Here is a 72089-nt window from a genome sequence, read left to right on the forward strand (position 1 = left end):
GCCCAAATGGAAGAGGGAAAGTCAAACGTCAAAGAGAGAAGCAGACAGTTGAGGATATGAGGTACTAATATCCTTGGGGTTCATCAAACCTCGCTTTAAAAGACGGCAATCGGATTTGTGCACTTACATGAGAAAGGGCGTTCTATTAACAAGCAAAAACAAAACAAAACAAAACAAAACAAAACAAAAAATCACTTTCACAAGTTATCACTGTTATATGAGATAGAGTTAAAGGAGTGCGTCAAAATTATAAAATGAACTTTTCACATTTGTAATCCAATTAGTTTAATAACTTCGAACACTTCATCTGAGTGCAAATTTTGTATCTGTTCTCCGTTAGTGAGGCAGTGCTGGTGTACTGAGAAAGTTAATATAAGCCTAAATGATTAACGATTTCAGATACGTTCCTATATCTAAGATATTCATTTCTGACAACTAGAAATTCATATCAACTGAGCAAATTTGTTTTTATCGTAAAAGTGGAAATCACACTTGATCGAAATGACGGCTTATACATACATAAATCGCTTTGCGAATGTTGGGGTTTCTGAATGCGTATATGAATGGATTCGCGCAAGAGTTGCAGAATGCCAGGACAAGAAACGCTTGATCTAGTGGCGAGTGTAAGTACGATTCTGAGAGGGGATCAAACATGTGAACCAGTGAACTCGTGAACTTCGGACCCAAACATATTACATACACAACAAATACGATGAAGAACATCTGGAGCATGCGTTTCTTGGCGGCAATTAGATGTGTAGACCTGGGGTTTGACCTCTCCTTGCAAGTATGTTCGTGAAGGTTAACTTTAGACTGACGTTTAAGCGCGCAAACTGTTAGTACTTGGATCGTCGTCATGATGACAATAGGGATTATGATGTAGAACACATACAGCGTGAGGAATCCAGCGCGTTGAACATTGACAGACAGATAACCTAACACACACTTCCCTTCTTCTACTCTTGGTAAGATCATCAGGTCCAAGCACATCGCACCTGCACAAAGCCATACAAGTAGGATGGAATGCACAACCCTCTTGCGCGTTACAACCATCTTAAACTTTAACGGAAACGCTATGGCAAGATACAGCTCGAGTGGTATCAGAGTTAGAGTAAGTATTGACGCAGAGATAGAAAGCCCTGAGAAAAATGACGTATATATCACCTTACAATACAGATTTCCCAGCCAGGAGGCAGGTACTCTAGACGCTTGAAACGGGAGAGGAATCATGAAGACGGACGTCAAAAAGTCGGCGACGGCCAACGCTCCGACCAAGGTGTCGCTAGAGCGACGTTTGTGTCTTCCTCGGAAGATGACGTAGACGACCAGGCCGTTGCCAATGATCCCAAGCATGGCAGTCGTTGTCTGAGCAACCGTAATCCACGTCCAGGTCAATGACTGCCACGCCCATGTTGGCTCCACCCCTTCTGTATCTTCAGGCGCATTAAGATTAACCTCATCTGTAGGGTTTGTTAAGACGTCTTTACTTTCGTAGATTTGAGTTACAGGTTCTTCCGTCAAAGTTGTGAGATACATTTCTCCCCGATTCTTTAGAAGATGAAGATGATTTGGATGAAAAGACCCCACCGAAACGGTAGAAATCTTGATCGGACGATCCACAGATGTGCTACCGGCAGACGACGGAGGAACGAGCGATGCACTTTCCACCTCGAGGTGTGTTTCGGTGTCCTTACCGGTGGCTGGGTAATGTCCTCTCAGCAGCATGAACGTAATGAGAACACAAACGATGCTCCCAGCCATTCTATGTAAGCACGCTGGTGTGATTTCAGCTGATAATGATATAAATATCATAAAAGAAAGCGGTGATCAGTCTATTTCATCTGGTAACAAAACAGAGTACGCCCTATTCATAATTATAGCATCATTTAGAAATTACATTTTGAGATAATTAAACAGCAAACTAAAAAAAAAATACTACTTGGAGCCAAACGTCAATAGCAAGAGAGAAAAAAAAATGTGAAAACATCCCATCGTAGTTTCAGTAATGAAATAATTACTAATGTTCCGGTTAAATAAACACATGATGTCTTTCCATCATGATGAACATAATGTCATAAGTAACAGAATTCATGCAAATTTACACACAGCAGTCTTTTAGCCCAGTTCTGATTAAAATAACATTTAGTATGATATGTTCGGGTAACTTGCAAAACCTAATGCTATGGCCATATTTTAGGATGTATAATGTAAAAACGCTTTTATGAAAATAATTATTAATATTAATTTCATCAAGAATTTCGAGATTGAAAATTTTGCAGAATTTAATCCCACAAACAGTGCAATTCTAAACTCACGTAGAGTGAGATTCTGGAAACCCCATTCACTTTGCACTGTGATCCGTCGGGCTCCAGTCTCCGTTATGTGTAATACGGATTTAAGAGGAGACTTCCGGATGAATTTTTAAAGATTTTTGCATTGTAACATCTATAAATTTGTTACACTTCCATCATATGTCATAAGTAATAGAATTCATGCAAAGAACACGAAGCTCTGGATACGAGTTTACAGTGATTGGTTTGAGTAATAAGAATGTTTCCAAATTTGATAACAAATCACAATGAATAAGGATGATGACATAGCAGCTTCATATAAGAATGTATGATTGAGTGATCAAGGGAGCAGCCCAAAAGATAACAGCATGCATAAACTCTACACAGTTGAATTCGTGAAGCAAGTATTATCATTATGGCATTACCATCAGTTTACTGTGTGTGTGTGTGTGTTTTTTTTTTTTGTATAAGCGTATTGAGTTTTCTGCTCAATGCTCAAGGACCGCGATAAATTTCACAAATCTATACATGGCACAATCAATTCATGTACTACAGTCATGATGTGTAATTGTATAAATTGTCTATAATGCCGGAAAATTGAGTCCTATACTTAGAGAGAATGTTTATGTAGTTAATTTGGAGTAGCAGAGTGACATTCTATTACTTTTTCTTTAAAGTAAACATTCATTTCCTTGTGTACTTTTCAAAGCCAAATTTCAAAGGAAGCGGTGCATAGCATACTCACCGAGAGTCACAGATGCAAATCAAGTATAGACAAATCCCTCCGACACATCGATGGAAGTTCGTACTTGCTTGCTTGAACATCATATTTATACCTCTCATCGACTAAAAAGAGCGAAAAAATATCACCATAGCGCTGTCATCATTTCAGAAAACACACTGCGCTTGCGCATTAACTTTTTTTTTAATAAAGGATTTTATGAATAAAGTTTCTTTGGACGTTCTTATAGTGTCAATCTTCCTTCTTCTTGTCCTTTTTGTTTGTAGGAAGGTAAGGCAGATTTCTTCATCACTTCAGCACGATAGCAGTTTTAATATAGGTTTCTCTCACTTTTTTTCTCACTCCAGCTTTCCATTTCAGAACTTTTTAGTCTTTTGTTTCCCTCTTGTGCTCTTCGACATCGAGTTGACTAATATATGTATATGTATATGTATGTAGTATGGTATATATATATATATATATATATATATATATATATATATATATATATATATATATATATATATATGTATATATATATATATATATATATATATATATATATATATATATATATATATATCACAAAAGCACTGTCGTCATTGCAGAAAACACACTGCGCTTGAGCACTGACTGTTATTCTTCATAAAAGGTAGTTAAGGATAAAGTTTCTTTGGCTTCGTGTAGCTTCACACTTTCTTATCTTTTTTTTTTCTTTTTCTTTCTTTTCATGAAAGTAAAGGAGATTTTATCATCACTTCAGCACGAAGATAATTTAAATCAGTTTTTTTTCTCTTTTTTCCTCGCTCCATCTTTTTATTCCAACTTATTTCAGCATTTTCTTTTCTCTTGTGCTCTTCGACATCTGAACGTGTCGTCTTGTCAAATCAAGTTGACCTGCTGTAATCCGCTTTTACGTGGTTTTCTTACCACTTACTGATACTGTTTTTGTTTGTCGATGTTGGGTTCTAAGCAGATAGATTTGTAACTACAAGCGTATTAAAAAGGTCAAGAGCGATCTTAATACATCTTAAAATACAATTATGACTGAAAGCGATCACTGTGTCCTTTTGATATATAATGCGATCAAATTCGAGTAAGAACTCAGCTCAGCAAGCAGCCATTAGCTCGCATGTATTCATTGTGATGAAAACGTCTTGGCAAGGATGATTTTCTGCATCTTTTCAACTTTAGTGTGTTTGCACAGCGGGTTATCTTCTTTTTTTTTAACCTGTCTGAAGTTGACCTCAGAGCACCGAAAATGCCCCTAAAAAGCGTCACACTCATCTGGTTAATAACCTTTCGTTTCTATCGTATATCTGCTTCAATAACAAAGCCAGTGAAATAACTTCAGAAACTACGAGGTTGGAAAAGCAGGTGTGAGATGATCAGGGAAAAAAGGGTTGTACGATGAAAGATTGATATCCGTCTTGTTTGGACACTACGTGCAGTTTTTCACAGATATCTAGCAGGCACAAGGATAGGGGAAACGGCTAATGTCTGTGGTGTTGACTGCCAAAGTAGTGAAGGAGAGTGACATTGTTTAACGTTCATTTTTTTTTCTCTCTGGTGACAGTGAAGACACAAGAGATACGGCAGCTGAATGCTGGGATTTCGTTTTTCTTCAAGGCTTATAATAGGGAGAGGTAGACAGAGGATTGATTGATTGATTGATTGATTGATTGATTGATTGATTGATTGATTGATTGATTGATTGATTGATTGATTGATTGATTGATTGATTGATGGATGGATGGATGGATGGATGGATGGATAGATTGTATTTTCCGTAAAAAGACAACGGCTGGACATTCAAGGATGCCAACGTGACATCAATGGTCTTCCATGGGGTCTACAACATCAAAAAAAAAAAAAACACGATATGAAATCATGAAATACGTAAACTAAAACATGAAAAGTATGAAAATTATGGAAATATGAAAGTATGTAATACATAAATTGAGGGAAAATCACATATTACAATTGGTACATGCAAATATCAAAAGAAAGGGATACAAGGTATAAAAAGGGGAAAATATAACAAATCATAGCTTATAATAACCTGTACTAATCAAAATAATACAATTCTTGCTCATTGACAAATAAGAATTAAAAAAAAAAGCTGAAATGACAATTAGGATTATTTGGAGACGAGACATGATTATTATTAGGGAGAGAGCCTAGAGTAATCGAGATTTAGGCACGAGACAGCATGTGATTTATTAGTTGGATTATGCTGATTACAACATGTGATCGGGAGATAAGTTGCTTATGCCTACAAATATATAATAATATATAATATATATATATATATATATATATATATATATATATATATATATATATATATATATATATACATATTTGAACCGTGTCTGCTTGGTGGAGGCCTAATTTCTAAGGAGTGTTCCTCTAGTTCTTTCTACTCTTTACTCCTGTCATAAATCATCATAATTTCATTTCATTTATTTTCTGTATCCAAATAATATCAACTTATTCCAAAGGAAGACCTTTATTGGACATAAACAAGATGATGCAATGTTCCGATTTCATAGGTTTTTAAGTTCAAAAGAATATGAAAAAATATGCACTATTTCTTTGCTCTGTGTCTCTCTAATTATATACTCTCGTACATGATTACAGATATTATATATTGTGCATGTTTGGTTTGTGAATGCATGAAACTTTTGTGTGTGTTTGTGTGTGTGTGTGTGTGTGTGTGTGTGTGTGTGAATGCGTGTGGGGCATAAAGAAGAATACATTAATTGCCATATCAAAATTTGCTAATGATTCAACGCAATGACACACATTGGGGGGGGGGGGGAGGACAAGATCAAGAGGCAAGACTTTTGTACCCTCTTAGGCATATACGACTTGCCATGTAGCAGTTTCATACCTTCCTCTCCTTTCTTCACCTCCTATAAGATGGTTTCATTCAATCAACCTTGTGCGAACAGCACCACTCTCATTCAAAAGGCTCCTCATGAAGACAGAAAGCTTTAGATTTGCGATGACGATTGCGTTGGCCTTTCTCCTTTCTTCCTGCGTCGTATTTCAAAGTAGTTTTAGATTACGCGAAGACGCAACCTATACTATGTAAAATGGCGCCCCAATAGGATCACTGCATCAAGTAGCTCTCTGCGGCGTGAATATGAGCGGACGCAAAAAGAGCCCGGAACCTTCCGTGCGAACTCCTACGACGCGTGGTTGATTTTCTATAAGCAAATTTGCGCGTGTGCAGAACAGTTTTATTTATTTTTTTCTCTGAACGTCCGCGTCGAGAAAATCTACAGCTCCCTATGGAATATATGAGCGGCTTGGCTGCCCAAAGGACCCAAAAGATCAAAATCGGGCCCATATCGGCCATCTTATCTAACAAGACAAGTGATGAGAGAAATCCCTAAGATTCTATGGTTTATTTACTTGGACGATTAACACCGACATTGTGAAAGATAATTCATTTGTTTTGAGAAGACGCAAAAACCCTCAAAACTATAGAGTAATTCAATTTTGCTCTTGTTAATTTGACAATGTGTTTGAAAGTGCGTGCTGTCTCGATCGCATTTCAGTTAGCATGCTTAGCCTACATTTTGCCTTTGTGTGCCAAAAGACTAAAAATACCGAAACAAATCATTAGAATCTTTGATATCAGTCTGTTAACCTTCATGCACCGAATCAACTGATACATGTATTCACGCTTATGTTTCATTGCTTGAACACCTTCTGCTGTTATTGATAAGAGTGGATCGTGTATAGTGGATAGTTTTTTGTTTTCTCTTTCTTTTGGCTTATACTATCTCTGCAGGTATACTTCCTGTTGTCCGCTCATGTATTGTGTCAAATGAAAAAGGTCACTCTTGTCTGATGTTTTCCTTGTGTGGCCCTGTGCTTAATCACAAACCTTAACATCAAGCTTAATCATAATCGCTATTTCCTTGTTCCAATACTTTTTTTTTTCATTCATAAGGATTTTTTTTTTCAATGCTAAGAGAAATGCAGCATTCTCCAGTCAGCCTACAAAAGTGTATAACGACGAACGTTATCATTTCGTTTCGTTTCATTTATTGAATTTCCAACAAATCATAACTACAGCACAAAATTTGCATACACATAGTTATACGAAATCAATGAGGATAATTACTTCTGACAAGGGAAGATAATATTGTAATGAAATACAAATATAATGTGGCATTCAATGCATGGAAGAAAAGTTGTTGAAAATGTAATGAAAACTCAAATTAAGTGAAACATCTTATGTGAAAACCTTCCCAACCATGCCAACATCAACTTATGATTATGGGCCTTTAATACCCCTAAATATTTACTTCTTTATATCATTCTCGCAAGTCTGGTCTTGTAGGGCCCACAAACAGACGGCGCCGGAACTGATTGGAAGATATTAAGATTGATATTTTCCCTGCCACAAATTTTGCACTTTATATAGCGCGCGCACACACACACACACACACATAAACACACACACATAAACACACACGCATATATATATATATATATATATATGTATATATATATACATATAGGCCTACATAATTCATATGTACATATATTATCTTTATATCATATATATATATATATATATATATATATATATATATATATTTAGTTATATATAATTGTATACTTATAGTATTATACAAACACACACACAACAAGCACAGTCTGTACAACCACACACATACTAGCAATAGGAGCACACAAACACACGGATGGCTATACACACACAAAACAACTCTCGAACAAACCTGCTTTTATTGGTAACAAAATAATCCAGGACGCGTGAAAAAATGAAATGTGATATTGCATGGTGACGGATGAAAAAAAAATGCCTTTATTTGTGCACTCAATCTGAGGTTGATAGAAAAAAAAACCCACTGAAAAACAAATTTTGAATACTATTAAGTGATACCAAACAATCATAAATTCAGCACACGTTATATCTACTGTAATCTTGCTACTAGTAGGTGCTAATCACTTCCTCAACACGGAGGTTAAAAAAAAGAAACCCACAAAAACAACAACAACCAGTCATTATTTTCACTACTACTATAGTCCTGCAGCAGCTCATTGCACGAAATGCCGAGTGCGCAGATTTTCCTCAATACCATAATACCATTTTATGGAAATGAAGAAGACATACATGCGCAACATGGAGTGAGATCTAACGACTTCTTATCATGTGGCCCTAACACTCTACTCTAGATTGTCCTTACAGTGAAATGCCGCTCCTATATACTCAAGTTGACTCTAGCAATTAAGGTGATACCAAGCAAACGAATTGTCAAAGTTTCAGTCGAAATGGAACATGAAGCGAGAAAGTGAAGAAGCTCATATTTCGCCCTTTTAAGAAACAGACAAACAGATTTGACACTTCTCAAAGTGGCACATGCAAATTTTCCCACTGAACTTTAAAAAGAATATATTCGCCACTCCTCATCACTAGACAGTTTAAAAACCTATTCTGGTGACCAATATCACTGTGTCATGATGACATGTGAAACAGTAAACTCCCATGATTTCTTGTTCGGTGTTCGATTCTAATGAAACTTGTTACATTCTGTTTGCCTTATCTCATCAGTTTAAAGACAGAGGTATGACATTTCAGTAGTAAGTCATGTATAATTTATGGTTGAAAATAAAGTTATGTAAAAAAATCATAAAGAAATGAGTTTCACGTTATCAAATTGTTCGATATCACAATGCATAAGTGATGCTGGAGGATGGATAAAATGATCTAAAACGTATCTAAAAATCATTCCGCTGTCCTCTATATAACTGCTACGCACAAAGGCAAGGTTAATGAAGAGTTTGAATGCATAAACAGATATATCCATGTCTATCAATACAAGATATTCGAGATTGAATCTGCTGGAAAAAAACAAACAAACAAACAAACAAACAAAATGTGATAACACTAATGGTATCTTCAAAACTATTTATAGTTATTTAACGAGTGCAGCATCATAAAAAAATACAATCTCTATTTGAGACGGCGTTTATCTGTTTTGCAAGCAAACTCTTCAACACCTTTTCATCCCTACATTATGAACTGACCGTTATGTCCAGGCACTTCGTGGCATATGGCTTTACTTTACATATACATGAACTTCACAACATATCAGCTCAGTTCAAGGATGTCTTTTACTTCACCGCTATCAATTCCAGTTTATATTGAGATAAAAGATATCATAATCAGCAAACACTAACATTTTGTCTTTCTTCTTTACAACTGATTTTGATTTTGCGTTTAATATTTATTTTGGCACTTGCTTTCACTTCACTTGCCTTGAATTCGACAACGCTTGATTTTTATATCATACATATTATTTGACAAAACATTATTGATCATAAATAAAGTGTCATGAATACACAAGTCACCGTGGAAACAATATAATAATTTACAAGAATGATAATTTATCAACACGAGAAGATGTCGCCTGAATTTGTTTGTTTGCTTTTTTTTTTATTTACTAATCTAATTTCTGTTAAACAATTCTATGTGCGCTGGCGTGGAAGATACACGTATCAATGAATTTTGCTGGCATTTGGAAAACAAAGGCGACGCCCTGACAACTTGCAACACGAGGAATACATACAATTGAATAATCGAATACATTTGAAGTGCAAAATTCTCATTATTATGCATATACTGTTCACTTCACTGCAGCACCAAAATGTTTGAAATACAAATTATTGGCAAATCCTTCAAAATACTGAATTTTCCATCTCAATATTGCAAAACAGCTCTGTTAGTAATGTCATATCCCATTCGGATTTCACACGCCGCAGCGAAATAAACCCTACTTACTTGTGCTTGTAAAGTGACCATTTGTGTTTCTTAAATCTGCAGCACCAGAATGAAAAAAAACAACAACAACAAACAAATAGCAGCACAACGAGATAAGACTGTATAATACTGCCGTCACTTTATGCTTCGCTGCTATGTGCTTCCTTCTAAGATAACATCCTCCGATATAAAGAACTTAATCCCGGATAGTCACCCTGTTTCACAATCCAACGGATCTACCATACACTCAGCACCATGAAATCAGCAGAAGATCAAAATGGACTGAATTGCCAATGTTAATTATACTGCTGGGATAAAGTCGTCCGTCGAAAACCGAACCGTATAATTATACAGCAAACGCATTGGTCAATGGTACCTGATGTATCGAAGATATCCGGGTCACAGCTAAATCTGAATGACGTAATAGAGAGAACTCTGAGAACGTCCACTGGTACTATGTGCCACAGCACGATACTATTGCTTTTCTTTCCCAATTTCTTGCAGATCCCCACATTGCACAGAGCTAACAAAATTAGGGAATTTCCCAGAGAGAATCATTTTCATATCTTTCAGATGTCGGCATTAACATCTAAAGATCCAGTGGTGAATATCTGGATGCCCTTACATCTCACGGGGAGGATTACCTTTTAATCAGGTTATGGCAACAACCTCAAAACTCGATGTTTTTATTGTATTCTTTTAATTTGTTTGTGTTTCATGAATCACATACAGATTGGAGAATAGACACAGCTCATCGAAGCTTGTGAAGCTCATGTGTCGATTGCTAACCAGCATTTCATATCATGTCATAATCGGTGTGTGACATAAACCTGGCGAGTGAAAATCTGTTTGTCACGACTATATTTATAGAAGGTGTCCTAACAGTTTACTCGACCGTGGCTCCACCTCATCTTTGGCATAGACCCCGCCTGATTCCCGACGTTTTCTTAAGACACCCGTATGGAGGACTAAAGGAAGATTACGCAAAATTTAGAGGTTCACTCTATCGTATCCATCCTCGATATCGTCCAGTGGGTCTACGACAAAACCAAAGAAAGGCATTTTGGTAATAAAACTGGCAAGCTTGATGCAATAACCGTAAATGGAAATTGTGAAGAAGGATATTATTCGGTCTTTTAGCTAAAAGTAAAAAGGAAAGGCCGCTGTGGCATGAATAATTATGCTCTTTGTTTCGTCTTTTGTCTTACAGCATGTCCTTTCTTCCTCTATCTTTCTTTTTCTCATCTCTTTTTCTCTGTACACTTAGGATGGATATGTGAGTGTATGTGTGTGTGTGTCTGCCTGCATGCCAACAAGTTAAGCTAAGATATGTTTTTGTGTTCGATAACAGATGATTTAAATACACGTATGTGTTATTTCAATTTGGACTAATCTTCTGTATACATGTATTGGTCCATGTCACAACAAGACAGTGTTGGTTGATTGTATGTATTTTATCTTTTTTGGTTTGAGGGTTCCAGCCACAAGCACTCAATTGCTTCTTAGGAGTCCTGGCGGCATGTATTTTCTTCTTTGTAATGACCTGTAAGTTGTATATTGTTTTATATTTTGCCAAATGAATGAATGAATGAATGAATGAATGAATGAATGAATGAATGAATGAATGAATGAATGAATGAATGAATGAATGAATGTCACTTTCAGAGACGATTATCAGAATACTGTTGATCGCTTCCAAGTGAGGGTTTTCCCTAAGCAAAGACCACAGATCAACTTTACTAATGACTAATGGGAAGCTTATACTTGTACAATAATATATGTTTTGTGGGTTTTATGTTGGAAGGTAGAGAAATGATTTAAAAAAAAAATACAGGACCAGCAGCCTAAGTCCCCTCCCACGATCAGCCGATGAGAAGAAACTGCCCTCCCATTGTCGTCAGTGGATTTGAACCGGGGACTGCAACTATGGGAGTTTATGGTTTCATTCATTGATATGTAATTACTGCTTATATCTGACAGCATCACTGTTTTGTTATCCCCCCCCCCCCTCCCCATTAGAAAAGCTAAAAAGAAATACAGGCTGTCAAAGCAAGACGCATTCACTCCTTAACACAATACCAGGTGTGAACCTTCGTCTCGCCAATGGGTTAAATGACGTTTGCTTTGCACATTTGAGGAAGAGCCATCTGCTCGTTAGAGCTGTAGAGAAAAAAAAAAAAACTCATTCAATAATCAAGTTTCTGCCATTCTTTTAAGCCAGATCTACCAGTAGTAGATGTAGCTCTAGTAGTGTCCTTAGAATAAGAAACGGGTAATGCAAACATGAAGGCAGTGCTTGCTGCTTCCATAGAGTTTTATCCCGCAAATGTTTTTGCTCCTCGTGTAAAATGATGCCGATACAAACATTCACAGAGTGCGGTCGTGTGGTGTGCCAAGATTGAAGATCTTGAACGTGGGACATTAAAAGAATGGCCACCACGATCCATCACCACCCGACTGGGAATCCGGCGAACTTCCGACGCGCGATCTACGCGAGCCGACGTCAGCCGCGCCCCGACCCGACGCGATGCTGGCGCGAATGTCTACGATGGAGCGCGCCGACTTGACGCTGACGTCGGAGCTGGTGCCGTCGTGACTGGCGGGAATGCTGAGGCGACCCTGGAGGGGCCCGCCACCGCCACCGATCCCCATGCCGGGTCCACCCAGTGTCTGCTGCTGGCCGTGGGTGCTGGAATCATCGTCCTCCGATATGACACGCTCCCATTTGTGGCTAAGAAGACCCTGGGAGTCGGCGTCGGCCGCATCCAGAGAAGTATCCACGCCAGACGAGTTACCCACTACAGGTGACAGGGAGTGGCAATGTGATGGGAGGATGCAAAGAGAGCGGGATGTGGAGTTGAGTGAATATCGGTTGGGAAAAGGCGAGGGAAAGAGGAAAACGGCAGGAGATCAAGGGAGAGAAGAAGAAGAAATGGAGGGGGTGGGGTGGGGATGGGAGGAAGGATGCATTTGGCGCAGACAGATGTGGATATTGGAGATGTAATAGAACAGACGGACAGACAGATTCGAAGAGAAATGACGGAAGATGGTGAGATAGAGAAAAATAGTTGCACACAAACACACACATACACACGTTGGGCAGACGTGGAAGGGGAACGTTAAGCGAATAAAACATTGAAGGTTGTTTTGAAACATCGAAAAAGGTCGATGTTTCCGAAAAGAGGACCGGGGTAGATGGTTTGTCGAGGATGTGGACATAACGATGTGGGAGATTGTAGAATTTAGAGGAGAGATACGGAAATATATATAGGCAGGTAGAGAAATGAATATAGATTGAAAGACAGAAACGATGGCAAATATGGAAATAGAGAGAAACAGAGATTCGTGAAGAGAAAAAGACAGGGAAATAAGAAAGCAGAAAACAACGTTAATACCTTTATAGTCACTGAATAGTTATCATCAGATTTAGCGTCACTGTTTTTCAAGTTTGTAGAACTATTTAAACTTTCTTGTTGCAGAAACACTTTTAAAAGTTTGTCACTACTTTGAATGATATGTTTCCCCCTCCCCGCATTGCATTTATAATTGGTTTCTACTGACTCAGAAAATAACAAGAGTGGAACGAGATGATGGTGATATGAAAGCAATCGATAGTTGGATACCACATCGATATTTTAATAGTAATTGGACAACAAGAAATTCTTATCAGATCAGCGTTATAGCACAATAAATACCAGAAGCACCGTTACACCGGCTCTCATGTAAGTGTATGTGGATTTGAGACGAGGGGCTATTGTATAATTTCTTCATTATTCTTTTTTTAGCAACAAATATATCACACAAGAAAGTTAAATACCAATGGATGAAGACAGAAAATGTTGTCGGTGCACTCTCAGATGCTTTAAAATCCATTGTACAAGCGATTTGTGAATGATGGAATATGCGGCATTAAACCTAGAGAGGAGAAAAGAAAAAGAAATTGCGCGGGGACGCTAAACACGCGCCAGCATCAGCATGATCAGTAATACAAGTACAGGCGCGCTGTTAAAGACGTGAGATCAAAGGGCTTACAGGTGGAAGTACACCCAAAGAGAAAAAGAGATCAAAGCATGGAGTTGTGTAGACAGAATTCATGTAGAAACAGAGCCAATGAGATACAGAAGATATAGATGACCATAACAGATAAAAAAAAAAAGAACTGACGGAGAGTAGAGAAATAGACAGGTTTAGAAGGTAGACAGATAAGTGAGTAGATAGATATTTTGATATTCAGGTAGATAGATGGTAGATACATAGATAGATATATAGATAGAAAGATATAGATAGACAGACAGAAAGATAGATAGATATATAGATAGATAGATAGATAGATAGATAGATAGATAGCTAGATAGATAGATAGACAGCCAGATAGATAAGAGTAGGGTCTAGATCGAAGGTCAGATATAGATAAACATAGATAGATAGATAGATAGATAGATAGATAGATAGATAGATAGATAGATAGATAGATAGATAGATAGATAGTAGATGGACAATTAGAATAAGATTGAGAGGGGTAGAATGAGAAAGGGGTCATATTTGTTGTATAATAAAATATACTTTTGCAGATCAAAGGAATAAAATGAATACCAGAATCTAGGGCAGGGGAAATACGCATCAGGGAATGGAAGAAAAGGGAACAAACACACGTGTGGCAAGACGCTTGGGAGGAGGAGGAGGAGGAGGAGGAGGAGGGGGAAGAGGAGGAGGGAGAGCAAAACCCATGAGAGGGGTAGAGACTGTGAAGAATTGCAGAAAGGAAGAGATAGATAAGACGATGAGAGAGAAAGAGTGAAAAGAAACATATACATTTTATCGAGAGGGAGTGAGGGAGGTATTGAAAGATAATTTTTATATAAGAGAGGGAGAGAAGAAGAGGTCGAAAGGAGTAGAGGTGATATGAGGAGGACGAAAGAACAAGTTTGAGAGGGAGAGATTTGATACAGCTGAGAGAAAGATAGAGAGAGGGTGATAGAGGCTTGGAAAAGAGTGAAACCTGTCTATCTCGAGCCACTCTTCATTCGTCATGGAGATCATCCCCACCTTCGTTTTCGCTGGTCGGGTTTTTGTCTGCTCGTGATGCCGTCGGCTGCTCCATGGGGTCGTCGATGCCGTACAATTTCTTCGTGATGTCCTTGCCGATGGTCGTCTCGAAGACCGAACGGAGGAACGGCTCGCGACGGAGGAAGTTGTCGAGCTTACGACGTCGCCATTGGATATAGCGGCAGTCGGTGTCAGCCGTGATCGTCACCTATACGTCGGAGGACAAGAACAATGATGAGTGGGGGGAAGGAGGCAGAGCATACGTCTTCTACGGGCTATCATAGTAACCCTTAGGCCCGAATTCACGAAGGTGGTACAAATAAAAAACCATGGAGCGCCAAGTGTCGCACGGAATATTTCGTTACGAAATTGGTCATTTCGTCGACAAAATGACAGTTTCGTTAACGAAATTATCATTTCGGGGAAATAATTATTTCCTCGACGAAGTGACTGATTTCGTAACGAATTATTCCATGCGACACTTGGCGCTCCATGTTTTTTGTCCATTGTTTAAACCATTGTTTCATTTGTACCACCTTCGTGAATTCGGGCCTTAAAGTGAATAGATGGTCTGTTTACGGTGTTGTTGTTGTCTTGTATACCCTAGCACTAATCCAGTTTGTGTAGAATGATTGGATGTTGGATGTATGTCACTATGATACTCTAATCAACGCATAGTTCAGAAAATCATTATGCACATGTTATGTAACAATTACAAAGAGAATTGAGGTTGATGTATACATCGACCTTTACGATTTTATCAAATTTCATTGGCAATTCTTCACTTTTTTTTCTTAACCCGTTCCATACTGAATTCTAAAATCCCCATAGAATTAATACACAGGCCGCCGGGTTCCCGTATAGAACAGGTTAACTCACCGCTGGCTAGTTCTCCCCTTGTCAAACAGTATTATGCACACATACACACACGTGCGGTGTCTGCAACTTCATCCTTACTCATTATAATTCTGATTATGATTCATGGGGAAACATAATAATCTTGTCAACACGCAACGGCACTATTGGGAAAACATGTGTTTGAATACCTATTTTTTATTGATTGATTATTTGATTGATTGATTATTGATTGATTGATTTGCTTTTCTTTTTTTTTCGGGATGTTAAAATGGACTGCAGAGATGTTTCTGGAAGATGTGGAGATGTCTCCTACTGGCCAACCCTCGAGATCTATAGATAGTGCACGCAACTGTTGTCAAATTACAATCTGATAATACTGCAGGCAAAATGCGATCCAGTCAGACTTTATGTTACAGTAACAGTTCCGTCTTTCGTGTCTTTGGAGGTTGCAAAGTGTTTTATTCTCGTATGTGATATTCGGTGGAATTTATACCTCCGTATAGTTACGTGTTTGCTTATAGTACTTTCAAGATAACAGGTTGCATTTCATGAAGCGTTTTGTCTGACAAACTTGTCGAATTTGCCCTCAGCCAATTAGACGCAAGGATTTCAATAGCTTATAACAGTTTGTACGAAAAAAAAAATCTGACAAAATGCTTCGTGAAATGCCCCCTGGTCTTCTTTATGAATATCGAAAAAGAAACACACTGAATGCGAGTACACACACTGACGTCACAATGGACGACCTAAGACCCGCCCACCTGGAACTTGCTTTTCTGTCCGCTATGGCTTGCTTCCCACTCGGGCGAGTCTAGGAACTGGGTTGGGTGCACGTAGTGTAGGAACTGACCTCCGGCCGAGACTACCATCCTGGGAACGAGTTCGAATAAATCAGTGAAACCGGTGAGATATGCATAAAGTCAATAATGTGGATAGACTCCATATACGTAGAATGGCTTTAGATAGACTGCATAGTTTAGGATTGAGGTTTTAACTTTTTGTGAGACAATTAGAAACCACTTACGTGACTTATATGAAATATAAAAAAGCATATACATTCTATGAGGAATTGAAAGTTTGTTTGATAGAATTCGGTTTTGAAATGGCTGAGATATCCAAAAACAAAGCAAAACAAAGTGGTCCTGATAAAAAGTGAGTCCCATCTTTCATTAGGACCTCGAGCTCTTTCTTTTCTTTTTTTTTTTTTTTTTTTTGATATCTCGGTCATTTCAAAACCAACTTTCATCAAAATGATCTTTGAATTCCTTTTAGAATTGTATGTTCTTTAATGTTTTCTATAGGTCTCAGTGGCTTCAAATTTTTTCACAAATAGTTGAAATCTGAATCCCCCATCTCAACCAAAACTTTGCCACCCCTTTAGCGAATAGAGTCAAATCAAAGAAACATAAAGTGAAAACTGCACTGAAACGGACATCAAAATAATGTAGATATAATGGAATTTTAAGGTTCACTCTTTACGAATTTGTATTATCTGTTGTAATCACACATTCAAATTAAACAAGGTGATGATGACAAAAAAAAAAAAAAATCACTTTTCATTTCTGTATCATTTTAATTTGTTTATACATTCATTTGTTACCTTTTTTTTTTTTTGGGGGGGGGGGGTTCCTATAGCTAGAAAGACCGTGATCATGATACTACGACCACGCGCAGATACCTTTGGATATGACCTCGCTTTGACACTCTAAAACTAGAGTTGTGCGTGTACGTAAAAAACAAATGAAGCAAAATTACTTAAAGGAAGACTGGCAGCAGAGGAAACAATTGCAAATTTAATCTAATTTAATTTAATTCATTTGTTTCCATATCCAAATAATTTTCAAACTAATTGTAAAGTAACATAATCGATTTGTACAAACAAGTGAAAAGGTGAAATGTCATGAAATAAGTGACATAAAAAGGCTAAAGGCGTGGCATGTAACACAACGAGATATTCGACCTGACCCCCACCCCCTCTTCCAACCCAAATAGATAAATAGATAAACAAATAAATGAGTAAATAAATAAATGAATAAATAATTAAATGAATAATGAATAAATAATTAATAAATAGATAAATTAATTAATTGATTAATTAATAATGAATAAATAAATAAATAAATTAAAGTGAATACACACGTTAAAAGGGAACAAATTCGCAGTGTTTCTTTAGTTTTGACACAACATGAAGAATACGAGTTTTTCGCCTGGCGAATAGAGAGTGCGCCATCTAGAGGGTGTTGCAAGCTTCTTCTATTTTTTTTCATTTTTCATTTCTCTCATCCTCCTCTACTTCGTTTTCTTCGTCTTCCACTATCTTGCTATCTTTTTTCTCTTTTCTCTTCTCGTTCATCATTATGTTTGTGAAAATTTATTGTGCACCCTAGCCGGATATTATCTATCATTTTACTTTGCTACATCTGATGTATTTTTTTCATTGAAAAATATGAAAATGAATTGAAGTTGAAATTGAAAATATGAAGTTAGATTGATCTAGCAAGCCACAATCTAACTTGATTTAGGTAGATTGCACATGATTTTAACATTAATAGTACATTCAATATGATTGATCTTCATGTATAGCAGCAACACTTAATTCTTCAGCGAGACTGTCATAGTGTATGCTGTGAAATTTGGATTGATTATTACATCTTCATTTTATTCTTTTTCGCTTATTATTATATTTGTTTTTCTCTTTCTCGGTGTATTCCCCTCAAAGCAATGCGGTTTTGTTACATCCTCTGTGTCTCTGGTATCTGGTGTATACAAGGTCATACATATTATAGCTCTGATTTTAATTGTGTGTATCTGAATATATTTTTATGTATTATTGTTTTTTTTTTTTTTTGTTCAGGGCCCCTTGGTAAAGCAGGGTTTTTGTTTTTCTTTGATGTTGTTGTTTTTTTATACTAAAAGGGCTACAATGCTGAAATAGAACGGAAATAAATAAGACGGAAATAGTGGTTATGGGGATGTTGAGAGGGGTCCCCTCTCCTCCCCAACCCCGGTTGTGATTTAGCGATGCATTCCCTTTAACAGGTTTAATAATAGATATTGAGGTGATGTCAGTAGCTGTGGTGGTGGCGGTGTTGGTGGTGTCAGTGGTAATGGTGGTGTTTTAAATTGTGGCGGTTTTGGGGTTTAGGAAGAGTCTGGAGGGAGTGAGTAAATGCTATAATTACTGCTTTGATATTTGACAGTCAAGTTATATCTTTCATTGTCATATGCAGTTAAGCATAACAATGTCACTTAGCAATTCATGATGTTGAATCATGTTATGAAATTGCATACACACGAGATTTAATCCGAATAATTTTTGGAAAGTAGGCAGAGATAGAAGGTCAATAGGCCTATAAGATCGCCATTCTATAACCTACTGTAGAATAGAAAATTATCTGTTAAAAGATTTGAGATTGGCATTATGTTTTCATACCTCTATCATTAACTGTGGTTCAGAATACAAGATTGACGTAGTAATCTTGTAAGAGAACTTATTTCATACAGGGCCTTTGAAATCTCTAGTTCTTTCATTTCCATGTTACTGCTTGATATAGCAAATACGTTAACTCTAATTTTGTTTGTTTGAGTTATGTCATTGATTTCATTTTGATCATTTTTTTTTGGTAACCACTAATCCTTTATTGGAATGAATAAACGAAACGAAGAAACGAAGGAATCAATTTTAATACCGGACTAAAAAGGAGATGCACTGTTTTCATTACTGTAATGATTTTCCTCTTGCTTATGATTGATTGATATATCGATAGATTCATTTCTTTCATAATTCATTCAATCATTCGTTATTCTCTTTGGTGTACATTACATGTCATCTATTGCCAGCCAAGGTGACTGAATATATTTACGCGGTTGATTCAAGATCGCTCCATTCATAATAACTGGGACCAGCAATAAAGCCTCGAGTAAAAGACGCCCTGTTGATTTTTAGTGTAAACTAGATGATAGTGCAGAATAATATACAATGTATTCACGTTATTAAGTTTAGGGGTAAATAGTCGATGAATTTTGTTGAAAGGAGGAACACGAGATGCGCAATCAGCCGACTGATCTGCTGAGAAGGTAGGCGCGAGATGAAGGGAAAAAAGACATCAAGCAACGACCAAAAAAAAAAAAAAAGCTGACAATAACGAACAAAATAGAAGAATATGCCGTATAAGGACGATGGCGTTCTAACGTCGGAGACAAAACAACAGAATGACAAGTAACCAGGAACGCCTTTCTGCTCTCTGGGCACGCATGATACCGTACATGCAGAGTAATAGAGGAAGCGGGGCTGTAAAAAAAAGAGAACTGTTGAATAGGAGAGAAAAGGAACAAAAAAGGCGAAAAATGAATATGGCAAGGCAAGGCAGAAAGGTTTTTTGATGTTGTTGTTTAACGTGCATCATGAAAGGAGAAGTCACAAGAGAAAAGTCGTAATGGAGGGAGAGGAATAGGAGAAGAGAGCTCAGAGAATGAAGGAAAGAAAGAAAGGCAGACAGGCAGAGTGGCTATACAATTGTAAGTGTGTGTGTGTGTGTGTGTGTGTGCGTGTGTGTGTGTGTGTGTGTGTGTGTTTGTGTACAAGCGATTTATGTAAGAGGTTACTGGTCAGCAGAGCATCATAGTTGCATAAGGACTGACCCATGAAAGGAAGACTGACCAAGAGACAGAGACGGTCAGTTCTTTGGTTATCTCGCCTGATTTGACATATTAATGTGTGGCAAAACGACATCTATTAATTCGAGAAACACTCAATCATTACCGTAATGATTATTATGACTGTTTATTAAAATTATAAAGTCATAATCATTGCTTTATCATTATCGTTATCATTTTTGTTTTCATTATCATTACTATCATCATCATATTTGGCATAATTAAAACAAGTATAGATCCCGGCATCCATAGAATCACAAGCGGTTATGAGCACTAAAAAATTGACCGAAGCTGACAAAAAAAAAAAAAAAGAAAGAAAGAAAGAAAAAAGGAGGAGGTAGACGGTAGAGAGACAGAGAAAAGGAAAGAAGGAATAAAATAAGAGTAATGAAAATAATGTCATCTTAAAAAGATATGAAAACACTGTGATTGTCACTGAACAATGTTTTCATAGCAGGTACCTGTACGCGATAGGAGATAGGAGTAAAATTACGTAATGCAGTATACTCCTGCCCTGTAATGAAGTCTTGATAGAAAAAAAAAAAATACTGGAGGGTCGAAAAAAGGAGAAAACGGTGGCCATGGCAACTGGTGATTATTATGCGTAAATAGGAGTCCCTGGACGTCTGCGAGCTTGGAGAAGTGACGCGGGAAAAAAGTAATATAATTTCACAGTCCAGTATGAACATGAACGTGCATGTACGTTGACTTGTGTTGAGGTGTTACAGCGTTGCATCATGCCCGTTTTGTGTGGATGAATACGGCGGGGCTTGGCAATAACATTTCTTTTCGATGCTTTTAATCCGTTTGATCTTTCTAGCCGGGTGTTATTCATATGCAGTTAGACACGATTTCTTCCATCATGTTTTGCTCTGAATACCTTTGATCCTGAATATCACCGCTTTAGAGCTTATGTTCATCTCGGAAAAGCCTTTTTTTATTTTCTTTCTGGTAAACGTCGCCTTCACTATCTTTTGCCTTCCTTGACTCTATCACATTTTGATTTTTAAGTACCGCGTGTGCAAATGTTTTATCTTTCTTGATTGAAAATAACACATGCCATGACTTGTATGGCTCTCTCGTCAAATAAAAGTGTAGTTAATGCTCGATAATATACAACAAACTCTGACGTGACAAAGAATGTCAGAAGTGAGCATTATTTACCCGTAAATCGCAGAGACATTATTGAATGTGGTCATCCAATCTATAGTTTTGAGAGAGCTAGTTTTACGGTTTATATCATACAAGCAGTTTATATAGCGTATAAGAGATCAGATAAGTTAGTGTAGTACGTATTGAAATTCAACACTTCAGCACTGCCCTGGGGAAATAACCATGGTTTGATATCCTACGGATTTCCTCTCAGAAAAACCTTCCGCTTTCGGAAATAATCAAGAGCAGAGGCAAATCACCCGCTTCCTTTATTGTTTGGACCTTGTCTGGCTCTGAGAGCCGACACAGATACGAATAGAAGCCAAAATCGGATTGAATTTGATGGATACTTTTCGGGCACAATTGAGAGATTAATTTATCTAGGTTCGCTTACTTTTATGAATGGTTCTTATGCAAGAAAAAAAAATCTCTTTATCTACCCATATTATCCGACTTAAGATACGTAAAACTTACACTTACAAAGTATAAGAGAACTTATCCGGTCTTGAAAATTTAAAAACACACAGTTATCTCCAAACATGCCATCACTTTCGGAAACTTTGTTTATTAACTCGAAGGGATGTTGCGTTTAACTACTCCTTCCTATAAACGCCTTTGGTTAGACGATACCTATGATGGAATGATCCACTGCTATGACATGTTTACCATTGTAAAGATATCGTATCAAATTATACTTAGTCTACCTGTGCTATGGTATTGACAGCTAGGAATCACTCGAAAATGAGGCCTTGCAAATATTTGTGTAACATAATACGATAGTATGTATGTCTACCACAGCATGCCTCTACCCTACGTTTGTGGGAAGTCTAAGTCGACGGCCGGTCGTCTGAAAAATCCGCCATACGCAAAATGCGATCGGAGGTCGGCCGCGCGCCCGCCCGGTAATGGTAATGCTATTTGCACTCCCCCGCTGGGCCCTTGGGCAGTGCGACTTCAACGGCTCTATGTGTATTTGAACTGGATTGATGTTTGGGAGATGCCCTATATACTTCATCGAACATACCAATGTGGCCAGGCATTCATGAGTACACGAGGCAAGCATCGGAGGGAAGGTTGAAATTGAGTTTGCGCAAGGGTGGAGGGGAATAATTTTTGAAGTCTCGTAAGGTTGGTCTATCACTTTGTCAGGAGTTTGGACCTTAAAGCCCAATGGATGAAAGAGACTTAGTACGTGTCCTATTTCCAGTTAATGCTCGGCTCTTCTTCTTCTCTTCTTGACATATGAAATCTCTTCGTTTGCCCTCACCAGCACACGTCGTCAGAACCTTTGGGGACATTGCTGATAAATAGGAGAGTGGCAAACTCACTTTATTTTGCTTTTTCTGCCTTCCTCTCTTTCTTCCATTTTGATATTTTACCGAACTTTTGATGCTTCCATTCGTGACGTTTCGACCATTTCCTTAATACCACCCAGGTACCGTTTCCTTTCAAAGATTCCCATAACACAAGGAAGACATTTCGATGTCTGCTCGTAAAACTTTGAACATTGTTGCGTGTATTGTATAATGAACGTCAATTATGTATGGCTTAGTGTTATCATGTAAATTTCTAATGCATTAATGGTATACAATGTACAGATGAGGGGGCATTAGTTGAGATACAGCGCAGTCGTTGATATAATATATTATCAACAACGGTGTAACATGCACGTGGCGCAGCCGAGTGCATGTTACACAACTTTGTGAATACCCGAAAGTGTGCTGCATCTCTACTAAACGTCCCGAACTTAAACCTGTGCACTATTCGCTTTCTTAAATGGCTCTTTGAACTGCATTCATTTACCTTATTTTATGGGTAAATACCAGGCATAGAAGACTTGCTTTTCAAAGCCAAGATGTCAGAAGAAATGCCCTAAACAGCTAGTACTGACATGAGCTAATTGTTTAGGGTAAATAGGTGCGCATTGCTAAAGTCTGCAATTGTGATGTTATACCCGATCAATGGTATAAAAATAAAACAAAACAAAAACACAAACAAACAAACAAACTTGTGCCCCGCTGGATATATTAGGCAAAATTGAAAACTGATAATGTGATAGCTCTCAGCCAATCATCTATTTTGATTCGGATCCATATAACCGTTTTATATTATTTATGCACCATGATATATTACCATAGTATTCGCAAAAGAAATTGAATATATACATTTTCCATAAAAATGAATTATTTTGAATCTTTAATGAGGTTGAAAGCATACATGGTATATCATTATTTGTATAAAAAACAACAACAATTGAGCAAACAGAGTGACAGACATAAAACAAAGAAACACACCAACGCAAACAATTAGGCTCAATGTTTGTGCTACATAACTCTGTTTAATCTCAAAATTGAATGTCGCAATGATTCAACGTTGGAATCATTCTACACACAGTGGAACAAGAATGCCAAATCAATTTGCTCCGCTTCATTAGGGTTAAAAAGAAAAGAGTAAAGAGTAAAAAAAAATAACAATATAAAGAGAATCTGAACAATGTGTTTCGTTAATAGGCAGTACATTTGCATTACGGTGGCCTATCTTTTTTTAATTTAAAAAGAATATCGTCACTAACGCCTATTGACTTCACATTTCTTTCGAATAAATATCAGCTGAGAAGAACTTTTCTTTTCTCGATTGTGGATTCGATGTGAATTTTATACATTACCTTAATGTACATGGAAAACGGAGATAAACAACTTTAAGACACACGTACCTTATCAAGCAGTATGTAAACTTATTTTTTATACTTCCATTGTACTTAGAGTTCAAATGGAATCTCTCTTTTGTCGTCATCAACAAACTTCGTCAAAATCTTTGGGGACTTTGCTGATAAATAGAAGAGTGGCAAACTCATTTTATTCTGCTTTTTCTGTCTTCCTCTCTTTCTTCCATCTTGATATTTTACCGAACTTGTGATGCTTCAATTCGTGACGTTTCGACCATTTCCTTAATACCAGGGTTCCGTTTCCTTTCAAAGATTCCCATAACACAAGGAAGACATTTCGATGTCTGCTCGTAAAACTGTGAACATTTATTACGTGTATTGTACAAATGTTGTATAATGAAAGTCAGTCATGTATAGCTTAATGTTATCACATTAAATTCTAATGTAGTAATGGTATACAATCAATGTACAGGTGAGGGGCGTTAGTTGAGATACAGCGCACTCGAGGGTATGATATATTTATCATTAACAACGGTGTAACATGCACATGGCGCAGCCGTGTGCATGTTGCGCAACATCGTGAATACCCGGAAGTGTGCTGCATCTCTACTAAACGTCCGGAACTTAAACCTGTGCACTATTTGGTTTCTTAAATGGCTCTATGAACTAAACTTTCATTGACCTTATTTTATGGGTAAATGTCAGGCAGCTACATGTAGAACTTTCTTTTCAAAGCCAAGATGTCCGAAGCAATGCCCCAAACAACTGGTACTGGACATGAACTGGTTTAGGGTAATGCGCGTTGCTAAAGTATGCAATTGTGATGTTGTACCCGTTCAGTGGTAAAAATCTATGCCCGCCGGGCACGTTTGGCAAAATTAAAGACTGGTAATGTGATACAGCTCTCGGCCAATCATTTATTTTGATTCTGGTCCATATAGCCGTTTTATAAAATTCATGCGCCATGATATTCTGTATTACCATAGTATTCACAAAAGAAATTATATACTTTTTTTTTACGTGACAATGAATTATTTTGAATCTTTAATGAGCTTGAAAGCATACACGTTATAACATTACTTGTATACAAAAACAACAACAACTGAGCAACCAGAGTGACTGACATAAAACAAAGAAACACACCAACGCAAACAATTGGGCTCAACGTTTGTGCTATATACGTAACTCTGTTAAATCTCAAAATTGAATGTCGCATTGATTCAACGTTTGAATCATTCTACACACAGTGGAACAAGAATGCCAAATCAGTTTGTTCCGCTTCATTAGGATTAAAAAGAAAAGAGTAAAGAGTAAAAAAAAAATAACAATATAAAGAGAATCTAATCAATGTGTTTCATTAATAGGCAGTACATTTGACATTACGATGGCCTATCTTTTTTATTTTAAAGAGAATATCGTCACTAACGCCTATTGACTTCACATTTCTTTCGAATAAATATCAGTTGAGAAGAACTTTTCTTTTCTCGATTGTGGACTCGATGTGATTTTTTTTTTACCTTATTACCTTATAAAACGGAGATAAACAACTTTAAGACACATACTTTATCAAGCAGTCTGTAAGCTTATCTTTATGCTTCCAGTGTACTTTGAGTTCAAATGGAAAAAAAAGGAAAGCTTACCCGAAATCCAAAATTAACTGAGGCGACTACAAAAATGTTTAACATAATTATGCAGGGCTACCTTCTATTTGGACACATCTGACGGTGACATGGTGATGTGACCACTCTACGTCACAATGCTTTTTATACAGAAGCAATAATGTTTACCGGCGATACATTACGTCGAGGCATATCTTTAACCACAACACCCTAATCAAATATAACAATAAATCTGCGAGGAACGGCAGATGGTTGTGCAATACAGTAAAGTATATAAATATTCAACTATTTCATCGATGCTGCGTAGCCCATAGCATCATGATCATTCTCCTTTGATCCTATACCATCTTTTAAACACGTTTACTGCTCAATTCTCTTTCCCGCGCTTTTGCACTGTCTGTAAAGGTGGGAAAAGCAAACTTTTATCAGATTTGACCCCGTAACCGTTGGTATGGAGTTGGTTGCGTACAGATACAGACGAGCTTGCCGATTAAAAGAAAAAAATAATAAACCAAAGGAAACAAAACAAATCGTATCAGGCCATGAATAAAAGCGTAAAAGGAACTCTTCTTCCATCTTGACCTCAGTTTATCCGTAATTATGTCGGGGATCACATAAGTCGTGGATGTAAACCTCTATTTTAGTATCCGCAGCGGCTCACACCGGCGCAATTGATCATGACGTGTCCCAAAACAAAACATATCACATCAAACGATTGAAAGTACCAAAGGGACTCTCCTTCCTTGTTGATCTCTGTGTATCCGTAGGCCCTAAATATGTCCGCGACATGGATCATAATTATAACTTAATACGTGGATGTCAACCTCTATTTTAGTACCCCAAGTCGGTCACATCGACGATCATTGGCATGATATGACATGCACTGACCTTTATTTCACTAAATGTTGTATGTCTAGTGCGTAAAAAACAAATAAACAAAACAAAACAAACACCAAAAACGAAAATAACAATTTGTGCCTTAGTCGATTCCGGACCATGAATGAAGCAGGAAGTTCGCACCAAAGAAAACATGGTGGACGTTTTGCTGAGTGTTTGTACCAACCTTTTCTCTCTCTCCCTCTCTCTCTCTCTATCTCTCTCTCTCTTTGCTTTCCTCTCTATGCCGTGCAGTATTGTTCCTTTTTCCATTTTACTCCCTTTTTGTCGTGTAAGCAACCCCATCTGTTATTTTGGTAATAATTTACGCCTGTGTCACCACCACAATTTCCCCATAAGCACGATTAAAAGGAAAAAAAAAAGCAACGTGCAGTGGTCTGGCTTGATTTTGGGTTTTCCCTTATTTTTCACTATTTGTATAATCATTTTGGTATCTTTATTGTTTCTTCTGCAAACATTCAGCAACTCCTGAAACTTTTCATATATCCTATATACACGAAGATATCATTATATACATTTACACACACTGAATTTAAAGAAAAAATGCAAATTATGTATACTCGTATTCGTGAATCTCTCTCCTCCTCTCTCTCTGTCTCTCTCTCTCTCTCTCAGTCTCTCTCTGTATATGTATATATACATATACATTTAACTTTGTAGGGCTACATTTAACTTTGTAGGGCTAGTATGTGTGTATCACAATTCATTCATTACAGTGTCAAAGCATCAATGCAAATGAAAACTGTTGAAAAAGAATATAGGGTTTTGATATATTGTACACTTTTACACGCATTCACTGAATTTTGCCTTCACACACACACCTATAATACCATATATATATTCATAAAAATTACATTACATGTAAATATATTTACGTAGAGAGAAAAGTATATGCTTGAGGAGCGAGAAGCAGATAGAGATGAAAATAATCAGCAAAAGATTGGATAAAGAGGCAGAAATGGGATAAATTGAGGAACAAGTTGGCTTGGAATATATATTTTACGGTTTGATGCACAAAATGTTAGCACAACAATTCAGTGATTAAAACAATGCTTATGAGAAGGAAAAACCCGAAAATATCACAAATCAATTTAATCATCAACATGCCCTAATAATCTAACTCTGTCACCATTCAAACTCTTCCATGAACATGCTCTTCAGTCAAAATGACATATTGAACATATTAATACCTAAACGTATGCCGTATACATCCCCCGCGCACATACACCTTGCCAGATCGTTTGATGCTTTAAGTGCTTTATTCCGATAGAAAAAAAAATATATATATATAACCTGTTAACCTTACCACCTTTTCTCTCGTCACACCGAGTTCCGTTCAAACAGACCTGCATTTTGCGTTCCACACAGACCAACTCCCTCATTACAAAATCAATTTAGTCACAGCATTTCGCTGAATGACCTCATTACTACTAACAAACACGGACCATAGTTACCTACACCATTGAAGATAAATGGTTGCCTTGGGGTTCATCAATACATTAAAGAGTATGCGGATGTCTTTGAAGAAATTAAAAAAAAAACTTCTTTGAGCAATTATAGCTAATGTAAATTGCGGCAATGATCGCAAATATGCAGCATATAATGAGTTCCATTTATATTGTGTAATTCCTGATGATGTCACTGGAACTTAAATTGTCCTTTCTGACCCGGATGTGAGGGAGTAATGGTAGGTCAGCTTCATTAATACGACTGGGCAATTCATCCGTAGTCACCCAGCAAGTAGGCAATGGGTTAAGAATTGTGCTCATTGCTTGATCATCCACGGGCAAGAATAAATGTAAATTAATCAGAATCTAAAGTGAATTAATACAGAATCTAAAGTACACATTCATCACAAGGTGACTGCATACAGATCAAAGCACCTCAAGACACATTTTTTAATACGCGGGACCAGTAAAATAGAATGGTATGCCAGATTTGATAAAGTCGTCTTATAGACTCTCAATATTCCAAAGACGTTATAAACTTTTTCTCGTTCATAAAGACATATTTTTTTTTCTCCTGGAGGCGCACACAGTTATCAATTATTGTACCATTGTATCACATGTATTTGTCTTTTCTTTCTTCTTCTTTTGTTACTGTTAACGCTGATTTTGTTAATGTTATTGTGTTTTCTAATCTATTTGTATGAGTAGCAAAGTGCGCTTAGAAACGTCAGTATGAAGCGCCATATAAATGCAATTATTATTATTATTATTATTATAATTATATTTTCAGCTGCGTTCAATGTATGATACCTCGCTTCACTAACTTCTGCCTTCTAAAATGTCTTTTGGGTTTTTTTTTTCTGTATATGATATAGTCTAGTTAGTATTGCATTAATGTAACCATTTTAAACTGTAAATCTAGGAATCGGCCATAGGAAGACAGCAATCTATGTTGATTCCCTACATACTGAAATTTGTACTGTTGTGTTTTGTCTTTTGTTAAGATATCGTAAAGTACTTCCTTTTCTGCATTGTTCTATATTTTTTTTTCAAAGTGATCGTACCTCGCTCAGAACAGTAAAAACAGCAGACGTCGTGACCAAAGTAAATGGAATGGAAAAAGAGGGGGGGGGGGGGGTGGGTGCATGTCACATCCAGTACTGTAATGAATATCTCATCGATTTCGTTTTATGTTTGCGTAGGAGGCCAGCTATACGGATACTTTTTCCCCCTTGGATTCTGTTTCCGAGGTCCCTTAGGTTCCTAGGGACCGAGGTAATAGTCAAACAATTGGAGGGGAAAAGGAGGAAAAACGTCATGTCAGATAAACTCCAAATAGAAGGAGGAAACTTGAATGAGATCCGAAGGAAGGAACCTGAAATTCATTCGGATTCATCTTAGTATAATTTCATTCATCATCATGGTCTACGTCAGCAAAAGTTGGAGCGATGTAGAATTTGTTGGTTATAAGGCTTCTAACCGAGCTAGCTGGATAATTTGATTCTTTGTAGATGAGTCATTTTCACGGAGATTCAAACTCTCACAAATATACACCCACACGCATACACACACACAAAACACACACGAGCAAACACACACGCACACAATACAAATAGATCCCATCGAGACACATTATACGATCAAACACGTATGACCACCGCTGAAGGATGAACAAAACAAACGAAACAAGAAAATAAAAATCAGACAAAACGAAATAAAACTTAGCTAAACAAATCTAGAGATGGCATACACTTTCGCAGTAATCAAAAGCTGATTACAATATCAAAGATTCATGTTCGAAAAATGGTGCAATTATGTCTGCCAATAATGTGTAAATGATATGGACAACCTTATATATAAAATTGGTTACTGTACATTTATGACAACAAAATGAAATGCGCGCCTGTAGCGTCGTGCATCCGTATCATCACTTGACTGTTGGTACACATTCATCGTGATCATAATAGCAGACTAAATCTCTATCTTCTTGATGCCTTGCGAAGTCCATAAATTGCACTCCCTGCTGCTTACATTACGGGAGATGTTTTAATACTCCACGCACAAGCGGGAGGGAACTTGAATATTATCGTAATACGCCTGGATAAGTCCTATCATGACAGGTCTATTTCTTATTAGCGGGCGACTGCTTATGGCAGCGGGCTGAATATTTTGTTTGCAATGGCAACCCATCATCTTTAGTGACCAGTAACCATGGCAACTCGAAAGCCGCAATTGCGACTTCCGTCTCAAGATTGATGATCACGATGACGATAACTCCGCTGATTACGATAGCACGCTCCGGTGAAAATGTCATCGGTACAGCCACATGCGAAATGAAGGCACCATTTGAAGCTTGTCGCACAAATCGACTCAGTATGACGAACGGGTGGCAGGTAGAATTAATTTCGCGCATTCGTTTCACCAGGTATACTACCATTGTGACGCCTAGATATTCCGGCATGCCCTATTTCACAAGATTACGCTACTCGCCAATATAATATAGCATCCATAATTATGTATAGTTACTTTTTTCATTCTTTGATTTCCCTTCTTGTATCCCTTCATCCCGTCCTGTTTCATATCTTTCTTTCTCTCCTTCTCTCTCGATTCATTTCTTCTTCTTTTGCTTTCTCTCTTGTTCCGTTCTTTTCCTTGTCGTTTTAATAAGTGCGATGTCGATGGAAACACTTCAAAAAACAAGCGTTTTGATCGACTATTGAATCATGATTCGTGTGAGAGGAGTTGACAAGCCTTTGTAGAATGCTGTCTGTCCTTGTTAATAATATTTTTGTAGCATTGAACGTGAAATTTGAATAAAGAATTTTAAAAAGTGTGTGTACGCGTGTGCGTGTATGTGTGTGTGTGTGTGTGTGTGTGAGTGTGTGCGTGTGTATGTGTGCGAGCATAAATGGAGTAAGACATGGCAGGTGGAATATTAAAGTCGGACGTTTCGAACGCAGCTCATAACTCGGATCAATGCATCCTGATTTATTTGACATGGCTTGTATACATGGTCATCTCAACTATGTGCGCCACCCGAGCCTTTTGTTGTTGGTACAACGTTGCAGAGAGAGAGAGAGAGAGGTTTATTATGCCTCTCACAAGCCGTGTAGACGGGTAATCTAATAGCAATTGACGTTTGTAAGGGAAATTCAATCCTGGAGTAATGAGAAAGAGTCGCAACGAAGAATTCGATAAGGGGGGTCGTCTGCTGACTTCAGTTGTATCGATTGAAATTGAGCGGGGGAAAAAACAAAACAAGAAGTAGGTCATTATAAGATCCTTACTTGCCGTCTGCCTGAAAAGCTAGAATAAAAAGGTAAAGTTTTATTATTAACCTCTCGTTTTAGCTCCTTTCAATTTCTGTTTATCTGTAATAGTTTTGCAAGTATACACACAGTAAAACCAATACCTTTTTCACTATTGGCCATCTTTGATTGTACACCACACGTAAAAATTTGCTGAAGGTTCATGCAATTAGGTCTATGAATAATCTTTCATAGGTGTTATGATGCAGGTTGATGCTGTTTTGAAAAAAAAAATAAATAAAAGCCACACACACACTCACACACGTACACAGACACACATACAAAGGTAACAGTGCCATCCGCATTCCGTAGGAGGTTTTTCTACATATACCACAAGGTTTGTCTGGATCCAAGCCAACCATTTCCCAGAATAAAAGAAGGAAAAATTCAACATGCAAAAAAGCGCCCATTTTTGTTTGAGTTCATTAAACATTGCTAATTGTACAGTGTACATTCAAGATGAAGTTTTCTGTTATATGAATTATAGAAATCAAATAAAGATTATTGAAAAACAAAAGCAATATCTTTTGCATTATTGTTGTTTTTGCCTCTGTCGAGGCACGTCACACTTATAACATAATAATTTTGTAAATTCTTCGTGCCTGAAAGGGCATTACTTTAAAATGTCTACCACCACCAACACCAACAACAACAAAATACAACATACAAAGGGGTGCCCTTTTTCTTTGTTATAAGTGTCTCTTCTTTTAGGTTGTAGTTGAAAAAATAAAAACAAAATGTGTATAGTTACCACCATGTTATACATAAACGATTAAAACAGAAGAAAAAAATACTCACGCAACAACCAACCACCCCCGGCTTAAAAAACACGTTCCGCTGTATCTGTCTCCATTAGTCAGGTCGCTTAGTGAAATTACCGTTACACGGCGGATAAAAGCATCAAATTTGGCACACGGATTCTTTGTGGACTATTAAACAATATTAGAATAGGAGCCCGCTCCGGGAATTTTTAAGAAAAACACTAAAACGATCAAATTTCAAAATGGCCGACACCTAAACTGGCAAATCCCTTACTTTTCATGTCATATGGGTGATAACGATGACAATATATTACATTTTTTTTTTTGGTTTGGTTTAGAACTTTAATTTGAACGTTATGGTAGGAGCATTGTTTATATTATAGCGTAATGTAAAATCTCTTAATTGCTGGGGAAAGGGTAGGGCAAAAGTGGCGGGACTCCCCCCCCCCCCCCCCCCCTTAAAAAAGGTTGTTCGCTTGTTCTTTTGCGTGTTGTTGTTGTTCTTTTTTTTTTCGTTTTGCTCTATACACGGCAGATAAAAGCATCAAATTTGGCACACAGATTCCTTGAGGACTAGGAAACAATAGTAGAGTAGGAGCCCTCCTGGAATACACACACATAAAAAGATCAAATTCTAAAATGGCCGACACTTAAATATGGCAAACCCCTCACTTTTCATGTCATTGTATGGGTGATACGCTGATAATATATAAATATATATATTTATTTATTTTTGGTTTGGTTTATAGCCTGAATTTGTATATTACGGTAAGAGCATTGTTTATATTCTTGCGTAATGTCTCTAAACTGTTGGGGGGGGGGTATAATAGGACCCCCCCCCCCTTAAAAAATGGTTGTTCGCTTGTTCTTTTGCGTGTTTTTTTTTCCGTTTTGCTCTATACACGGCGGATAAAAACATCAAATTTGGCACACGGATTCCTTGAGGACTATTAAATAATAGTAGAGTAGGAGCCCTCCTGGAATTTGTAAGGAAAACACACACACACAATAAAAAGATCAAATTTCAAGATGACGGACACTTATGGCAAACCCCTCACTTTTCATGTTATTGCATGGGTGATACGATGACAATACATATTTCTTTTTTTGGTTTGGTTTAGAACCTGAATTTGTATAATACGGTATAGGAGTATTGTTTATATTCTTGGGTATAATGTCTCTAAACTGCTGGGGGGGGGGGGGTATAATAGGGCAAAAGTGGCGGGACCCCCCCCCCCCCCCCCTTAAGAAATGGTTGTTCGCTTGTTCTTTTGCGTGCTTTTTTCCGTTTTGCTCTACACACGGCGGATAAAAACATCAAATTTGGCGCACGGATTCCTTGAGGATCATGAAACAACAATAGAATAGGAGCCCTCTCATCTATGATTTCTGGCGTCTGGCCTGCCTTGCGAGTGTGATTGCGATATCTATTTCTGAGCTTGACAAGACATGTCAATGATGTTCTGCTTCCATTGCAATGAGATCTCCTCCAACTATTCTGGCCATTAGTAAGGTGTCATTGAGCTCTGTGATCATGTCAGGGATATTTTTTTTTATCAGCGTCGAATGTTGGCACTTTATGGAGGACATCCTCCACTCTCTGCTCCTTTCTCACAGAAGAAACATTTTTGAACATAATGCTCTGCGCTTAGTGGGCCTTTTCTGATCTTCATTTGGGTGTGAACTCTCTTCTTCTCTGCGTTCTCCAATTTAGAATTATTGAATTTCAAATGGCAAGGCTTATGCCATTGAGCTGAGTGTGGAACAAAGCTTTCAACAGTTTCTTCACTCCCCAAACAGAGTTCAACTTGGACAACATAAATGGCTGGGAACTGCTCGGCATTGGACAGGAATGACTTGTATATACAGTGTAGGCCTGTGTCTTGTCACCACCGTCTTGCCGTTGATCTATTCAAGAGACACTTTAAGGGTTCAATGGTGTCTTCTGGCAAATCACACAATGATTCCATTTAAATGCCATGATGGATCACATTCTAAAAAGCAAAGGTATTGGAATTTAATCCGCTTATTGTATAAACCTTTGGATTCCATCGCATCTGGAAAAGGACATCATACAGTTTCTTGTAAAGCGACTATGCTAATCAGTTAGTTCCTTTCGTCTAATGAAACATTCTACAAAACAAACCTCCCTCAGCCAAAGTCAGCCCACGAAACTTTAAACCATCTTTAACACAAATATAGATTATGGCCAGCATAACTATGACAAGACATCGTGTCTATCTTTCTGTCCTTATTTGGTATAATTATCAATAAAATTCCTGGTACATTGTAAAAGATAAAGCTCACCCATAATCTCAGAAGGGAAATTTTCTGTTGCCAACTGGTTGCTGAGACACGTGTCGGTGGCACAGGAAGAAAGCAGTAGCTGAATGTAGTCTAACATCCTCACCAGTGGTTTCTAAAATGTCTGTCTTTACAATGTGGCTGTTTCTGGTTTAAGTGATGACCATCCAATTTCATGGAATGACCATCCAATGACCATTCGATGACCATCCAATTTCATGGAATTTAGAGCTTGCTAGATTTATGACGGGAGTCCAAATGTTTCCATAAGAAGACAGTACAATGCACCCCCGTTATAACAAACGTCGTCGGGACCGGCAGGTTTTTTTTTTCCGTTATATCGAAATTTCGTTATAACCGAACAGTAAAGTGTAGAAAAATAGATGATAGTTTTGGGACCTGATTTCTTACTTCGTTCTAAGGGAACGAAAAATATTACCGCGTTCGTTATAACAGGAGTGCACTGTATCCACAAATAAATTTTACTGCACTGCAAAATAATTTCAGTGTAGAGTGAGTCTCAGAGTCTCAGAGCATGTGAGTAGCAGGGGCGGATCCAGGAATATCGTAAGGGGGAAGGGGCGCCTTTACAAAATTAAAGGGGGCGCATGCCCCCCACCCTCCATTTTTTTTAAATCATCTTTGTTAAAAAAAAAAAAAATAGAAAGGGGCCCGCCCGTTGCGCCCCACCTGCATGCGATCCGCCATTGAGTAGGAAAACTGTTTATTTCAAAAACTATTTTCTGTCTATTTAAACTGTATACATACATGATCGGTATATAATATGTGTATATTACATTTTGATCAGTAATTAATTCCACCAACTCCATGTTTCAAATACTTTGATGTTGATCATGGTCTCAACTTTGGGTTTATGTTTTCAGTTCCATGAAAATTAAATCAATTCACAACATATCTTAACTTATATGTTGTCATATTCCCTTAGTTACGCAAATGCGGTATGTATCTATCATGAATATAAAGAAACATTGAAATTCGGCATTTTCACCCCAAAATTCAAAAAAAAAAAATCCAAAGGGCTCCTACTCTAATATTAATGAGACGGTCCTATAGAGGATCACCTCTCCAAATTTGGTGCTTTTATCCGCCCTATAACGGTAAGCCCAAATTTTGACATTAAGCGACCTGACTACATGGACTTCTTTCCTGTTTAACCGCATAGCCATCCTCTCTACAGAGAATTTGAAGTTTACGTGACTTCTAGGAAACGAGCGAGGAAGAATGACACCGTTGTTATTCCCTTTTCTCTCTCTCATGCCCATTTCAGTTCAAGAAAACACCCATGTCCACGGTTTGGCATTTTGGGTTACAGCTCGTTATTCCGAAGGTTCGTTATTCCGAAGGCTCTTCAGTCCGAAGATTCCTTATTCCGAAGGTTCGTTTTTCCGAATTTCATTTTCGGATGAACAAATCTTCGGAATGACGAACCTTCGGAATAACGCCACAAATGTTTGGATTAACGAACCCTTTTTCGTTTTCGGATTAACGAACTTCTAGGTATAGGGAATTTGTGTGTTTCGGATTAACGAACCTTCGGAATGACGAACCTTCGGAATATCGAACCTTCGGAATAACGAACAGCACCCGGCATTTTGCATATAGCTATCACAGTCGTTCGGTCACAAAACTCATAAAGTCAACATGATATACCTTTGGCAAGAGATGGTTATTCGAGTATAAAAAGAAAGCCACTGCACAGAAAAAAAATCGTGCAAAAATTCTTTGTGATTATATGATAAAGAGAAGAAATATATAGGGATGTGCATTTTGAATTATGCATACTATTACAGCACACACCGGTTATCAAATGAAATCAGCTTTATAATTTGTGATATTGATGTGTTGTTGGTTTTTTTTTTTTTCATCTCTCTTTATGATCTATTTCCTGTGCAATTGTCTAACGATTATACCGGTTTTTGCATGCAAACATCCTCCATAACATGTTATTGCATTATTATTATGGCACGCATTTTATTTGTGTTAACTGAGTAGACACTTGATGTTATTTTGTAATGCAACTTATTATCGGTTTGGATTTTGTTGAATCTTTTATCTTGATTGTGTGACAAAGCAAAATTTCCTTCTCATGTTTTTAGATAGCAATTTGACCAATTAATAAAGAAGTGAATGAATAAATAAATAAAGAAAGAAAGAAAGAAATAAAGAAAGATTAGTGATTTGAATAAAGTTAAAGGACTTGAATATGTGATATTCATGATACATGCCCTGCGCCATCGATTAACACACGCAGGAGTGAAAACAAAGGAACGATGAGAAAGGCAGATGTAATGTTGTAGGAAGAGAAAGTGTGAGGGAGAGAGAACAGATGATATATGTTTATTCAATCTTATCATAGACAGAGAGAGAGAGAGAGAGAGAGAGTGTGTGTGTGTGTGTGTGTGTGGGTGGTGGGGGTGTGGGTGTTTTGTGACTCTTTATTTAAACTTACTACATTTTATTCATCGTCAACGTGTCTTTTAAATCTATATATCCCGGGATAGAAAAAAAAATCCTCATAAACCATAACCTTTTCAGTGTATTAGTGGTCATATAATGGAGCACATATATTTACCAAAAAAGCTTCAAAATAGTGTAGAATAATATCTATTTGAATAATATGTCGGATATTATCATCGTGATTTGAAGTTGAGTCGACTAGTTGTTTGCGCTGTGCGAAGGGGGGGGGGGGGATAAGGATAATCCTGACCACATCGTGAACAAAGGCATGCAAGGTGCAATGCAAAATAGCTCAGGGAAGGGGAAAATAACCAGGGGAGAGCTGTGCGGTCAATGTTGGCTACAGAGAGACACGGTTTTATTATACACGGTGGATAAATGATTATGTACAGTGCAGCGGTACAGAGGTATACAATGATACACATGCATACAGATACACAGGTATGTACGGTCGTGGTACAAAAGCTCGCAATGGTAAAAAGTTATAATACCATTACACGAATACATGGTGTTACACAGTGACACGTACACCGTAGACACAGTGGCACTCAGAAACACACCGTGGTATCAAAGTGACACAGACGAATAAGTATTTTAAACGTTATCAAATTAAATCATAAATAGTCCGAAACGATTAGCCAGCAACCGTGGATATCAAATGCGACATTTATTTGTTTTGCTGTTGTTATTGTTGGTGTTGTTGCTGACCCTAATGAATACTGTGAAATCAAGGACATAAGTACATCAATAACAATTTATACTGACGTCGGTACGTCCGGTCAATTACGTCCGATTTTCATTAGTACCAGCTGAGCCGCGCAGTTATTTAGATAAGCTTGACCTGAAAAATGAATTTGTTCGGCTACGTGACATTGTCTCTTAGGATCTGATTTCTTGTCCTTTTTTCGGGGGGGGGGGGGGGGCATTCCCTTGGAAAAATATGTGAATAGGAAGATCTGCCATATCAGTTGTCTCGAGTATCACCGGAAGTTGGAAGCATCACGCCGTTACAGTTTGGCTAGCAATCTTTTATTAGGGGTGTTTTGTAAGTGCGAACGTTCCGCCTGTTTGTATTATGTCTGTATCGACGTCTGTGCGCGTCGGAGATGCCAACCTCGTTACAGCATTACTGTTTTCTGAATGCTGAAGAGGCGTATTCCTGGTGGAGAACAGTGTATTTTCCTCTCTTATGGCAACCCCCCCCCCCCAAAAAAAAAAAAACAACAACAACAACAACAAACAAACAAACAAAACAGTACAACATAAACTGCAAAAAGTCCGGTGTTAAATATGAAACACCGAGCTGGTGTTAAATTTTCGGTGCTCATTCATGGTGTTAGATTAACACCTCCGGGTGTCATTTCAAAATTAAAAATTGTTTTTTGAATAGTTTCTTAGTTACTGCACTTCTTGTTAATTTTGAACATCAACAAGACGATAAAGAATTTTCCGATAAAGCACTTGATTTTTGAAAAAAATCTGTAAATACATTTACACCACAGTAACACCAGTTGGTGTGGTCCCCTATTGAATCTGGACGGGTGTTATACCATTGAAATTAACACCACCAATATCAAATCAACACCATGCGGTGTCATTATTGAATTAACTCTTGCGCAGTGTCAAAAATATCACCAGCCACAGTGTCAAATTAACACCACGAAGTGCCAGGCGAACGCTTTTTAACACCGTCACAATACATTTTCTACATCTGTGGGTGTGGTCCTCTATTGAAGTTTGATCGGTGTTTGATTTAACACCATGGTGTTAAATATAACACCGATGTTTTTACAGTGTACTTTAAAATAATAATAAGTTTTGTGCGCGCTTGTATTTGTCATTCCGCGGGTTCCATTTTGTGATTGTAGATGGGTTTGCCGATGTTCGGTGTCTATAAGTCGGTCATGCCGCTTTAATATCGAGTTGGTTATACTTGTGCAGTATAGACATACGCGAAACAGCGTTTTGGAATTGGTATATCATCAATTTGTTTAATCCTACGTTGTTCGTATAAAGATTAGAGGAACTTAATCCTCTGAGTAACAGCACCGGTAGATCGTCTCTTACCTCACGGGATGATAAAAGTGTAATTTCAGTGTTTTCCAGTCATTACCTTTTTTTTAAACATCATATGAGGAATTCTCTTTTCTTCTGTCCTTTCATGCTCATCTTTTTCTCCTTTGATTATCATACTCATTTTTTTTTCTTTCTACATCCCTTTTCTACACACAGAAGAAAAAAAATGCACTTGGGAAAGAAACATCTGTTCTAGTTGAGATGATGACTAGCAATTGTTTTGCATTCACCATACCGTGCAAAATCAAAAGAACAATATCTATACGAAACGGCTCCATGACAGTTGATCCTGCGACAATTATTGCTCTCATGAAATATCTGCACGCTTCGCCAAACACAAATTCTACCCACTTACAAAACCCTAACCCTAATGCAAATTCTTACATGAAAGTAAACCTACAACCCTATCAAAACCTTAACCCTAAGCCTAAGTCCTTGGAGACAGATAGACAGGAGCAACTGTCGCAGGAGCAAATGTCGCGTAGACAGTTTTTCCCAAACATGCTGTTTCGATGCGATATTATGATACTCACCTGCCAGCCAACAGCATGGCTATTTGCTTGTCAGTTCTGGTCTTGTTCTCTAGAGCGTACCGGCCCGTAGCGTCCAGCTCATAGATCTCACCATCACACTCCAACACTTTCTTGAACTCCTTTTTTGTTATGTTGAAGGGTTTGAAGTGAGTCTCGTACACCTTCTCGATCTCGTCTTCAAAGGTTATAGGATACACGAGATAAATGAGGTACGCCAGGTGGAGCATGTTGAGGAAAAGGCAGGCCATGTTCCAGCCGAACGCGTCGGGCCAGCAGAGCACCGGAGCGGCCCAGAGGACGTGGCAAAACCCGCCAATGACCAACGTCGAACGTAGCCATAGCGCTTGGGCCAGGCCGACGTTGGGCGGGACCAGGAACCCGACGGCGATCACAAACGAGCCCAGCTGATAAATCGAATGTTGCGCCATCAGCGCCTCGCTGCAGCCGCCAGCGCCAATGGGTTCCCCTCCTTGGTCCGACATATTGTTCTGCATGTTTTATCGCGCTGGTTGTTGGAGTATAAGGCCTCTTGCTCGAGCGGTTGAAAGAAATTCACAGACATTCACACCAACTCTTCGTGATGTCATAAAAGGAGAAGACATATACGCACACGACTGGAGTCTCAATAGACCATGGTGCTGGAAGACGTAGACTCTTTAACATCATCCTGTGTGATTAAATAAGAATATAAAATACAAATTAACAATCAAAGAACGATGCATGAAAAAGTCTCCCCCATAATACATTTTTTTTTTCTAATGACGTTCCTCTCCAAGTGCCAGTTACCTTTGATGAGTAGGGCCTATATTAAAGGCACACAGACAACTATACACGTATGTACACATTCGATTCAGATCTGGACGTGAAGTAAATGATATATAATATAATATATATATATATATATATATATATATATATATATATATATATATAGAGAGAGAGAGAGAGAGAGAGAGAGAGAGAGAGAGAGAGAGAGAGAGAGAGAGTGTGTGTGTGAAATGTGTGTCTTTAGCTACTAAACACCTGGGTCGTCGCATTTTAGTAGTGCGTATAACGAGAGTAAAGCAGAGGCGGTAGACGTAGCTTTTGAATCCTCATATATATACAGAAATCCTAAACATTTTGCGTGTGTCCGTAAAACAGATTCAATATATCTCACTACCACCTACGCCATTAGATAATGTAATGACGTCATCAACTGACACCTCCACTATTTGGGCTGAAAATGAAATCAAAGAGAATAGACTGTATACTGCATTTGTGTATGGGTACTTTACTTTGAGGTCCTTTAACAACGTGATATGATTATTCAGACATTTTACGCAGAAAAGGGTTGTAGCCGATGCGCTGACTTTGACTTTTTATGAATTTATAATAAGAATGAAAAATACATATTGATGGGAGGGTTGCGAGGCGAAGTCATTACTGCCTTATCTTCTTCACATATCATAATGGGGTTTCTGACGCACATAAGTGTTTTGAGCAAGCATGAGTGTGGTACTGTGAATTGTCCTGTTACGGTCTTATTTCCTTTCGGATTGTAGGCCCAAATATCCCCCAAACTTGTACATTTCTTTTTCATTTGATTTACTTTCTGCCCTCAAACATCCTTTCTCTATACTGGATAAAATATCCACAGTGCTGCCACAGTGGGATCATGTCGGTGTGGTAGAGAATGTTCCAGGACACCAAAACCAAAAGTCCTGGGTTCGATTCCAATCAGGTCCACACGTGAAGAGTTTTTTTTTTTTTTTTTTTTTTTTTTTTTTTTTTTTTAATGAGTCCAACATCAGATAGAGAAAAAGATAATCCTTTCCAGTGATACCTCACTTGTGATATAACAAGGAATATTCTAGAAATTGTGATTAAAGATATCCTGTATTTTCTTATCATTTTCTTTGTGTTTTAGCAGCTTTAATCACAAATAACACTAAGAATGAAGTTAGCTCGTTTTGCGAGAAAACTTCACATCTTAAAACCCTATCTGTGTCATAAACAGGGACTTTGTGACAGTGTGTACAATGCTGTGGTTCTCTGCACCAATCGGCACTAAAAACACACTAAGGCCCGAATTCTCAAAGGTGGAATAACTTTATTACACCGCCTATTCCGCCGATTTATTACGCCTCTTATGCAAATCAGGCCCTCGTGACGTAAAATGACGCGATTTATTCCCCGGAATCTATTTCAAAGGTGGAATAACTTATTCTCCGGAATAACTATTCCGCGGAATAGTTATTCCAGCTTTGAGAATTCGAGCCTCTGGGTTTATAAAAGGCTTTTGAACTGATGATGCCTCTGTTAGTACCACGCCTTTAAATTTCAAACCTGGCTCTATGAAAGTGTAGTAATATGACACTGCTTGGCAATGTCTGGGTTGAAATGATCATATAGTAATACACTCGAGAAGAAAGGAGGAACATTGATTTTTAACAATTCATGATCACAAACACTTCTTCTTCTTTTTTGGCACAACAAACATAATTTGAATATATATTTGCTTCTCTTTGCAACCCTCCTTGTGCGATTAAAAAAAAAAATGAATCGCAGTATGCAGTAGTCTCAGAAGTGCACGGCAGACATTATACAGTTGTAGAGTACGAATGCCATTGCGTAAACATACTCACAGTTAACAACATAACAAGAAAGCCATTTTGCGCTCAGTTCGTAATGGACGCGGTTTCATGCACCGGAAAGAATGCCAATAAGGCAAACTTCTGAGATCAAAGAGAAGCTTTGTTGTTGGTTTTTTTTTCTGCATTTTTATATATATCTTCTGTAACAGTGACGAATTCACTATGATGGAAATCAAATCCCAGTGTTCAAAAATTGAGTACACACACACACACACACACACACACACACACACACACACACACACAAACACTTGCAAGGTACATTGAGTAAGTTGTTGTTTTTTACCAGACACCATGATATTGCAGCATTCGCCATACTTGCATGCAACGAATCGCGGAGGCCGGAACATGCAAACACGTATCATCGTAAAAAAAAAAAAAAAAAAAAAAAAAAACGTTTATACAATAATTCCGCAAGTGCAAAAGAATGAAAGATAAGTATAAAAACGAGATGAGATAAGCGTATCTAAAGTGAAGAAAATTTGCACGTAAACCGATATCTACATACCAGTTGAACTGTAGAACACCACTCCTCTAAGAAAACATTAATTATTGTCAGAAAGACGTGTCATCGGTAAGAAGATATTTATGTGTTATCCATTTATGTGATGACTGCGACGCATTTACTCTCTACACACCGACCTATGTTGCGCAATGAAATGATCATTTCGAAACCGTTTCGGGTGGCAGGGGAAAATAGGCTTAGGCATGAATTGCATAGTATTGCATTGTTGTTGTTTTTTCACAAGAGTTTTGAGATACAAAGGAAATACATAGGCCTACATGAAAACGCAGACACCTAGACACTACCATAAACACGCAAGCCCTCACATCCTGCGGAATCCTTATGTGGTACGCCACACAATAATACTTTCTGTGCAACTGTAGTGTAGATCATGGCAGAAAGGAAGAGTTGGGGCCTGTTTTTTTTTTTTCTTTCTTTTTTCGAAGTGTCTGGCATCGTATTTCTGAAAATGTTTCCTCTTATCACATGCAGCTTCTATGCCTTGCCCCTGGGAAAGATGACAAAACCTCAATTATCTTGTGAGAAATGGATGACCGAGGGAGAGAGAGAGGAGAGAGAAAGGGGATAGGGAGGGCGAGCGAAGAGGAAAAGGAGAGGGGGAGGGAGAGGAGGAGGAGGAGGAGGAGGAGAGAATTGAAGGGAGGTATAGAAGGAGTTCCCAGCAAGCCGCGATTCCCATTAATAAAGTTAGGCGTACCAGTCTACCGCGGTAAACCCCTCCAGTCTTAAAACCCCATCACTTGCTGACCGGCGCGTAATGCTCTGCTGTCAAAGCCGAGAGAAGCGATTCGAATAATAGCCTTCCATTGAGGCTCGCTCTCCCCTCTAATGGCGTATTCCCCACCACGAGAGCACAATAACACACGCTGTTTCCCGCGGGCACTGCACGCATCAGCGATATGAACGCTATGGTATAGAATTACCTTGTTTTGTTGAGCTTTCTTTCTTTACTCTTTTATACGAAGGGGAAGGGGTTAAAAATAATGAGTGGTAGCAGTCATACAAGTTTTCGCCATCAAAGAGACGTAGATAGTGGATATGAACAACCGATATATCCATCTATGCCTTCTGTGACCCTTGAGCCAACTGGTTTGGTATGGTTTAGTAAAGCTGGTATCTCACTGAGCGGCGAACGTTTGCGAACGTAGCGAATTTGAGATTCGCCAACTTTTCTGACGACTGTTTGCGAAAAATCAAGGTTCGCTTCTGCCATTAGCGACAGTTAGCGACTTTTAGCTATGTTTAGCGACAATTAGCAACACTTCCGCGAATGTTTGCGAAAGTGTTTGCAAAACACAGGTGGCGACTATTAGCGACTGTTAGCAAATGTTTACGACAATTTTGCAAATGTTAGCGACAGTTTTGCGAACATTAGCGACTATTTGCAAATCCTTTGCGACAATTTGCGAATGTTCTGGGACATGGAAAAGTACCAGGCGATTGTGTATAGTGAAACCCATAAAACGAACGTACAACCTTCCACTGAATTCAGATCTCTTGTGACAACCGTTCAAAATGGGCTTTCCAGTATATGGAAATAAATTTCTGCCAAGAAGAGGCTCAACGTGTTGCTATCCTTGAAGAGCTGCTTTGCCAGGCTGCTGCTACAGCTATCGTGCAGCATAAGAGAAAGAAGATAAAGAAAAACAAGAAAGGAAGAAGAAAAGTAAGACTGTTTGGGTCAAAGAGTGGTTGTTGCAGAGGACAGACTTTGGTCAATATGAAAAGCTTTTGCAGCAATTACATGATGGAGATGTCAAGAGCTTCAAGAACTTCCTTAGAGTGGAACCTTGCCTGTTTCAGGAGCTTTTATATAAGAACCATATGGTTACTTGTTCGCTAGCAGTGGCGAATCAAATCAAAATGTTAGCAACACCGTATTACGACCGTTTGCGAATTCTTACGAGTGTTTTGCGAATGTTTCCAACTGTTAGCGAAAATACAAATTCGCAAAGGTTCGCAAAGAAATTTTGAACATGTTCAAAATTTCTTAGCGACGAGAAAAACTGTTTGCGACAATAAAAACCGTTTGCGAACTTTCTTGCAACTGTTAAGGAACCTTTTGCAACACTTTGCGAATCCTGGCGAAATCCAGACTTCGCTACGTTCGCAAACGTTCGCCGCTCAGTGAGATGCACTGATGTCTCCTTATATTTTAGGCTTTATTGCGAAAACCTAGTAGGATGTTTTGTGATACAACAGACCTACACATATGTATCAAATGTGATATCTTGTCAATTTTGAAATCACTGCCCCAAAGGTAAAAAGGACCTGCGAATTTCGAAAATAAGCGTAAAATCATATTCTACTTATTATTGTCAATTTAAGACTCAAAATAAAAATCAGGCAATTGTGATGCTCTTGACCATTCTGCAGCTGTGAAACAAACAGAATTAACTATTACATTATCAAGGGTTCGAAGGAGAAAATCTTCTGTTTTACTTCAGAACATACCAATTTTAAGATTGATATGCTGATAGCATTTTCGTGTAATATGGTATCATGTCAACATTAATCCTGACTGTGTTAAATTCTGTTCATACAACATCAGAGGGGTTCTTTATAGTAGCACGAAACATCAGTGATATTTGTCGTAATACGGAAAGAACTTAGACACACAGGGTTTTCAAGGTGGATGACACTGGCTATTGCTTATGACTGAATCAGAAATGTTAACATGGACTTCAAAACAACTCAAAAGGGAAAGTCTAAAACCAGATTCAAAAAAAAAAAAATGCAGATCTTTTAACATCATTATCATTATAATCATTAGGCAAATTCGTTAACAGTTGAAGTAAAATTCGCAAACAGTTTTTCCTCTCTCAAAGAATTGTGAACATGGTGAACACAAACTGTTTGCGAATCAAATTCTAAGATTGAGCATAACATGTATGATGTTTCCATGTTACTAAAATAGTTAACAAAGACATCGCAGGGGAACATGGAAGTAACAATCATGCTCTTGAAGAGAAAGTTGCATTCCAGTGTCTTTTAAACTTTTACGCGTCACATTAATCACCTGCCAATAGGTTGGTGTGTGAAATATGCGCACATTAATTTTACTTCACGGCACAGGAAGAGTTAAGCATGTAAGTAGGCCTACTTTGAAATATATGACAGATAAGTTCACGAGCATAATCATGACCTGGAAGGTTTTTGCGGATGAAAAAAGAAACAGCGACAGCAGTTAAACAAAAAGTAACCACCCACGGGCACACACTTATCAGGCATCATACTCGCGGAGGTATCAGAAGTGACATTCTCGACTGAATTGCGCAACATTCTAAAATCAAATGTGAGAGTTGCTCGAGAGTTTAGTGATATTTGTGCAAACAAGACAGTCCGTCTGATTGACATCCCTTAGTCCATAGCCATTTCAAGGGGTCGCCGTTTTCATTGAGACAGAATTTCACTTTGTCTTAAAGGGATTGTATAGTATTGGTAGGTCCATGGTTAAGGTGAGGACTCAGCTTTTGGCATTATCATGTGAGATACTTAGAAACCATATTATGAAATGTTAAAAAGTATACAATTCTAAGAGAAATCTAAAGTTTATTTGATCAAAATCGGTTTTGAAATCGTTAGAATATCCAGAATTAAAGTAAAACAATTAAAGCGATCCTAATTTTATTAGGATTGCTCTGTTTTGGATATCACGGCCAATTCAAACTCAAGTTTTATCAAATAAATTATGAATTCCTCTTAGAATCATAAGGTATTTCATATTTCAGAAGAGGTTTCTCATCACTTAGAAGAAAAAAAAAATCATCTTAAAATATATTGGAAACATGAAGCCCCATCTCAAGGAAAACTGTATCATCCCTTTAATTTTCCGTCGACGAAAAAGGCAAAGCAGTTTTCTAAGTGCATGACAATTTGAAAGCATGCATACTCCGAGATAAAACACAAGCAACTTACACACCAAAAAAAAAAAAAAAAAAAAACAGCCGCGGACGAAGTACTTTCCTATCATGCTTTCCTTTTCATATTGACCTTCCCTGCCCCACACTATTGTTCTTTGTCGTGTTACTCCCAACAACAACTCACTTTCAAATCAAATTTTCTAAGAGAGTTCGCGCAGGCGAGCTGCGCGGGCGTCAAAATAACGAGTCACGTTGGAAAAGCGCTCTGACATATTGGTATACTATAGTAGTTGTCGAGTATTTAACATGACACGAGCGGACGAGGGTATATGTGTGGCAACCTTCAAATTACTGTCTCCGAAAGTCGTGAGAAATGAATAGATGGAATTTTCTGTGAGGTTTTCCAAATACCTCTATCAGCTTTTCCTGTTCGTGGTGTTCCTTGATGGCTGAGTAAATTCATGGATTGAAAGCCGGCAAAATTGAGTAAAGAAGAATACAGGCCAAAACAAAACAAAAGAATACCAAATAAACTAAACTAAATGAAACCCGGAAGATTTCGCCATTGTTTTGTGGACTAGAAATTGCCCACTGGCCATGAAGAAGTTAAAAAAGTGTAGAAATAAGTATACGTGCACGTACGGTCCTTCGTGATTTCCGTGTAGATGTGTGGGCTGAAGGCAGGCAAAATGAATAATGACAAAAGAAAAAAAAAAAGCACAGGAGTTTTCATTTTTTCACGCATGTGTTAGATGTAGGCCTAAATCGTAATAATTATGCTAATTAGAAGAGAAAACGATGGCATGGCCTTACTGGTCTCACTCTGTGCGCATAAATCTTTACTGGAATTCGTACAGGAGAGAGTGAGGAAAAAAAAAACTTGTCTTCTTCGCATACATATTTAGGAGTAAAAGAAGAATCATGTTTTCCTCTTAGTTATAAAAGCTAGTTATTCCTCCTTTCACTTCGCACAGGAAATCAGAAAGCTATGTTACTGTCATTTTTATTGCTTTCATAAAAGAGTAATCCGTAGCTTTTGACATTGAAATGAGGAGTATCGATATATCTCACCTAACGAACAGCTCTCCTACTCGCTGGTACATTTAAAACTCAAAAGTACGATGTTTATACTTTAGAAACCATACCCTCTCAAAAACAGCAACAAACGAGCAAAAAAAAAATGTCACTGTTTGTAGATTATACTATTTTTTGCACTACATGTGGGTTAGTCTTTTTGATCTATAGACAAAATTGTAATAATGAGCATAAATGTAAGATAAAGGGAAAATTTGTAGGAGGATTACAATATTTCTTCACCTGATCTGCATAATGCTATGTGCTAATGCTATATGCTAATTTTCAACAGAATGAGAAATATAACCCGTGGCGAAAACCGTGACAATAACATGATTACTTACTATATACTTGCTACCATACTGCTTCTTGAAAGGGGAATAAAACCAAAATACATGTATGTGGATTGATTAAATGCTGAAGTATTAGTTGAAGACAATCATCAATGAAGTATGAAGAAAAGAAAATACAAAGAGACTTCCACAAAGATTCCCATTGTTACTGACAAGTAAACATTTCTTAAACGTGTTAATTACTGACATGGGCATGTTGAAGGTATGAATGTTATATCATTTCATTTCATTTCATATCATTTCATTCATTTCCAACGATTACTCCCCAGCATTTCTGAAAAACACCCCAAACAATCCAAGTGCTCTTTAATTATATTCTTTGAAAATAATACTATGTCAAGTTCTCTTTACAGTTTCTTTGTGATAGATCGTTTTCCAACCGTGACACCACGAGTTGCTGTGGTCTTCTAATCCAGCGGTGGTGGTACCGAAACTAAAAAAAAAAAAAAAAAAATCATCGTTTTGGGCGGATAGTCCTATTTGAATCAAACTTCACTGATGTTACACATATATATTTGGGCAATTCCGCGGTTAGTAACGTTACATTTGAACAAATTTAGATATTTGTTTTTACCACTAAATTACCATTTATTCATTTCAAGTCAAAATTATGTCAAAAACATGTTCATCCTTCCCAGGTTTATGATACAGAAAAGAATGAACACAATCCAAGAAATATTAGAAAAGCTATAGCAACTTAAAGGGCTGGTTAGTAACGTTACGAAAAAAGGACATGACAAAAAAATCAATGTCTTGTAACAAAAAGTGTGCAAAAATTCAAGTTACTTCAAACAAATTGTTGCATTAATTTCAATTATTGCATCATGACAAATGTTCATGCAAATTTTTTTAGCAGTTCGACCGATAATTTTTTAGCTAGACCCCCAAAAGCATGGTTAGTAACGTTACGGTTAGTAACGTTACATTTGTCCGGAGTAATTCCGCAGGTCATTTCACCCTTTTGTAATTGACAAAATGTCCCATGACTTCTGGAGTATTTAAATGTATTCATCTTTTACCCTTTAGCAAAACTTTGAGGAAAAAATTTCAAAGGAACCCACTGTAATTTGCATTTAAGTGAATTTCAGCGTCCCCAGTCCCACATGTACATTTTAAATGATGGTTTTAGATTTCGCAAAATCAATAAATACGAAAAATAAAATCTACTGAATTTGAAAGACCCTAATGATTGGTGAACATCCATGGCATTAGTTGCTACCTAGATCAAAGGGTAAGATAAAGACGCACATTTCTTTTATCCATGTCATGTCCACCTAACTGCGGAATTGCCCATTTGTATTAACTTAATTCACATACATATCAGGGTTTCAATTTCCTTTTAGGAATTTAAAGTTAACACACAGGACGTATAGAACGGAAAGTGAGTGACGTGCAGTGGAAAGGTGACAGGTGACATGTATGCCTGCGTAGGCCCATCTAACTGCAATTATTCATACGCTGCGCATAAAAATCAAAACTATACGGAAGTCCGTGTAGACAGTGCGACAGCATATGCGATATATATATATATATATATATATATATATATATATATATATATATATATATATATATATATATATATATATATATACACACACATCTTTGTGAAAACCTGTGATACCTGATGATTGAGTGCATTCAAATAATAATCATCGCAGGTAATTACTGTTGTTAAATTATACTATATGAAGAAAAATAGAGATCAACTGAAAACCAGAAGTTGCACATTAAGGACCCCGAGAAAAAAAACTCCATAGAGAAAGGTACTCGTAACTGCACAATTTATAAGTTTGAGAAAATCAAAATTACGGGTAAAGACATTAAAATATAATAAATGCACAACATTATGACAAGAGGATCACAAGACACAATTAGGACATAATCAATGCTTAAACAGTTAATAGAGCACACGCGATAGCAAAATCAGGTTAACAACGCCGTCTGGACAACCAAGATTCTAAAAGAGATCTAAACTATAAAAAACGACACGAAACAAATTCAAACTAATACCTCAATATAACAGTAGACGATTGCACTACTCCAACTCTCCACACACTGCACGCTCTTTGGTATGGATCAGAAAAAAATAAAATAAAACGTACGTACGATCTCCATGGTTACATACATATAAAATGTCTGATCACGGCAGCATTCACAAAAGGCGATCTACACCTGCCGTTTCCTGAATGTGTGCGGTTTCTGATGGTATTGTGGCGCAACCGGTGACCATAACTCGATTAAGCACTTACTACTTGCTACCACACTGCCTACTAAAGGAACACACGAGTGGAGCGCTTGGTAAGTGAAGTACCTGTACATTACTAGCATCACGCTGTGCCTTAATGAATCTACTAACAAGGTAAAGCAAAAATACGTGTAGTCAGCGCGATGGAATCAAAACGCTATGATTGCTGTATTAATTCTGAAATCGGAAAAGGCGTCATAAAGACTATAATTACCAGCGAGAGCAAAGAAGACACAAGAAAACTGGAAATCTCACGTACCCTTTGCCAATCCAGGCATGTTCGACATACGGCCTTTCAGTTGATGCGTTGGTCAAGTCCGTTGCAGACGATACAAAACACCACAGTACAATTTTCTTCGTTGGGATTTAGTGGCACGCAAAGAATGTCTAGTATGCAAGGAGTATGCAATGCGCCTGCGACTACCCACTCCGAATGTACGGGCGGAGCCGGTGATGACGCCATAGGTTGGCTTTCCGACTGCCTTGTCCGTAGGAATACATGATCCACACCTCACGAACTGTAAACACAACCCAGTGTTTTAACTCCGTTTTCTCACTCTTTCTGGACCTGGAAATGATTAAGACCTTGTCAGGGGCTTCGTTGTGTTTTGCTTACATTTGAACATGCCGTCATATTTGGCTGCTTGTCTTCTACTCGGTAAAATATTACGCACAAAGAAACAACAACCCCCATCCCCATCCCCAGATTGAAAATGATACGCGAGTATAAAAGCTTCCTTCCACAATACATATTACTACATAATACAAAATGAACTCTGAAATGCCTTAAGATTTTTTCTCTTCATTTTAGATGCATTGGTAGAACTTTGAGAACTGAAATTGCTATTCTAGCTCAACTGGAAAATGGATGATTTTATAATAACTCCAACATGAAAGAGCATTCGCAGATGTTACACAAACATATTTGCCTACGATCATCGAAAAGGGCACAATAACGGCATTATAAAACTAGATGTGCCTTCATCAAGAACAAGAGGAAAACATTTAAAGATATGAGAGAGAACGAGAAAGATAGATGGATAGACAGATAGGAAAAGAGAGACGGGGTACATGCCTCCGGTGATAGAACAACAAAGAGAGAAAGAACCCACAAAATAAATTCTGAAATTGATCACGTGGATTTTCAATGCCTTTAATAGGTTGAACTTGGCGGTAGGAACCACTGATCTCTGTAAGAGTTATCTGGATATCGTATTGGTCCCCCATACATGCTGTACAAAATAAGCGAAGCCGCCGCGCCGCCATCTTACCAGGCACATTCTACATGGGGATATGGGGGAACTGTACCAAAATTTTCCAGCAGAGATTGTCGCCAAGATCACGTGATGTCGTGAGCTCCGTACACAAGTGTATCGGCAATGTGAGTGGTAAAATGGCGGCGGGTGGCTTCAAAGCGATTGGTCTATGAGATATCCAGATACTTCCTATAGAGATCAGTGATGGTCATCACAAGATGACGGGCAAGACCGACGGAAGACCTTTAACGTCTTCTGCGCAGGCTCAGAGTTGAAGCGTCAGTGGTTAAGGGGGTATACGGCTTATTAATACAAGTAAATTCATATTTTGTGAGTTAAAGTGAAGCAATGATCATTTCAATATGCCACATTACTTTTAATCTTTTATATTGTTATCTTGATTTATCATTAGCTGAACAATAGACTAATGTTAAGATATATATATATGGCCAGAACCAACACCCTTGACGAAGAAGAAGCAGAAGAAGAAGAAAAAGAAGAAGAAGAAAAAGAAGAAGAAGAAGAAGAAGAAGTACAACTGTATGCAGTAAAATCATATAGCAATGTCAAATTGAAGGTACACCAGCCTAGCAAAATTCAAACACTTTGAATTGAGTTTTGTAAAAAAAAAAAATAAAAAATAAAGAAAAAAATATTTGAAATGCAGTTGACAATGTTCACAAGAACACAATTAGATCTGAACTAGGAAAATGGTCGCTGGTAAAGTTACAAGATGAAATAAACTGAAAGCAAGAGAATATTAATGCAGAGTGGTAAAGATGTATTATAATTTTTTTTTTGTCGATTTTCAACCTCTGTACTAATGTATTTGAAAGACAGCAACCGCTGATCAAAATCTTTGTTAAAATGTAGATCAGCAGTTGCGAACTTACAAATACTTTTGTACAGAGGGTAACAACCCATACTGATAAAAGCCTGTCATAGCACACAAAATAAACTATGTGCATTATGAATCCTGCCACTCACTGAGTGAACAGCAGTGCGGAGGGTTTGCGGGAAGTTTCGGTGTGCACTGTGCTGTTAAGTGATCTGTAGAATTGCGTATTATACTATGTACATCAGCTTCATGTGGGACCAGGTTCTTCAATTCATAGTGTGTAAATGGGAACCTATATGATATGAGGTTATCTAGGTGTCGGGAAAAGTGTGATGTGAGGATGCTTTTCAGTACCCTTTTGAAAAATATCTAGCGATGTATACGGCCTACACATTCTTCCCTAAATTAAATGCACAGATGACGTAGAAAACATTTCCAACCTAAACAGCGCTCAAAACCTTATCATTCTCCGACGCAAAGTTCATATCTTCACCTGATTAGTCGACGGATTTTCGATTTCGTGCACTGACAAGTTTGTGCAAGCAGAAAAAAAAAAGAAAAGGAAAGGATGTTATGTGCATGGGCATGGTCGGCAAGTCCACATGATACGTTTGGCAACCATGCTGCTGAGTATGACTGTGTGTATTCTAAACACATGTATGCATTTCATTGTGTGCCTATATTCATGTGAAGGTGTGAGGGGGCTGTATGCAGAATAACGATCATGTATGACATGTGTTGTGATCGAGTATTGCAATGGACAACTGCGTGTTCTTATCCATCTTGAATCCTTTGCACTCTTTTCTAGATAATGATACGTGAAAAACACCACGACCACTTTAGCAACAACCTTCATTTCCAGTTACATGGCTGTTACCTCATGTTCGGTTGCTGACAAGTGTAGGGATTTACGTGCTAAATTGCAACTTTTGGCGTTGGTTTGTCGTATTGTGCGCGCCATTACAGTCTAACATCAGCATAATACTTCTCAGTGAACACACGTGTGGAAAGACTGGGAATTTCATTTCATTTTCCAGTAATAAATCTCTAAACCAAGACATTCGATGTCTTTTGCATTTCATTATTAACTAATATGTTCACTTCATTATCTGAATTATCTCTTCGCTCTTGGTTTAAAGGGAGAGCAGTTCTAAACAATAGCCTACCCAGCCTGTAGTTCGGATGTGATATTTAGAGGAATTTTATCGCATCACAGTAGTTTATTAGTTGTTATCGACCTGATAAGATAAAACCAAAAAGTGATGATAATCGTTTCAAGACATGATTTATTATGACATCTGCATTCGCGTACATAGGGAATTTATAGAGATTTTTGAATATTATACGGGAGCTGCTAGTGTTTTATTTTCTGTGAGTTCATTTCAATATACAAGACAATAACCTTGATAATAAATGCCCTATACACCCTCCATGATAATGAAAAAAAATGAGGGGTGATGCTTAGGACAGAATAGCAGCAACCTTGTAAAATGGATTTCAGGGTTTTTTTTTTTTTTTTGGGGGGGGGGGTGAGAGGCAAGGGAATTTCGATCATTGTATCCTCTTTTCATCGATTGCTGACAAGTAGTCAGCTGATGACCAAAACAAATCTACCAGTAGGCCTATAGATTTAGACATGCATGTACATGCAGTCTAGCACCTGTGCCGAAAGTTCATAAGCACACACACCAACAACAAAAAAAAAAAACCAAAAACAAAACACATACACATACACACTTCTCTATAACGGGGGCAGGAAAACACAGCAAAGAGAATTACTGGCATTTCGTGACATGTGTGTGCGTTTTTGTATAGCAGCACTATAATAAAAAAAAAAAAAAAACATGCACAGGTACAGCCTACTATATGGAATTCATTCTCGATATCATAATATATATACTTACATATATATATATATATATATATATATATATATATATATATATATATATACATAGAGAGGGAGAGAGAGATACATACATATACAACTGTATATATGATACAAAGAGAGAGAGAGAGAGAGAGAGAGAGAGAGAACGAAAGAAAGAAAGAAAGAAAGGGGGGGGGGGGGTAGACGAAGAGTGACAAGAAGGTTCCAGCCAGCTGGGCTACATCATTGAACGCATCCAAGGTGGCTGGATGACTGCCTGACGCTCAAATTTTCCTGCAAACCAATCAACAGCAACAAGCGAATAGGTCCAATATGTGTGTTTGCAGGAGGTAGGAAAACCTCTAAAAACCTCTTTTTTTATGGGGGGGGGGGGGAAGGAGGGATCCCCTCCCCCATCCACCCGAATCAATTTTTTAAAAAAAGGTGGGTTGTTTGGAAAAGTTGCAAACGTGTCAAGTACACCAGTTTTTTTGGAACTCATCCTTCTCAGTCCTCGTCATCAATTTTGATAATTATGTCGATCAGATTTTTTTTTCTTTTAAATTTAAAGCAATCTTGGATGACTCTGCGAGGCAGAGGTACTGGTCTTTACGATGATTAGAATTCAACGCCACGCACATTGATGGCAAGAGGGGCGTGCTCAAGATTGTTTGTAGTGTGGCTTGTCCAAATATTATTCGTCTGCGAAGAGAATCGAGGTACATCTCAACCGAAAGGATCGCAGCCACAAGAGGAGAGACATTGGGACTTGATGGACGGTAACAAGAATAATGATAAAAACGGAGGATGGACAGTTCGAGGAGGTTGAAGCCGAAGGAAAGAGGAAGACGTGGCGACTAAGTAATGACAGGAAAGGTGGTGGCGGTAATGATTGTTTTTGGTTGTGATTTGTTAAATTCGCGGAAATTGAGGCCAAGTGTTGGTGGTAGTATCGTTGGTGATGTAGAAATCTGTCACAGACTGGTGATAGTTAAATTTGTGAGAAGTATAAATGATTTCTGTAATGGCGTCCTGGTATAATGGGGGCATTGAGATGTGTCTCTTGGACGTGATAGCAGAGGCTGTGCGGACGGGAAGAGTTTGGACATCTGATGTTAGTGCCAGGGTGGCTTTATCAATGGTGAGATGAATGTATTGAATGTGATCGGTGAGGGTTAAGAGATAATTGACAAGTTGTCCACGTCCTGTCATTCATTCATACTGTAGGCCTACTTCTTCGTCAGTTAGTTATTAATTGTTTGCGTGTTTCAGTCTATTTATCTTTGACAAAGATCCCCCCTCCCCTCCCTCATTGTTTTCTGAGTGTGCACCTTCTTAAGTGGACTAGTGAGAGAGTAACGGGACTTCCATTCTTCCATTCCATGAAATGCATGATTCATATCATAGCCAGAGATATCGGAGTGACTTGACGAAAAAGATGACGAATGAAAGAGTTTCCGGAGAGCATTTCATGAAGCGTTTTTCGGACAAAATTTGGCGGACAAAATATTTGCTCTCAGTCAATCAGATGCAAGGATTTCAGTAGCTTATAACAGTTTGCTAGAATATATATATATATATATATATATATATATATATATATATATATAATATCTGACAAAATGCTTTCAAGAAATGCCCCCTAGAATGTAGCAGTAACCTGGAGATTATCATGTTGTTTCTCGCAAACAGCAGAAGAATTACACATTGCCGGTGTTTTCGTTGCGCAGTTTGGGTCGAGTTTTCCTATAACGTTGCCACTGTCAAGTCCTTTACTCCCAACTGTTTTGTTGCTGGAGTGTTTTCTTTTGTCTATCTGTTTGTCGGTCTTTTACCTTCCATCATGAGTGGATTGAATTCAGCAAAAACAACCGCATGTCCGAGCTCATGTTTCTACTCTGGCCTAGATGCAGCGTTTGAATTAGTTGTGTATCGGGTAACATATACGAGGTCTGCTAAAGAGCAAAGCGGAGTAACCTCGGTGGTTGATGATCTGTGCTAGTTTAGAGGCGGTTAGCGCGTAACGATTTGTACCCAGAATATGGGGAAGACCGGTATACACAAAGAGTGTGAAAAGCGGGCAAATGCACAGACCATTGCTCCATTACAATAACAACAGAATGAATAACGATTTGTCGTCATTTCAAGCGCAAAATCTTGACATCATGAACACCAAAGTTCACATTACGTATGACGTGTATGATGTTGTATCCTGTTATCCTTTCTCATGCACAAGAGTGATGGGATGACAGAAAACGTCTTTGTGATTTTCGAAACTCGAAACCACAGAAAGCTGTGCAGTTACAACGTGTAGCGTGGTTAAAGTAAGAACAATGGCAGGAAGTAGTTTGATGATTGTAATCATTCTCTGAACCACAAACAAAATCATTGATTAATATTAAAGCTTTTCCGTCATTTAACAGCCTGAATCATCTTCTTCTTTCAAAGAAAAGTGACATGGATATGTTTACACGCAAAAGATTGTGTAAGCCCATTGAGAATCCCCACCTAAAATCTTGTTTTATCAAATGTTTGAAATGTTTGCTTGACAATGTTTACAACTATAGAGGTCACTGCTAAGAAGGTATATTCTATAATTTCATCTGCAAGAGCAAACGTTTTCTCAGGAGGAACTACTGTACTTTTTGATATTCACTCAGGCAATCTAGCATAGCGATGATAATTTATCGTAGCCCCTCAGAGGTGGTGACAGTTTCTTTCAGGGATGGCATTTTATTTAGACCCCGATAGATCCTGATAATGATGAGAAGAAAAATCCTGGTCCGAATAAACGTGATAGAATCATCTGAAATACGGGATATTTAAACGCACCAGTAACGTGAGTAACCATTAACTCAGACCTCGCACGTGGGAACAGTTGAGGCACTCTTTGGTGAATCAACTTCCTGCTAGGGAATCGGTTAAATGTGCTTGGCATCTTTGTATTCCTCTAATCAAATATTATAGCTGTATCTTGGATTCAATGATTACATACGAAAAGCCTATCTCGTCTGATTACAGAGGATAATCTTTTTTCCTTTTTTTGTCAGAACAATCTCTTTGGGCAAAGCGCATTTTGTGTATGTTGCTTCTACGTCCTTACTCCTTTCTTCTCCTTATGTATGTGAGAATTTAGAAGGGAGTTAAGAGAGAGCAGTTTGTTTCAATCAGATTGACTGACAATGCAGTGGACTTTAACACTGAGGGTATAAGACCAGTGTCAAGTTGAGTGATGATTTAAGTGAATTTCTTTCACGTCGTGACGAAAATTGAAATGGTTGAAATACACTCAGCAAAAAAAAAAAGAAGAAAGTAAACACTTTTTCAAGCTCATATTTTTATTGAATATTTGGCTAAATATTTATATTTTATGTACCGTGTTAAAGGTAATTTAATTGGCTATCACCCTGGTAGGTTAGTACAAGGGGAAACTTTACGCATGAGTGAACACATGTGTTTTTCTCTTCCAAGGCACAAAAGTAAAAATTGCAAAAATGGACAAGTTCTTATTCATGCGTATGTGCTCTTCCATGTAACAATGAGAGCAAAAGACAAATTTAACACGATCAGATCCACAAATTAATTTACAGAATCACCCACTGATCTCTATAATGTCTTTGTAGCCTCCAAAGATAAAGAAAGGCAGCAAAAAAAATGGAGAAAATGAAGAATCTTTTGTCATATCCAAATTCAAATGACACTAGAGAAGAGGCAGTATTAACAAAATTTTCTGAATTTGAAATAACATTTCAAATTCAGAAAATTGAAAATGATATTTTGTTCTTATTGTCTCACGATTTCTTAAATTCCTAAATTAAAAGAATGAAATACAGAAATTCTTTTCATTTTATCACCTTTACGGCTTACTCCCTATGTCATTTGAATCTGAGTTGACAAAAAGCTCTTATTTCCCCCCTTTAGTTTCCCACTTCCTTTTTGTTTGAGGATATAAAGAGATACAAGGGAACAAAAGCTTACTTTTGGTATTCATTCATATCTCTCATTGTCTTAAACTAATCTTCTGTTTTCAGTGCTACCATGAATGCGTTTGCAAATGAATTTTTACTTTCGTGCCTTCGAAGACAAAAATGAACGTGTTCACTCATGCGTAAAATTTCCCTTTGTACTAACCTACTGGATTGATGGCTAATTAGATAACCTTATGGTATATGACACAAAGATTTTGACCAAAAACTTCCATGAAAAATATAGAATGGAAAAAGTGTTTACTTTCTTTTTTTTTTGTTGTTGAGTGTAGTTGAAATTATAAATATTCTAACTTCTAGTGTTTCAGTTTAAAAATGGTTGTAAACAACACGGTTGAATAAAAGCTCATCAGACATACAAAAACAAACAATCAAAAAATATGTTATTTAGTAACACCGTCTCCAGTTTGCCTAGCAACATTATATTTTGATAGGTCCGATCGAACCTCTTCAGTCAACTAAATTTCAGGTTTGATTGTAGACAATATGTTTATTGTTATGGAATTTTTACGTTTTTAATAGTCACTTTTAAGAGTATCCATTTTGTTATCAAGAAATGTGAGCATTGTGTCTATATAGAATGACGCATATTTGTTCCTTCAAATACAATGATTTGTTTCATTCTACTTTACTTTTACCTTATCGCTTTATATCTTATGTTATTCCATACATGATGAAGGTTGATGAACCATTTACAATTCAGAAAAAAAAGCGATGGGCATCATGGTATACTGTTAGTAGATAATCCCCATGAAATACGCTATTTTGTGATAACAAAGTACGAACGAACCTTTCAAATAACGCCACAAACGATTGGAATTACGAACCCTATGTCATTTTCGAATAAAAAAATATGAATAATACAGTGTACACGGAATTTGTGTGTTTCGGAGTATCTACCTTTGGAATAATGAATTTCATTCCATTTATGGCTAAACAAACCTCCGGAATAACGAACATCAGCCGGGGAGTACGTTTCCCCCAACATCACATGCATTATTACCCATCCCGCCGAGGATAAATCGTCTGGGTATACCGCCATGCGCCTCCAGGATCCTATACCCGGCTTAGTCCCTTCGCCCTCCCCCTCAGAACTGTCCACTATTTCCAAATTTGACCCGACAAAAGTCCTAGTCATGAGGCTGGGTACTATGATCTTATCTAGCTTGTTAAAGTATCTCATTTGACAATCAGCTGACAATACTCTTTCAAAGAGCTCTACCATCATCGTCGCAGCATTGATTAGATACTCATTAATACAAATTAATGAGCAAGAATATTGTAGTGTGACATTCTAACCAAGGATTAACGTGTACTGACTATACCAAACCCATTGTGCAAGGGCTCTATTTACTGAACCACTAGCTCTGTCTCCCATTTTACAGAAAGAATATATTTTGTGACTGCTTTCGGAATACAATTACTACATTTCAAGTGCAGTGGGAACCAGTTGTAGCATGCCTAACCCCCAAAAAGGAAGAAAACCAACTACAACAACAAGAAATAATAGTTGCATTAATGAACCTGACAAGGTTTCAGTTCAGTTTCACTCAGCATAGATCGTGGTATAAAATCAGTTTGGTTTACCAGCGCATATTATGTGCATATAAATATACCTTTGACAATGTCATCTTGCCCAATAAAGAGTCGCAAATTTTTACCTTTCTGACATCGGTATAAACATAATGGGCAATGATATACATTAAATTGATAGAGAAATTAAAAAAGAAAATCCTAGAAATCATTACTCACCTTTGCTCATAGGTCGTCAAGAGAAATGTTTCCACGTCGTATCACCGTTTGACGACATGTTACTTCGTTCAGTAACAGGCACAACAAATCCTATTTAAATGTGTCCAGTACCTATGCAAGCACATAATTTCAATTTCAATTCAAATCTACTGTGTCGTCCACTCCGGTATCAATATCAATACGGTGTATCACCATCAATATCTATATTAGTATCAGTAACACTGAGGAACCTTAGAATATTTTTTTAAATCAGAAAATCACGAGCGATGGTGCTCAGAATTATAAAGCGTGTCGAATATGATACGAACACAGAAAGCCATGGGCCATGTTCCAGTGCATATCGAGGACTATCCTCAGTAGGTCGAATTTGCTGAATATATGTAGGTGTTTCAGATTTCAAGAAGAGCATGATCTAGTTAACTGCACTTGTGGAAACATTGTCGCAACCTGAATGAGTGAGTGTGCCCGCAAAGGCTCACGGAAACCAGGCAAGTCGATTAGAATTTTCCGGTGTTCTGGAGCCTTGTTTGCAAACAGGATGTATATACAAAAAAAAAAAGAGAAAAACCATTGAAAAAAAAAAATGTCAGATCGGTACAACCCAAAGCCAGGTACAAAGTGTAATACAGCCTTCTAAAGGGATGGTACAGTATCGAGCTTTTGACTTTTTGCGAGATACCAAGAAAACACTTATTATGTAGTTCAGAGCATACCATATAAGAGGAATTCAAAGTTTATTTGATGAAAATCGGGTTTAGAATGACTGAAACATCCAAAAACAAAGTAAAAAAAAGCGATCGTAATAAAGTGTGGGTCCCACACTTTATTAGAATCACTCTTATTTGGATATCTCAGCCATTTCAAACCCAATTTTCATCAAATAAAACTAATGTTGAATTCCTCATAGAATTACATGCTCTTTCAAATTTCATAAGAGGTTTCTCATTATCTCACCAAAAAAAAAGTTAGAGACATGAAATTAGGTCTCAACCAAAACTATACAATCCCTTTAACTTATGACAATTAAGACAATGCAGTTATGGATAATAATGATATGATATGATATGATATATAATATAATATAATATAACATATATATATATATATATATATATATATATATATACGTATATATATATATATATATATATATATATATATATATAAACACTCAGAAAAAAAAGTTAATACTTTTTTAAGTTTGTATTTCTCATAGAATATTTTACTAAAAGTTAATGTATCATGTTCCGTATGAAAGGTAATTAAATTGGCTATCTACATGGTATGGCAATAAAAAGGTAAAATTTCTTCAAAAACATAGAAGTAAAAATTGCAAAAATTAGCAAGTTGTCATTCAGGTGTGCTCGTCATAAATGCTTTTCCATGTAATAGTAACAAGGAGAGGACAAATTTAACACAATAAAAACATGAATTAAGTTGCAAAAATAAGGCTTTGATTTCTATAATATCTTTGAAGCCCAATAGATCAATAAAGGCTAAAATAGTGAAGGAAAAATGAAGAATCTTCAGTCAAATCCAAATCCAAAAGATATGAAAGAAGAGGATATATAAACAACAATGGTAGGCATTTGTATTGATTTCTCAGATTAGAAAAATTGTTATTAGTATTTTACTCTTAAATTTGTCTCATGAGTTCTCAAATTATGATTGAATTGAAAGAATGAAATAAAGATATTCTGTTCATTTAATCATCTTTCTGCCCTTACTCCCTATTTCATTAAAAGTTTGAATTGACAGAAAATTCTTATTTTCCCCCTGTAGTTTCCAACTTTGATTTTCTTTGAAGTTATAAAGAGATAAAGAGAGCGAAACGTTGTTTTTGCTATTTCATTCATGTCTATCATTGTGTAAAACTGGTCTTTTATTACCTTCGCCAAGGGAGGAGGTTATGTTTTCGTTACCGTTGGTTTGTGTGTGTGTTCGTTAGTTAGTTTGTCTGTGTGCAAAATAACTCAAAAAGTAGTTCATGGATTGGGATGAAACTTGTAGGAAAGGTTGAGAATGACACAAGTAGCAAACGATTAACTTTTGGTAGTGATCCGATAATTTTTTGGGAATTTATGAAGGATTTTTGATATTTTGGCAGTAGGGTCAATGAACTTGGGAGTTGAGGCTGCGCGTATTTGAGGTTTGCCTGCGCGCACTAAAGTGCGTGCTCTAGTTTCTGCTGGGGCGAGGCGCGCCGTGCAGCTGAGGGTTTATGACGTAACAAAGGCTTCTATATCGGGAAATCGGGCGACTTTCAGCACCGATGCTGTGTGTACGTATGATATCTCTATGGAAGAACAAGATCAGTGGTGGAAATAAGTTGCATGCTTGACGGAGGTCTGCGCTCTCAGAGTGCTTTTCTAGTTACCTCCGCCAAGGGAGGAGGTTATGTTTTTGTTACCGTTGGTTTGTGTGTTCGTTCGTTAGTTAGTTTGTCCGTGTGCAAAATAACTCAAAAAGTAGTTAACGGATTGGGATGAAACTTGCAGGAAAGACTGAGAATGACAGAAGTAACAAACGATTAACTTTTGGTTGTGATCCGATAATTTTTTGGGAATTTATGAAGGATTTTTGATATTTTGGCAGTAGGGTCAATGAACTTGGGAGTTCAGGCTGCGCGTATTTGAGGTTTGCCTGCGCGCACTAAAGTGCGTGCTCTAGTTTCTGCTGGGGTGAGGCGCGCCGTGCAGCTGAGGGCTTATGACGTAACAAGGGCTTCTATATTGGGAAATCAGGCGACTTTCAGCACACAGTGCTATAAGTACGTATGGGTGGAAATCACTGATATCTCTATGGAAGAACAAGATCAGTGGTGAAAATGATTTGCATGCTTGGCGGAGGTCTGCGCTCTCAGAGTGTTTCTCTAGTTATCATTATCTTGAGGGGTATTTTCAAATGAAATGCAACATGTCAATTTTTGCACTTTATACTTCTGTGAATTGGAGGACAAAAACGAGTGTGTTCACTCACCCGCATAGTTCCCCTTTACATATTGACCAACTAGTTTAATAGCCAATTAAAATACCTTTTATATGGTATATAATACATTGATTTTCATCAAAATCTTCTATGAAAAATATGAACTAAAAAAAAATATTTCTGCCTTCTTTCATTTTTTTTTTAACCGAGTGTATAAACATGAGCCGTGACGCGAGAAAAGGGCCCAAACGGCATAAAATACCGAAATTGAGTTTTCACCGCCACATTGTAGAATGAATTCTGACGTCTTTAGATATGCAAACCGTTTTCTGAAATTCCATTCCAAAATGCCCTAATTATGAAATTCTAAAAAACATATTGCACAAATCTTGCCACTTTTTTTAGACATGCGCTTAGTCGCGTGAGTCGTGTGTGTGTGTGTGTGTGTGTGTGTGTGTATACATACAGTACATCACATAATCTTACTGAGGTTGACGGTGATGCGTCATGCAAGCTTTTTACTTTCAGAGCTATGTTGATGACATTCAGCTCTATGGATCATTTCCTCCAACCTGGACTTCGATGTCATCGGCTGTAGGACACCTTGAAACTTGCATCAAAGACACTGTCGAAAGGACGATTGCATCTAGTCTGAGAATAAATCCGCAAAGTTGATATGAAGGACTTCTGCATCCAAATTGGCGATAACTTCAGTGCTCTTGTTTCTCACTATTATCAAGATCCATATAACAACTCTGCAGCCTTGGCTTTATCCCCGGTTACCTGACCAGAAGTGCAATAAAACAGCTTGTCTACTCTTGTTGACTGTTGTGACCCTCTCTTATCTCAGCCTGTCCCTCCAACATCTATCCGAACTTGAACGCCTCCAAAACTCTGCATCACGATTTGTCACGCTTATCCTGTCACACAACATGTATTCTTTAGTCTCTGTACTATTACAAGTCGAAAAGTGTATCATCTTCAAAGTTCTTTTGCTGGTCTACCACACAGTCCATGGATCCTCGCCACTTTACCGCCAGAACTCCTTTATACATTTGTATTAAGCCCCCCGCAGACTCCGTTCATTAGGTTCTTCATTTCTCCAGGTTCCTCTATTCTCGCACTCTTGGGGAGACAACAGCTTTTCCCTCGCACACCCCCCTCTCTGGAGCAATCCTCCCCCTCTTCTACGTAAGGCAGGCTTCTTCCATCACTTCCTTTGAGCAATTCCTTTAAACACATCTATTCAATTCCTGATTTCTTATGAAGTATGATTTTCATCTAAACTGTCTTTGCTTTGTTACCATCGTCCTATCATAAAGTATGTAAGTAATGATTTTTTAAAGTTCTGATTGCAATTCCCTTTCGTATAAGTAGTAGTCTGTTTTTGTTTTTCACTTGTTCTAATAGTTGTATTCAGTTTTCTTATGGTTGTATGATGTATAGCCAATGCTGGCTGCAAATTCAGACATTTCTAGTCTTCTAAAAGTGATAATAAGACCAACGTATTTTCTGATACCATTTGTTTCGTGAGATATTCATGGTTTTAGATATGGCTTAACATCCGCATTTTTTTTTCTCACCTCTTAAAGAAAAAGACGAATCACTCGGTAATTCCATGACACCTGACTACAATGTAATTACTGTTTTGAGTCATAGCAAACTATATATGCATCACTGGGGAGGAAGTGCTGGGTGCGTTGAATCACAACATCCTCTTTAGAAACGTACGAGAATGGAAAACAGTGTAAAATACTCAGAAAAAGAGTTATTTGTTTGCATAATTTCACCCAGATTGTCTGTTTTGGCTGGCAGACAGGATATACAGGGTCAAAGTAAATTTCTAGACCATCGACCGAAACTCTGTATTGCTAGTCGTGACATTTCATATTATTGCATGTAAAAAAAATGTGTTACTGCAAATTTAAGTGATTGTTGTTGTTGTTGTTGTTTGCACACCAGTTTCCAGAAAGTGAAGCCAAAACAAGTTACAAAAAATATATGCACATATTACATTCCTCATTCCACAGCATTATAAACATGCATGTATCTCTCTCTCTCTCTCTCTCTCTCTCATTCTTATTACATACAATGTATGTAAAAATACGTCTGTTCGGAAGGTCCCCAATGAAATCTTGACACTGTTGGTTGTTTGTTATCATGCCAGTCTTAGCACAAGTTATCAAATCAGTAGTCACGTTCTCAGCCGATTAGCTGATCTTCCGTGCCAGATGGTCATTTCTGCATGTGTATTCAAACCCTTTTTTAAATCATAAAATTGATGGATTGACGCAGTGGAAGGTTTATGAGTTGACAAAGTACTTTTCACGTTGGAATCAAAGGCATAACTTAAAGGGGACGGAAATTCGTGAAGAGTATAAAAAATTGTAATGAATATCCATCTTTTGGTCAAAGAGTGCCTTGCGTTTTCATGTTATTTTTTTTTTTAATCGTCTTTTGTTGTGTATCTTAAATATCTAATACAATACTCCTGGAGAGTCTTACTCATCGTTTTTGATGTCCTTTATACGTCATCTAAAAAAAATGGTTAAACTTCCGTTTTCTATAGTCAGAATGGATTGTGTGTTTAGTTTCCATTTTTATTGATTGTTGTAGTTTTTTTGTCCACTAGTTTGGTATTTGCATTCTTGATTCAGCATTTCATCAGAATTGCCATGTCCTAGTTTATATATCATTGTCTTCCACTTCAATCAGTATCTCCAATTTAATTGATTTTCCACCAGATTATGAGATACTGTATGCAAGATTCGGCAGAACGTCGTAAGCAATATCTTCAGGGCCCCGTTTCATAAAAAAAAAAAAATGTATGGAAGGCAACTTTTGCTGGAATAATACATTCCAAGAGCAACAGCCAATCAGGAAGCTGGATTCCTGTCGTTACCATGACAATTGTCATTCCCGCAAGGGTCGTGATGAAAGGACATTTTCTTGGTATTTCTTATCTTTTTTCTTTATTCTTTAGTCTATCAAATTAATCAATTGTAAACACCTGAATGAAAAACTACCAATTATCAGAGATTGCAATGGTTTACTAGACGTGATTTGCAATATGTATACGAAAATTCGGTTACAGCTCGTTATTCCGAAGATTCCTTATTCCGAAGGTTCGTTTCTCCGAATTTCATTTTCGGATGAACAAATCTTCGGAATAAAGAACCTTCGGAATATCGAACCTTCGGAATAACGAACAGCACCCGAAAATTCAGCGTATATTCAGTCGCGGTGGAGCACCCCAATTTGCATCTCATTATCGCCCCATTCTATTTGAATTTCCAACGGGCATCCACGGCTGCCCGAAACTGCGTGCATGAAAAGTCAAATCTTTACCTTCTCCTTGTGCCGCTGTGCGTGCCGCTAGTAAACTCAAGCTTCCCACACTATCTAAGTTTTTAAAAACCTTCCTTTTGATGAAAAAATTATGAAATTTGCTGCTCTAGAACTTGAGATATTAAAGCGTTTTGAAAATCACCTCTCGCAAAACATGCTCTCTGTTTTTTTTTTTTTTCCGACTGGACTATGGCCGGGCTCCAATGTGTCCGAAATTGGCAACATAAGTTCATCAGGCCTCAATCCATATATGGTGAAAGTTTCCGCTTGGTTCCACCTGTACTTTTTGAGAAATCAACTTGTTTCTACAGGGTTTGGAATAGAAAATTGCAGTCAGCGAAACAATTGAAAATGACGTCATTTCTTTTCCCGTAATATTGGGCATGCGTGGTACGTGAGATTCAGGATTTCGTGCTCATTGTTGGTTTGCATGTGACGCAGTCAATTTTGCTGAGTGTAGCACGGCGGTGACTGCTGAGCTGCTGCCGCGCACGCTGCATGCAGCAATGCGTTGTGTGTGCTGTGACTTGCAACGCTATACAGTGACGCGATTATATATACATGGGACCGACCTGTACGCTTTGTGTTCGTGTCATTTTTGGCATCACCTTCTGTTTTTTCCGACACAACCATGGCCAGGAATATTACGGTATGAAATTGAAAATGCAAGCAGATAAATAAATTTCAGTGTACTTTGTTCGAATTGCGCTTTGGTTCTGCAATCACACTTCGTGAATTTTAGGATGATTTTCGAGGCATATTTTTGGCAATTTTGCTCGCCAGGTTTTCGCTAAAATTTCATATTTTATCATTGTCAAATCCTTTAATATGTTATATGTGCATATTCGGACATGTTTTCAAATTCAAACTAACTCAATATTAATCCGAAAATAGGTTTCCTTAAATTGTTATTAGCTTGAGAAGTTGTTTACTTTTTCTCAACTACGCGAGTACATGTTGTTTACTTTATGCAAATGAGGCTCGGCTGCCGATGGATTTCTGCGAGATAATTGGGGTGCTCCATCGCGCTTGTATTTTAAAGCTTTTCTTGCAGTTGCATGCTACAAATCAGTCTTGACGAATTCTGTCAATTCAGTCTCTCCGTTTATTCTCAAGTCAACAACCATTAATCCACCTCAGACACAGTTATAATACATTTTATCAAAACATGAAGTAGATATCATTACAATTTTTGAAACGCAAGAAATTGCAAAAAAGGATACAAGGTTAGTAGAAAAACAAATAATAAAGAATATACGACACTCGTTGTGCCTACATTTGTACAGAAGAGGAGATAATATGTAAAGACATATCTGAATTCATATTCATCATTGCACTGCCAAAATCCATCGGCATATCTCTCCTTTATATAATCAAGCAAAATCCAAAATGTGCAGTACCTTCGCTACACCAACTAAATGTGCATGCTAAGCTTTGATATCTAGAGGAAATGACAGCAAATAAACTATAAAAAATGATTGGATTCACATAACAAAAAAAAAATAAAACACACACACACACACACACAAACCCAGACAGACACACACATAGACACATAGACAAACAGACCTACAAACATAGACAGACACATACGCACTTATACGCACGCAAAGAAGAGGAAGGAGAGGGGCAAAACACGTGGTCGCCTGATCCAAGCGGAGCCACTGGGGAACCTTTTCCTTCAGGTAATCACGATATGGCGGACATATGATATATGGCATATTTACAGAACGTGCGACTTCCAGCAAATACGCCGGGATCGAAGCCGACCAACGACGAACCCATCACATGAAAAAGCCAGCTCGTGTACTCCATGGGAACGTGGTGGACCGTGGTACTTAAAGGACTACTAGTAGTTGAGGTAAAAGGGGTGCACTCACAGGGAAAGGACATTTCCTAATTTTTCAAACCTTTTTCAGACCAGTATCTGGAAAAATCCATAGTTTACGTTTACAGACAGGATGTCTATGATATTCATAGAGTTAAAGATCTGACACACTCCAACGGCCTAGAAGTATTAATCGCACAACATGGTGGATTGAACACTGATATTGCGTAATTTTAATATGCTGTGAAAGTGCGTTTTTATTTTTAAGGAAGGGTGTATTTCCAATCCTGTTGATTTTGGCTTTATTGAAATAATCTAGGATTAAGATCTTACTGTATTCATAAGGAGTTCCCTTTTTCGTGAAAAAAAAAAAAACATTTCGAGAAGGAAAGATCTCTTAAATTTTTCTCGGAACACATCTTCCCTCTAAAATCAAGCAAACAACAAACAAACAAACAAACAAATAAACAAGAATGAGATTTGCTGTTAAAAAATAAACTATTATTTGAAAAGATCAATATAGAATCAAAAACCATACCTAGACACTCTGGTGAGCATGGTAAACATACTAAATGGTCAGAATCTTACCAAATTTTACGTTTAAAAATAAAAAAAAAACCAACAAACAAACAAACCGAGACCAAGATGACACCTATATCTTTGCACTATTTTCGGGAATCTATTACCAGGCTTGAGTGGAGTGTAATCAAGGCGTCAGAAATCATTCACAGGAAAGCCTCTTTGGAGCAATGAACCTAAACAAGAGCAAACCATTGGGGGATATTGGTATGACCTTCCTAATGCCATCAAAAGCACCACGCACCTAAATGCGATTTAAATTTCGATCGTGAAAGGGACGCTAGGTGCGCCGTGCGTACCAGTCTGGCTTATCAGGCAAATGCGATCACATTTCCTCCACTTCGACGCCCCGTATTTACACACGGTCTGTGGCGTGAAGATGATTAAGTGTGCGATGAAATGTACGTCTAATGCACCTCAAAACAAGAAGAGGAGTGAACCGCCTCTCAAAGTGAGCACTTCATCGACAAGCACGGGTTTTGTCTACTCTTACAGGTAACATGAAGATGATAAAATAACTGTGAAATATTAATCTTTTGGGTAAAATAATGAATGAATAAAAGGAAAACTTGATATGATACCTACCCCAGATACAGATAATGCATAACCATCATAGATAATCACTTGATATGATTACAAAATAGTTGCTTTATACTGTTGCATCACATCACGCAATACACAAGGAATTTATGTGCATTGCACATGTACTGTGTATAGTATAATATACATGCTCTATTAAATTTCATCCTTGCATTCTTTACTATTGTTTTGTCATCTGAAACAAATTCATAGGGCAAAGTACAGTTCATGTTTCACACTCGTCACTCAATGAACTGGTGCCCCTGGGAGCTCATTCTAGTCTCAAGATCATTATCACAGAGGGAGAAAGAGAGGGGGGGGGGAATGGATAGAGAGAGGGGGAGATGGGGGGAAGAAAGTGCCTTAGAGGGGAAATAGTCGTATTACTTACTCATACAGTAACGTTAGCATTGTCCCCTCCAAAACATCTCAATGCTTGAAGTTATTACGATCTCTTAATCAACCTTGCCCATTAAACACTGACCACGACGTACGCCGTGTCGTAATATCCCCATGACAACTTAGCGTCGTGTCTACGTGTGATGTGGAGTTATATCTTTCCTCATTTTAAACATTAAATGGCTTTCGAGAAATGGCAACCAACGATATCCGTACAAACTTTGAGATTTCCGTGGGTACCCTGTCACGGTGAGGTATGCAGCGTACTACGTATCTTTTTCAAACAAATAAAAACCCAACAACATAAAGTCTGCAGATATCAAAACGGAACCATTCGGAAAACAAACAGTTTTTAAGGCACAGTATGATTTTCTGAGTCTTGCAAGCTACTGTTGATAAAGATAATGAATGTATCATGATAACAGGTGTAAATTTATGGGCATTGTCCTAGACTTAAAAAAAACACAGCAACCCAAATTAGGAGCGATATGTTAAGTACACTTCATCCTACATACCTGAGGGTACGCTTGAATTAACATTCTAATACAACAAACATTTTTTCTTTCATTCAAGCAAAGAAATAAGCATGCGATTTGCATATCACGCTGTCTATTTTAATAATACTACACGACATTTCTTTGTTCCAACGCCTATTCGAGATCGAGATTGCAGCATGATAAGTTTTCAGCATGTTCTTACGGTGGCAAACACTCCTTTGTTTTCTTTTTACTTTTAACCACATGAACATTCAATAGATTAACTCAATAGATGCTTTCTAAACAAGTGCAAATGCGCATAGATTGGTCTGCAGACATGAACGTGCATGTGCACGCGTCACGTTCTTACTACCTTTTTTTCTAAAACGAAATAAACACTCTAGTTTTATCATTGATTTCATTGTCATTGATATGTAAAAAAAAAAGGATATCATCTTAACAGGTCTTCGTGTTTATCATGCGAAAATGAGCAACTGGTTTATTTGTATTTATTCAAGACATTCAAGACATTGAAACTCTTCATCATTATAATAAACATGGCTTCCATTCATCATTACGATCTGAGAAAATATTTAGACCATGTATTGCGCACGTGACACGTGTCGTAACAGGTTTGGATGCAACGCGTTTTAGGGAGCAAGCTAAGGTGCAAAAAGGTAGCACAATACAGTATAAAGCGGGTCACATGAAATCTACTCTGCAGCAATGGTCATCACACATTATCTTATCAAACTACCGGCAATCTGTATTCCTCTATCAAAACGCTATAAACACCTAAATTGTTCGTAGAAGTAGTCATTTGGTGACCCCGCGCACTGTAAATAAAGGCTCCGTAAAAAGCAATAATGTAGGATAACATAACAGTGCAAAATGTTCAAATTCCATGAATCACAAGTATTCTATTTGGGAAGCGCTACAATTAAACAACTTGAATCTATCCGATGTCAAAGCAACAACGCCCGTACATTCAGTTGGAGTTGAATTTCACCCTGCGGGTTTAAAGGAACACACCCTGTATTTATTTAGCGAATGGCTTCATTCAAAGTTTTTGTTGTTGTTTTTTTTTTCATCTTGTCACTTTCCTGGAACAATACAAACAGGCGGGGTCGTTTGCATATCAATTACGTTATGGACCTCTGTATTGCTCTCTCGTTAAGTCTTTCTTTCTCTCTCCTCTTTCTAATAACCATCAAGTTCTGGGCAATTTCTTCCTGCAGAAATGATCATTTCCCACTTATCATATCATATTGGGGAAATACCACATACAATATTTTGAATTATTGCAACAATCTGTACTTAATCAGAAAGTAATTTGCTAAAAATGTCAGAGAAATAGAGGGAGAGAGGAGGCAGGAACGTCTTTCTAATTTTGAATTCACTGCAAATTCAGCAATCAATCACAATTTTTTAAGCGTTTAAAGAGATTGTATAGCTTTGGTTGAGATGGGGGATTAAGTATTTAACTTTTTGCGAGTAAATTACAGATCATTTTTGAAATATTACAGAGCATACAGTTCTAAGAAGATTTCAAAGATTATATGGCTGAGGTATCGAAAAATAAATTAAACAGAGTCGTCAAAAAAAAAAAAGATGGGTCCCATCTGTTATTAAGATCTCTTTATTTTTGATATCTCAGCCATTTCAAAGCCGATTTTCATCAAATAAACATTGAACTCTTCATAGAATTTTATATGAATTTAATATCTTATAAGTGGTCTCTAATTATCTCGTAAAAAGTTAAAAACTGAATCCCTCATCTCAACGAAAACTTTCCATCCCTTTAAAATGGTTTAAAAAATCATGCAACTGAAACAATGTACTATACTTTATGGCTTGTAACTCTTTATTTCTTCACTTGTATACGTTTAATTATGTATTACCTTTGGAAACAAAGTAATTGAATTGATGTGA

General features: G+C 37.6%; 1 protein-coding gene across 1 annotated transcript; it reads right to left on the reverse strand.

Moving 5' to 3' along the window:
* Positions 1-12121: 12121 nt before the first annotated feature.
* On the reverse strand, positions 12122-40246 carry LOC140242902 (popeye domain-containing protein 3-like). The gene is made up of 4 exons (XM_072322649.1): positions 39619-40246; positions 16483-16591; positions 14864-15071; positions 12122-12615 (listed from the first exon to the last, which is right to left on the reverse strand). Exons 1-4 carry the CDS (start codon positions 40110-40112, stop codon positions 12239-12241), a joined length of 1188 nt encoding a protein of 395 aa, XP_072178750.1. The 5' UTR covers positions 40113-40246; the 3' UTR covers positions 12122-12238.
* Between the last annotated feature and the right edge of the window lie 31843 nt (positions 40247-72089).

This window comes from Diadema setosum, chromosome 19, assembly GCF_964275005.1.
Source record: "Diadema setosum chromosome 19, eeDiaSeto1, whole genome shotgun sequence".
Classification (NCBI taxonomy): domain Eukaryota; kingdom Metazoa; phylum Echinodermata; class Echinoidea; order Diadematoida; family Diadematidae; genus Diadema; species Diadema setosum.

Bases quoted from the DNA above. Each gene is read 5' to 3' on its own strand.
- LOC140242902 (XM_072322649.1), bottom strand. From the start codon at position 40,112: ATGCAGAACAATATGTCGGACCAAGGAGGGGAACCCATTGGCGCTGGC. The intron at 16,592-39,618 runs GTGAGTATCATA...ACTCGTTCCCAG, and splicing joins GCCATGCTGTTGGCTGGCAG to GATGGTAGTCTCGGCCGGAG. The intron at 15,072-16,482 runs GTGGGCGGGTCT...TCCGACGTATAG, and splicing joins GACAGAAAAGCAAGTTCCAG to GTGACGATCACGGCTGACAC.